At 39.6% G+C, this 72089-nt stretch overlaps 1 protein-coding gene across 2 annotated transcripts; it reads left to right on the top strand.

Moving 5' to 3' along the window:
* Positions 1-24303: 24303 nt before the first annotated feature.
* Positions 24304-65806, top strand: Tmx4 (thioredoxin related transmembrane protein 4). 2 transcript variants are annotated; one of them, XM_006983968.4, is made up of 8 exons: positions 24304-24678; positions 37228-37343; positions 50130-50175; positions 51090-51218; positions 51905-51950; positions 58400-58501; positions 60485-60548; positions 61545-65806. In XM_006983968.4, exons 1-8 carry the CDS (start codon positions 24515-24517, stop codon positions 61886-61888), a joined length of 1011 nt encoding a protein of 336 aa, XP_006984030.1. In that variant the 5' UTR covers positions 24304-24514; the 3' UTR covers positions 61889-65806. The 2 variants fall into 2 exon arrangements, with proteins under 2 accessions (XP_006984030.1, XP_042132233.1); XM_042276299.2 differs by lacking the exon at positions 24304-24678 and adding an exon at positions 26768-26904.
* The last annotated feature ends 6283 nt before the right edge of the window (positions 65807-72089 follow it).

Genomic DNA, 72089 nt, shown 5'->3' with positions numbered 1-72089 from the left:
ATTGGCAACAACAGGTAAAAGCAGCCCAAAATAGAAACCATATGAGCTACAGGCAGTAAGCCCATAGCAGCAGGGCTTTTTAAGCACTTCAAAGAGCCAATCCTGACCCCATGACACAGATGGCAGATACCTGGAGCTATATAGTTTAATTTTTGTCCTGCTAAGTTGGATCTTACTTTGAGTAATCCCTCATTTCTGTGCCCCTATTCCTCCCAATTTAGAATTGGAATTTTAACTCTGTACCATTGTACTTTGGATGTATATAACATTATTTTTGGTTGTCTTGGGGCTGACAACTAAAAGTAGGTCTCAATTCTCAGAAAACACATTGGATTTGGACATTTGAATAGTGTAGGAATCCTGAAGACTTTGAGAACTCTTGAATATGGAATAAATAAATTTTGAGTTATGTGATGACCATGAGCTTTGGAGACCAAAGTGGAGTATTACAGTTTGAATAAAGTATGTCCTCCATCAGCATATGTGTTGAGTGCTTGGTTCCTTACTGAGGTTGTATTTTGGTAGGTAGTAAAATGTTTAGGAAGTGGGGATGGAAGAAATGGTCACTGGGGGTGGGCCTTTGAAGGTTAAACCTAATCCTAAGTACCTTCTACACTCAGCTTCCTGTCTGACATGAAGTGATATTCTCTGCATCATGCTCCCACTGCCTAGATGTTCTGCCTCATTATGGTTCCTAAAATCCACAGAGCCAAGAATTATGAACTGAAACTGCTGAAATTGTAAGTTAAAATAAATCTGACCCCCTTTAAGCTTTTTTTTTTAAAGTCAGATATTTTGTAATGGCAACACAAAAACTTACTAACACATTAGGTTAGGTTCATTAAAAATATTTTAAATTAAAATATCTTCAAATTAGACTTAATTTCATTGTAATTTAAGGGCCATATGTAGGAGGGCTCTGGGAATGACCTATTGTTTTGACATATTAGCCAAATGCAATGTATTTCTTTTTCCCATCTGGACTTCTGGCTTCTCCAGCAACTTGAAGATGGCAATGAACATTTATACCACAGACTTGGATATGGGATTCCACAGGGCAGCTGGAGGGCAAAAGATGCATGTATGCAATGCCCAAAATTAAATTCTGTTGAATCAAATGCTTGAGAAAGTAGAGCTATGCAAAACTCAGACAGTATAGTCCTCCTTCTCTTTTGTAAGCGTGTTGGTTAAAAATACATTTGTGTGTGTGTGTGTGTGTGTGTGTGTGTGTGTGTGTGTGTGTGTGTTGCACATATGAAGATCAAAAGATCAAAGGACAGCTTGTGGAAGTTGGTTCTCTCCTCACTGTGGCGCTGACATCAGGTCCTCAGACTTGACAGCACTGAGCGATCTCATCAGCACTCTTACTTTCCTTGACCCACATCTTTCACTCCACATCTGGGTTCCCTTTAGCAATCCAGGAAATCTTTTCCCAGGAGGGTCCATCTGTGTGTTTCCATTTGTCCTGTGTCCCCTTGCTCTTTTGTTCTTCTGGTGCCAGATTTTCACCTCCTCATTTCCTAGATCAGCACTTTCAGTGTGCCCCAAAGCTTTCTTTGTTTTCTAGAGAGTCTCGGCTCAAATGGTCCCCACTCGTTCTCCCATTTTATAGATGAATATACTAGGAAAATTTTAGAGAAGCTGATTGAATCTGAAATTGAATGGATAGTAAATGGCCACATCCACCTCAGATCATAATTCTATCAGAGTTTTACCACTTCGTCCTATGTCTGATCCAAAAGTGCAATGTGTCTTGTTTAAGCACTAAAGTGACACAGGACCAGTGTAGTAATGTACTAAACGTGACTATTATTTCAGGAAGGATGTAGAAAAGTAATGATCAAACATGCAAAACAGGTAAGATCCACCAAAATGTTTTAGGAGAGAGAAGGAGAGGTCTTGTGTTAGGCAGGGCTCCAAAGTCAAACACAAAGGTCTATCTGTACTGTTCTTAGCTACAGAGTTTAAACTCATCACACTCTCTAACTGGGTCCTAAGCTTCCCCATGCCAAATAGTCCATTATTAAAATTAAATTGGCAAAGCTTTTGTAGAGCAAAGAAGCACTTGCTATGAATATAAAATGTGAATCCAGAAATATCATATTCTTCTAGTTTAAAATTGCAAGCTTTGTCTTTACTTTTGCTAATTGTGTATTTAAATTATTTTAAATTAGGTAACAGATTCACATAGAATACAAAGACACTCAATTTAAAACCCCCATCATATGCTACTCTTTCCTATCTGTCAAGCTTCCTAACATACTGTTTTGTTATCTTTCTGGGAGGAAGAGGAACCATTGGCTGCCTGAGATCATCTCACTCTATCTGCAAGGAGCCTTTTGTCATAGAAAAAGCAGAGTATCTAGTATCTGCTCAAGAGCTTGCTATCATCAGCACCTGGCAAATGGACTCACTGGTATATGTTCAGAGAAACAAGCATTGTCTTTAATTATTGTTATTTGCAGTTGATATGATAGTACACATAAGTGATTCTAAAAATTCCACTAGGGAGCTCCTAAGCTGATAAGCACTTTCAGCAAAGTGGCTGAATATAAGATTAGCTAAAAAAAAAAAATCAGTAGCCTGCCTATATACAAATGATAAACAGAGTGAGAAAGAAATCAAGGAAACAAACTCTTCATAACAGCTTCAAATAGTATAAAATACTTTGGGGGTAACTCTAACCAAACAAGCAAAAGACTTTTATGATAAAAACTCCAAGTCTCTGAAGAAAGAAACTGAAGAAGATGGAAAGACCTCCCATGCTCATTGATTAGTAGGATTAACATAACAAAAAATGGGCATCCAACCAAAAGCAATCTACAGATTCAATGCAATCCCCATCAAAATTCCAACACAGTTCCTTACAGCCCTTGGAAGAACAATACTCATTTTCATATGGAAAAACAAAAAGCCAGGATAATGAAAATTAGCCTGAACAGAAAAAAAAATTATTCTGAAGGTATCACCATCCCAGATTTCAAGTTGTCATAAAAAAGACAGAGTAGTGAAAAACTGCATGGTGTTGGCATAAAAATGGACACATTGATCAATGGAAAAGAATTGAAGACCCAGATATAAATTCGCACACATAAGGGCATCTGAGTTTTGATAAAGAATCCAGAAATACACATTGGAAAAAAGAAAACATCTTCAACAAATGGTGCTGGATGTCTGTATGTAAAAGAATGTAAATAGACCCATATTTATCACCCTGAGCTAAACACAAGTCCAAATGGATCAAAGACTTCAACGTAAGACCAAACACACTGAACCTGATAGAAGAGAAAGTGGGGAACAGCTTTGAACACATTGGCACGGTAGACAACTTTTTGATCAGAACACTGATAATGGAGGCACTAACAATCAATAAATGGGACCTCATGAAACTGAGAAGCTTCTGCAGGCAAAGAGCACTGTCATTTGGAAAAAGCAGCAGCCTACAGAATGGAAAAGATGTTTACCAACTCCATATCTGATAGAGGGCTAATGTCCAAAATATATAAAGAACTCAATAAATTAGATATCAAAAAGTCAAATAATCCAATTAAAAATTGGATATAGATCTCAACAGAGAATTCTTAATAGAGGAATCTCAAAAGGCTGATAAACACTTAAAGAAATGTTCAACATTCTCACCCCTCAGGGAAATGCAAATCAAAACTACTTGGGGATTCCATCTTACACTTGTCAGAATGGCTAAGATCATTAACAGAAGTGACACCTCATGCTGGAGAGGACATGGAGCAAGGAGAATACCTTTATTGCTGTTGGTAGTGAAAACTTGTACAGCCACTATGGAAATCAATATGACAATTCCTCAAAAAATTTGGAATCGATCTACCTCAAGACCCAGTTAGACCACTTCTAAGCATATACCCAAAGGACACTGTATCCTAACTCAAAGATGCTTGCTCAACTACGGTCATTGTGGCTTTATTCATAATAGCCAGAAACTGGAAACAACCTAAATGTCCCTCAACTGATAATGGATAAAGAAAATGTGGTACATGTATACAATGGAGTATTAGTCAATGTTTAAGAAACAAACAAACAAACAAACATGACACTATGAAATTTTCAGGAAAATGGATGCAACTAGAAAAAAAAAAACATTCTGAATGAGGCAACTCAGGCCCAGAAAGGCAAATATAGTATGTATTCACTTAATATCCACTGAGTGGATATTAACTGTTAATTAAATGTTAGTCAAACTATAATCCACAGACCCAGAAAGGTTAGCTTTAACAGGAGAACTCTAGGGGTATGCCTGAACCTCCGAGGGAAAGGAGGAAATAGAATAAATTTTGTGGGTGGACTGGGGTAGATGGAGACAGGAGCAGGAAGGATCAGGTGGTAGGGGAAGGGATGAAAGGAGAGAGTATGGGAAGAGACAGCTGGGATGGGTAGAGCATTGTAGGTTGTAGTGTGGAAACCTAGCTCAGTGGAAACTTTCTGGAATCTATGAGGGTGACCCTAGTGAGGACACATAGTAATGGAGGATACAGAGTCTGGACTGGCTATCTTTTGTAGCCAAGCAAAGCTTCCAGTGGTGGGATTGGGTTACTGGTGGGCTTCTGGCCAAGGAATTCCCATGGAGTTTTCTAAACAACTCAGGCTGATGCCAGAAGAGAAGGTTACTCTCCTGAAACTGACAATGTGGCCCCATTGCCGAGGACAACGTCCACACACCTCATTGAACATAGAGAAGCCTAGTGGGTGATTGCATGGATACTTCATCTCTATGTTCTAGTCTCTTTGGCATGAGTAGATACTCTGCAGGCTGCAGAAAGAGAAACATGGACACCAATCCAGTCACAAAACCGTGGACCTTCAGTCTGTTCTGTCTGCAAGATGTGCTGGGGCAATGGTAGTGCAGAACTTGTGGGAGCAGCCAACCAATGTTTGGTTTAACTTGAGGCCCATGCCACAAGGGGGAGCCCATGCACTATACTGCCTGCATGCCCAGGAACCAGAGACCTAGGGTAGAACCAACCAGGACTGGAAAAAAAAAAAAAGAAATTTTTCTTAATAATGTTCTGCTGTATTCATAGATGATCAGTGCCTTATCCAGTAGTCATCACAAAGGCTTCCTCTGGGAGCAGATGGGTGTGGGTACAGAGAGCCACACCAGACATTATACAGAGAGAGAGTCTAAATTGGAAGTCTCCATTGGGTCCCTAGGAGGTTGAGGAACCCCACTGAAGAAGGGGAGGGCAGACTGTAGATTGGAGTCAGGGGATGGAGGACACCAGAAGAACCTGGCCCACCAAATGAACTAAGCAGAGCTCACCTGGCCTCACAGATTGAAGCGGCAAGCGTGGGGCCTGCATGGGTTTGCAACAGGTCCTCTGAGTATATGTGATGGCTGTTAGCTTGGTGTTTTTGTGAGACTCCTGAGAGTGGGAGTGGATGTATCTCTGTCTTACTCTTTTGCCTGCTCTTGGGACTCTTTTCTGCCTATTAGGTTGCCTTGTCCAGCCTTGATATGAGAGATTTTGATTTGTCTTACTGTATCTTGTTTTGTTCTGTGTGGCTGTCGTCTCTTAGAGGCCTGCTCTTTTCTGAAGAGGAAACAGGAGTGGATATCGGGAAGAGGGGAGGTGAGGAGGGTAGCTAGGAGGAGTGGAGGGAGGGGAAACTGTGGTCGGGATGTATTATATGAATGAAGAATTTATTTTCAATTAAAAATATGTAAAAGAAAAAGATTGTTTTACATTTATGGTATTTTGTCAGTGTGTATGTCTGTGCATCACATGCCTGCAGTACCCATGGATGTCAGAAGAGGGCATATGATCCCTGGGAACTGGACTTACATGATCGTTAGGGGCCATGTGGGTCTTAGGAACTGAACCTGGGTCCTCTCCAAGAACAGCAAGTGCTTGTAGCTGTTAGCCACCTCTCTGGCCCCAAAGTACTGTTTTGTTTTGTTTTGTTTTGTTTTGTTTTGTTTTGTTTTGTTTTTAAGATTTATTGACTTATTGTGTGTGCATTGGTGTTTTGCCTGTATGTGGGTGTCGGGTGCCCTGGAACTGGAGTTACAGACAGTTGTGAGCTACCATATGGGTACTGGGAATTGAACCCCGGACCTCTGGATGAACAGCTAGTGCTCTTAACCATTACGGAATCTCTCCAGCCCCCTCTAGAAACATAATCTCTGGACTAAACTAGCCCAAAGTCAGTAGAATGGTAATCACTGAAGTGTGACTCTTTGGGGCACACCAAATAGGCCTATCCCTTAGCACATAACCAAAGTGTTTCACACTCCTGAGCACCTCACACGGTGAACGTGACTCTTGGCGATGGCACCTGTCAGTAAGTGGGACTGTATCGGTCTCCCTCTGCTTTCCATGAGCATTTGATTGTCACTCTTAAAAACATAGACATAGGAAATCATCCCTGATTCATGGTGTTCTCAACAGTACCTTAGCCCCTGAAAGACTCACGCACCTTCTAACTTTTTTTTTTCACAACGACAGTACTGCAGCTTGGTTTTCTTCCCTAATTAATTTGAAAATTGTATAACAAAAAGAAATGGGAAGTATATTCAAAGGAGCAGCAAAATGAGCAAGTTTTGTGGGGGAGGGTGGAAATAATACCAGTTCCGTTGAGAAGGGTGTGGAAGTGGATACTCTTACGCGATGCTTCTGGAAGAATGTGTTGGAAAAAATTCCCGTGGAGGGCCATGACTATAGAACACCATAATGGTCCAAGTTGCAAATGCCCATTTCCTTCATGCCCACAACTCTGTTTCTAGAGCTGTTGTCCTGATGAACCCATGTATGTGTAATCCAGCTTGTAGTCAAGATTGTTCGCTGAAGCATTATTTTAAGAGCATGCCTTTCTAGATAACTAAATGCCATCAGCAGAAATCTGTTCCTGTGTATCATTGTGTAGCTTAGTATGCCTGAATACATGGAAGCTGTTAAATAAAGACATGCAGGGAGTGCTAACACAGCTTCAATTAGATACTGTAACACTTTATTAACCACTAGGAAGATACTGGTGTACAGCCTTCAAATGTTTCCTTTCTTTGCCATCCAATTATGTATTTTTCTAATATATCATTTTATATTAGTGTATATTATTAGTTCTCTAAGATTTCATACAATGCAATAGATCATATTAAATATGGTACTTTATTACACTTTCAATAGAGCTAGCGTGGCATATGTTACTAAACCTCAACAAGATGAAATCCTGAAATGACTCAAAGTAACAAGCTTTCTTGAGAAAAGTGAAGAAGCCACAGTGTGTAGCTCAATGAATCATTGCAAAGTAAATAAACACACTCTGAATACCTGTGCATCCCTGGCTGCTCCCTCTAACTTGTTAATGAATTCATCATAGGTCATGTCTGAAGTAGACTCCCATTAATATTTCATGTTTTAAAGACCACAATGTATTTTTCCTTTTTACAAAGGATGGGTTGTGACAAACCCGAGCTTGGATGATGTTTATGAAATTATCTATGGGAAACTGAAGCTATTCATATAAACTTACATGTCTAAAGTCTTAAAGGCTTCTAAGCAATTAAAGCTACAACTTTTGGCACTGAAGAGACAGCTTAGCAGTTCAGACACTTGCTACTCTTGCGGAGGATGTAGTTTCAGTTCCCAATACTGATACAGGGCAGTTCACAACCATCAATAAACCCATCTCCAGGGAAAGCCAATGCCTCTGGCCTGTGTGGGCACCTACCTGCTCTCTGATACACACACACACACACACACACACACACACACACACACACACACACACACAATTAAAATAATTAAAATAGATCTTAAAATACTAAAGCCACAATTTTGTATAGCTTTTATATGATTAACATTGGAACAAATACAAATGGCCAAATTTGTTATTTTATTATTTATCATTTACTACACTTTCACATTTTCAACAAGGACATCCATGAGACACCATACAGATGTCAACTTGAAAAATGTGGTGAAGATAGTTAAGCAGGGAGTGGTAGCACACACCTTTAATTCCAGCACTTGGGAGGCAGAATTAGGCAGATCTCTGAACTTGAGTCTAGCCTGGTCTACAAACCTATTTCCAGGGATAGTCAAGGTTATAAGAGAAATTTTGTCTTGGAAAAAAAGAAAAACTAAGGAAGTAGGAGAGGAAGAGGAGGAGGAGGAAAAGAAAGAAAAAAGAAAGAAAGAAAGAAAGAAAGAAAGAAAGAAAGAAAGAAAGAAAGAAAGAAAGAGAAAGAAAGAAAGAAAAGGTGGTTAAATATCAAGCAATGTCTTAAAAACATCAAATTTCTTGAAAAAATTACACAGAAATTGATAACCATATGTCTTAGGGTCTCTATTGCTGTGATAAAACACTATGATCAAAATAAATGCAACTTGGGAGAGGAAAGTTCTTTTTTTTTTTTTTTTTCTCTTACATTTCCAGGTAACAGTCCATCACTGAGGGAAGTTAGGGCAGGAACTCAGGCAGGGCAGGAACTGGAGCCAGGAGCTAGAGCAGAAGCCAAGGAGGAGTGCTGCTGACTGGCTTGCTCATCATGGCTTGTTTATCCCGCTTTCTTATAGCACCCAGGACCTTCAGCCCAGGGGTGGCACCTCCCACAGTGAACTGGGTCTTCCTGCATCAATCAAGAAATCATCAATCAAGAAAAGGAATATAGGGCTGGAGAGATGACTCAGAGGTTAAGAGCACTCCTTGCTCTTCTAATGGTCCTGAGTTCAATTCCCAGCAACCACATGGTGGCTCACAACCATCTGTAATGAGATCTGGTGCCCTCTTATGGCTAGCAGGGCTACATGCAGACAGAACACTGGATACATAATAAATAAATCTTTAAAAGAAAGAGAGAGAGAGAGAGAGAGAGAGAGAGAGAGAGAGAGAGAGAGAGAGAAGAAAGGAAAAGAATATAACTAAGGCTTGCTTGTGTGCTTCCTTGCTTTCTGCAGGCCAGCAAGAGAATGCCTCTTCAGGAAAAACTTAGTCTCCCCATTCAAATTGTCCAAAGAAAGCCCTATCTACACAAACTGAATTTTCATTCATTGGTTCACTCATGTGTGTGTGTGTGTGTGTGTGTGTGTGTGTGTGTTAGGGAGTGAACCAAGTGCATTGTATATGCTAGGCAACTGCTCTATCACTAATCTGCATTTCCAACCAATAAATTCCATTTTAACTAACTGAAAATCAAATAATTGGAATCCTTCATAATAACTGAATACTTCCACCTTTGCCGTGTAGCTTTACCTAGTGAGAGGGTGTTATCCCATTATGTTTATAGCCTTGCCCACACCCAGTGGATGTGCTAATATGCGGTAGGAAGTGCAGGGGCCATCCTAGAACCCTTCCTGCCAGAGGCTCAGCTGTTAGAAGAAAAAAAAATCAGCAATCATTTATCCATGTATGTATATACAAAACTTACATTCCAAGCCATGCATTTTTTAAGTTCTAGAAAGTGAATTAGAAAAAAAATTGAAGGAATTATTTTAAATGGCAGTTCAAAATGGAATGATTGTTAGTAAATATAACAGAAATTATGATATACCCATGGAGAAAAATGAGAAAATCTGAATAATATTAACAGTATCAACAGGAATAGTCTAGAAACTCATAAAAAAGTAGACAATAAGACAGCTCCAAAATCTATAAGAATGCATACTAAAAAGAGCTGGGTGTGGTAAACCCAGACTCAGAAAGTAGAAACAAGAGGATTGCTGCAAATCCAAAGCCAACCTGGTCTGCCGAGTGAGTTCCAGACCTGCCGGGGCTGTATAGCTGGATACTATTTCACAAAACTAAATGTAACTGATTAAATAAATAACAGAACAGTGATAATGCCTGGAACAGAAGCTCAACAAAACAGTAGAAACTCAGAAATCACATTCCATCTGCACAAATATACTAGGACAGTAAAGTAATATCTCACCATCCCAGGGAAAATTCAAATCATTCATTAAGTGCTCCAGGGACAACTGGGCACATATGTAAAACCACATACTATATTTAAAAAAAAACACTTAAAGAATGTAAAGATAAAAATATTAAAAACATCAATTAAAAGCTTTTAAAGGATATTACAGAAAAATAATTTGTGACCTAACTCTAGGAGGAATAATTCTTAATAGTATGCTAATGGCACTGATGAGAAGAAACGTGTGGGTGAATTTATTAAAAACTTTACATTTAATACTCATAATGCTGCCATGAGAGTGAATAAATAATCTACATGAAACTCAAAGAACAAAGTTTAAGACTATATAAAGAACGCTTACAAGTCACTGAGTAAATATTTGATGTGGTAGCATGAGTGAGAATGGCCCCATAGACTCATGTGTTGGAATGCTTGGTTCCCAGTTGGTGGACTGTTGGGAAGGATTAGAAAGTGTGGCCTTGTTGGAGAAAGTGCATCACTTCAGGTGGGCTTTAGGTTTTCAAAAATCCACACCAGGTCCAGTGTCTCTCTCTGCCTGCTACCTGAGGATCAGGATGTAAAATTCTCAGCTACTTCTCCAGCACCATGCCTGCCTGTGTGTGGCCATGCTCCCCACCATGATGATAATAGACTAAACCTCAGAAAGTGTGACAAGCCACCAATTAAATGCTTTCCTTGAGTTAATTTGGTCACGGTGTCTCTTCATAACAATAGAACACTAACAAAGACAGAAGTTGGTACCAGGAGTATGTGTGTGGGGTATTGCTGTGAAGGGTCTGACCATGCTGCTTCTGGGTAGAATGAGAACTTTGGGACTTTGAACTAGAAAAGTGGCTGAATGCTTGAAGTGGGGCTTAATGGGCTATAGTAATAGTAACATGGACAGTGGTGCAGGGGGTGAGGTGAATTGTGGGAGCCTAGACCGAGAGTTTTCAGAAGTGAAGAATATTAGTAAGTGACCTAGAGACCATTCTTTTAATATTTTGGCAAAGAATGTGGCTACTTTTGGCCCTTGTCCTAAAAATTTGCTGGAGGTTAAATTGAAGAGGTTCAGATTAATGACATTGGAAGAAAGAGGATTTCAAGACAATTTAGTATTTACTCAGTCATGTGGTTATTAGTGATCACTCTTATGTAAATCTACAGTGAAAAAGAGCAAACAGAGCAAAAAGAAATGCAAAATGCAGAGTTTGAAGAGAAAGGGAGTACCAGGAAATGTAACTTTGGAAGTAAGTCCCATGCTCAAGGAGATAAAAAAAATTTAAAGAAAGGCCTGTTTTAAAATGGAATTAAGGTAGTGATAATCTCAGGGCAAGACCACACCCAGCTAATCTTCCAACTGGTGAAAAGGAACTACAGGAAAACTTGAGCAGTGAAGGAAACCATAAACAACAGAAAGCTGATACAAATGACGAGAGGGGCCAAGTTCCAGTAACAGAAAGCATCAGAACATACAGCTTTTACCATGTGGTTCTGGCTTGAGAGTAAAGGATACAGGAGATTCAAAGGGTTTATGGAATTTTCCTTTACAGTTGAGGAAAGCCTCTGAGGTCAGGTGAGGGCAATCACTGCTTGGAGGCCAGGGGAAGCCATTGCTTGAAGTTGTGAAGGTGAAGCCTGGATTGCATTGGAGACCCCAAAATGGAGATGCCAGAGCTGTGGGATACCTGCCAAGGAGAGTGTGGAACCATCCCAAGAGAGAGAAGTGCTTGTAACCAATGGAGTGGAAAGTAGTTGGAAATCTGGAATCCATTGACAGCAGACATGAGGAAGCAGAATTTGGAGTTTGCCTTGCTGGGTTTCAGTCTCATTTTGGTCCAGCATTTCTTCATTATGCTCTCTTTTTTCCCTTTTGGAATGGTAATGTGCATTCTGTGCCACTGTATGTTGGAGGTATGTGATTTGCTTTTTTATTTCACAGGAGGTTACAGTTAAGAGATTGCCTTGAGTTTTAGAAGAAACTTTCAACTTTTAAACAGTGTTGATACTGTTATAGACTGTGGAGACTTTTGAAGTTGGAGTAAATGCATTTTGCATTATGATATGGCTACAAGCCTTGGGAGCAAGGGAGTGGAATGTGGTGATTTGAATAAGAATTGTCCCCTAGGCTCATATGTTTGAATGCGTGCTTCCTGGTTGGTAGACTGTTGGGAAAGATTAGGAGGTGCGACCTTGGAGGAGGTGGGCTTTGAGGTTTCAAAAGCCCAAACTAGTTCCAGAGTCTCTGTCTGCTATGTGAGGATCAGGATGTAAGCTCTCAGCTACTTCTCTAGCACCATGCCTGCCTGTGTGTGGCCATCCTCCCCACCATAATGACAATGATGGACTAAGCCTCAGAAACTGTAAGCAAGCTACCAGTTAAATGCTTTACTTCCTTTATAAAAGCTTCCTTGGTCATGGTGTCTCTTCATAGCAATAGGACACTAAGACATTTGATAACCCAGTAGGAAAAACTCATTAGAAAAGAGATATTGGCAAATAACCATTTGTAAATCATTTTAATTTCCTTTGTGGAAATGCCAGTAATGTATCAGTATAGACTCATCAGATTAGTAGAACTGAAGGCCTAACAGTATACAGTGCTGGAGATGTTATTTGACAGGTGTTTCCATACACAGCTGATAGAAATATAAACTAGTACACCTATGTTGGTAAGATTTAGATTCAGTCTTTCAGTCCTACACACATAATGGAGAAACTTGGTATGCATGTATTCTGAGGTTCATATATATCAATCATTACAGCAACATTATCTGAACTGATGTCAAGCTAAAAACCATAGAAACATCAATCTGCATTAAAATGAATCCATAAATTATGTTTTATATAGTAATATGCAGCAATTTAAATGGAGAAATCACAGTAATATTCATTGAAATAGGTAGACTAGAAAGACAGTGTTGGATAAGAGATGTAAAATGCTATAGAATGTCTAATGAGGGGCTAGAGAGATGGCTCCAGGGTTAAGTATACCCACTGCTCATGATGAAGAGTAGAGTTCTGTTTCTAGCACCCAGATGGGCTGTTCACAACTGCCTGTAACTCTAACCCCAGGACATCTAGCCTCTGAGTTCATTACACACACACACACATACACACACACACACACACACACACACACACACACACGCAAGCACAGACACACACATTAAATAAAATTAATATTTTTAAAATAAAAGAGTATATCTCACCACTAGAATATAGAGTCTTTTGGGTATATGTCATGCATCATATAGATGCAACAAGAGGTGTTTCCCTTTCTTTAAATCCATCATCTATGCTAGTATTTGTCATCATTTGATCGTGTGTGTGTGTGTGGGGGGGGGGTTAATCTTTGTCATTCTAACCAGGGGAAGATAAAATCTCAAAGGGATTTTAATTTCCTTGATAACTAAGGATGTTGAACATTTTAAAAATATTTTTTAGACATTTGTATTTTATCTTTTGAGAGATCTCTACGTAGTTCCATAGTTCAATTTTTTTTTTAGTTCATTAGTTTCTTTGATGTTTAATTTTTTTGACTTCTCTGTATGGGAGCTATAATAAGGATTAACATGGCAAGATATGTCTCCTGGTTCAATAGTGCCCCAAATATTATGGGAGTAACCAACTACTTTCTGATTGGATTTAAGGTTCATTGCACAAGATGGAACCTATACCTGGCATGATTATTGTTGCCAAGAATCCGTGCCTGAGACTTGGTCCCAGTACTGAGAGGGAGAAGTGGACAAGAGTTCACATCCCTAACCAAGAAGTGATCACCTATGGATAGCCACTTGCAAAGGAGCAGTTTTCTCCAATGGAGTCTCATTAGATATGGAAATAACACTTTAAGAGCAAGCCCTGTTCCCAGCAGTAGACAGCCAACACAAAACAAACTCAGTGGTGTTTTTGTAGATTTTTTTTTTGCCTTTGTTTGGACATTTTTTTATCTAATTGATGTTGTGTTTGATTTTTGATTTCCAAATTTGTGTTTTTATGGGTTTTGTTTCTGTGTGTGCATGTGTGTTTGTGTGCATGTGTTTCTTGAGCATATTCACTGTTTTATTTATTCATTTATTTATTTGTATCCTAGTTTGTTTACTTTCTTTTGTTTGTTTATTTTCAAAAAAGAGAGAGAGAGAGAAGCTGTGGAGTTGGGTGGGCGGGGAGATGAAGGGGTCTGGGAGAAGAAGGCAGAGGGGAGACAATGATCAAAATATATTGTATAGATTTTCAATTAAAAAAGAAAAGGAATCTGTGACTGGTTAAATGATAACCTGTAGGAGAGAACCTACTACCATTGCTCTGCTAAATGGACATACTATTAAACTGACCACTAATGACCTATGGCTATACTCACAGATTAGTGCATCACACAAACCTCACCAGAAATACTTCTTTCTGCAGCATGGCAATTAATACAGAGAGAAACAATTGATCAAGGGACAGAAATTATGATGTTAAGCTCTAAATGGAGCATCTAGGGATCATTGCAGAAGATCGAGCAGAAAGATTGTAAGAGCCAGGGACAATGGATGACTACAGTGAAGCAGTGTTTTCTGGATATTACAGGAAAGCTGCACATATGAACTGACAGCAACTGTGGTTGCAGACATAAGACCTACACAAGCTCAAGTCAGACAAAATTTCAGCATGGAGGGGTGACTTGGACCAGTAGGCCATTCTTCAGTGACAGAGTCCTGAGGAGGAGGAGAACAGGTAGGATCAGGGGATCTTGCCCAAGCTATCACATACCTACCCAGTTTATTAAGAAGCACAGCATCTTATATTCTATTTTTGGCAGTGGGGCTGGGATGGGAGTGGTAATGGGGCAGAGTCAGTGGAAAACTATCATGCAGTGGGATGAAGTCAGCAGCAGGAGGCTAATCAAGAATTGTTGCCCATGGGGAACACAGAATACAGAGACTAGAGCACACCATGGCCTTGGGACTGATAACTCCAGTCTCTTTAAGGGGAAAAACAAGTTTCCAGGAACTAAAATCTTAAGTTCTTTGAGGCCAGAGCCCCAGTCTCAGTCCACGCCTTGCCAAGTCTACCCCTGGGCAAGAACACAGAATTAGATACTTTTTGTCCTTTCATCAGGGCCTCTGAGAAAGCCTTGGATTGGCCTGGCTCTCAACAGCAGGGGTGGGGTGTAACACATCCCACTCCTAGCTGAGGAGATATTATTACTGGAAAATGGTATCTGCTGGGAGAGGGACACTCAAAGTATTTTTACAGATGTAGCCCCTAGTAGGTCAACTACACTCCAGTGAATAGTCCCACATCCAACTATAAAAAAAAATTATACAAAGTCAATTGATTAGGGAAGGGGAGTGGATCTTGAAGGAATAAAAGGAGTAAATATGATGAAAATACTTCGATTAAAGTCTCAAAGAATTAATAAAAATATCTTTAAAGAGTAAAAGAATATTGAACAAAAGTATTATATTCATCTAAACTCTATTTGTAGAAAATTTAAGACAAACAGAACTCTTGGGCAGTACTTATAAGTTCTACAAACTGTGAAGGCAGGCACATAAATAATTGCCATGTAAATAGAGACAAAGATCTCCTCCAGGAGGGATCCAGAGCCCGGTGATTGGGATAACCAAGTGGAGGTCCTCAGGGGTGCTAGTGACATTCCATTTATTTAACCGTATGTTCTACATGTGTAGAAATGTTTGTGTACAGCACAAAGTTTCTTTTCCCTTTCAGCTTTATATTGATTGATTGATAGTGTTCTGTCATCATGAGATATTCAACATATCTTGGCTTCTGCATACCAGATATCTTACTCCTAGTTTCTTTGCAAAATGTCCCTGACATTGCCAAATGCTTCCCCTGCCTTGGGGAAGATAAAGTCACCTCCTTTTCAGTAGGTCCTATAGTTTTCCAATGAATGGTTGTTATTTTTTTTTTTTTTTTTTTGGTTTTTCGAGACAGGGGTTCTCTGTGTAGCTTTGCTGGGACTCACTTGGTAGCCCAGGCTGGCCTCGAACTCACAGAGATCCGCCTGGCTCTGCCTACTGAGTACTGGGATTAAAGGCGTGCGCCACCACCGCCCAGCAGAATGGTTGTTACTCTTATACAATGTAAATGTATAATCATCTAACATAGGTAATAAATGGTGTGTTCCTTCTCCTAGGAGGAGTTTCTGCCTTTTGTCCAAATCCCAGCTGTGATGTCACATCTATTTTCCAGCTCTTTTATCCACCCAGAATCTTAGAAGCCACTAGTTCACAGAAGAAGCCTCTTGAATCATCTGTTAAGTGATTTGGTGATTTTGATTTTCTTATTAATTATGAAAGCTTGGCCTTAGCTTAGGCTTGTTCTCAACTAGTTCTTAACCTGTTTATATTAATCTATGTTCTGACATGTAGCTCATTACCTCTCCTTAGTACCATAAGTCTGACTTCCTCTGTGTCTAGTTGGAGAATCCCCCATGCCTGATTCTTCCTTAAGTTCTTATCTCTGGCCAGAAGTCCTGCCTATTCTCTTTTGCCTAGCTATTGGACATTTAGTTCTTTATTAAACCAATCAGAAGGTGCCTTAGACAGATGAGGTTAAACAGAGACACATCTTCACAGTGTAATCAAATATCCTGCAACACTAGTGACTTTCATATTTAAGAATTCACTTAACTTATGAGTTATTTGATTATGTTTGAAATGACACTTTATAAGAAATTAGTATAGAGAGTATCGGGAGGCATAGGTTTGAATCAAGTGTAGGAATGCCTGTGCATACATATGCAGCATGTATATACATCTATCACATGTTTTATGAGTTAGGATAGGATGAAACGAAGTCCAGGAGACTATAGAGAGGGAGTGCACCCCTTCTCTCTGGGATCTAGTTTGCCTCTCCTGCTGACAGTAAGGAAAACTTTAATGGCAATAGGAAGTCAAAAGTGCCTGTGGAATGCATATTTCCCCCAAACACATTGCAAATGAGGAAGCAAAAAACAACAAATGACTGTGCTCACTTAGGGCCAGAATGTTTGTGTCCTTGTACTGTATCATGTTGACAGTTCGCTCCCATGCCTATGTAGTGGGTAGCCATTCCAGCTTTGATCTGGAAGTTCCAACTCCCACTGAGGCTTCGGTAACTGTCATGCCTACAAGGCGGGGCCAAGAGAGGGCCCTGAAGACTCAAGACCCTGGACGCTGGAGGTAGACCAAGCAGAGTTCTCCAGAGAGCACCACCAGACTGCGTTATGCCTTTCCCAGTTTCTGTAAACTATCCATTCATTTGTAAGTTACCCCACAAAATAAACCTCCCTTTTAACTACGTGAGTGGCCTTAATAATTTCACCAATATGCCTAAATCTCAGTAACATACCTCATAATGCCACCTGACAATTTCATGTACAAAATGGAAATATTTTAAATAAGAGAAGTAGGGAAAACAGCTAATGTCATTCTGCTCAACTTTTAAATGTTACTTTTGAAAATTATACTCATTTAAACAGTGTAACTTAGACATATGTGTGTGTATACATAGCATATTTTATAGTTGATAAGAGTGCAAAGAAGATAAGAGAGAATGGACTCTCTCTTGAGAAGTCAAACCCACACTTTTATATGTGGTATGAGCTCCTCTTTCTATGAACTCCTGTGCTTAAGACCCAGGTTAAAAAATGCCTTTCAATAAATTGCGACTGATCCATTTTGGCTCATTTTGAAATTCTTTTCTGCGGTGAAGCCAAGAACTCAGGTTTGCTGAGCAAACCTCTTCAAGCTACAGCAGAAGATAGCTGAAGCCTGTCTCTACCCTTGCCACTTGACAATTTAAATGTGCCATTAGCATTTAGAGTAACTACAGGCTAAGCATATGGTTAAGTGGTTAGTATGCTGTTTATTATCAGTGTTTGCAATGAACTAGGAGTCAATTTGCAGCAAAACAAACCAAAATCTAACTGAGGAGCTTGAGTGAGTAACAACAGAGCTTGCTCTGCAAGCCTGAATACACCAGTTCCAATCCCTAGCACCCTGTAAAAAGTCAGGCTGTAAGTTCCTATAAGCCCAGCATTAAGTAGTCGAGCTGGACAGCCTAGCCCAAACTGGGAGCCTCCAATTCAGAGAGAGACCCTGTCTCATGGCAGTAAGACAGAGAATGATACATCACAACACCTGATGTGCTGCTCTGGCCTCCACATGAGCTCACAGGTGGGCATACCCACTCACACTCATGCATGTAACACACACACACACACACACACACACACAGAGGTACTTTACTCACTGGTACATATATCCAGTTGATATTTGAGATAGATATGGTGTAAATGCTTAAATCATGGAGACTGGCAAACAGGGCTCCTCCCCATCAGGGATGTGAGGTAAATACTTATCATTGGTGGTTAGCCTAAATGATGTGACATATCCTTTATCCTACTATATTTCAAAATGTAATGTACTGTGTGTATTGAGTAGTATAGTACACAACTGGTTTGTGTGAAATATGGACTTTTACTTCATTTGTATTTAATATTACATTATTTACCTCAATTTTTCCAGCTTCTATCACAAACAGAAGTCACTATGGAGCAAACACACCCAAAGTATTCCATTAGAAAAATTCAAACATCAGATTCTTGGATACCAGTATGGAATATTTCTGTTATTACCTATGTCTGATATTGGATTTCAAAATCCTATGTGAAAACAAAGGGAGAAAAGCTTGCCATAGAGATAAAGATGGCAAATTGGAAATACAAGGTTTTCCTCAGTTAACAATTGTTTTTTCTATTTATTGAAATGTAAGGAAAACACATTCTTAAGTATGGCCAGAAATATTTGGATTAAACATCCAGGAATATGTCCTAAAATAAGGTGTATAAAATAAAACCAAACTTGGTAGCCACACAAGAAGTACTTCAGCTGTATGTTACACCTGGAGCAGTGCCATGCACTCAGTGGATGTCTTCGTTGCCTTCAATTTCTTTTCTTCAGAATCCTGACTAAATGTGTTATGTGAATAAATATAGGTCCTGTTTTCCTAACCTGCAAACACCAAAACACAAACAAGGATTTTTCATAAGAAACATGGTTGATGTTTCTTGTCTGATGGTATTGTCAGTTTGAGGTAAACTCTGAGCTTCTTACCCAATCATGTTATGTTATTTTCCCCACCAAAAACTTTCTCCGCCCCCCTTTTCATCTGCTCAATAAGTATATTATCATAGTCTGAAGTCTAGTATTTTGTGTGTTTTATTCTCATCTTTCTCACTGTGAGCTGTTCCAGATCACTGAATGCTGGGAATAAAGCCTGCCAGTATCTCAGTATTCCACACAACACTTGGGAGATATTTTTTTCTGGACATTGTAAACTTATTATTTAATGTGATGTTATTGTGCACAGAGATTTGTACCATTGGTGTCCAACAGAGCCTAGCACAGGCCTGTGCAACATTTATGGCCCATAAAATTTGTGGAATAAAAACAGCAGCTAGTATCCTCTGGTATCAATCAATACCTGGTGGTGATTGGAGTGTATCAAACATTATAGTGTGAGAAAGGAGTCCTGGGCTGGTCAGTAAGGGAGCAATAGCTTACTTACATAGAGTATTGTTATTAAAATCTGTATCTTGCCTATGTGAGACCCACGGAGATTCCATGAAGCCTTCTCCAGAAGGCAGCTCAGCCATTCACATTGACCTTCTCTGCTGTGGATGTTGCTGTGTATAAATAAACACTGATTGGCCAGACAGGAAGTATAGGCAGGACTAAAAGAGAGGAGAATTGAGGGAACAGGAAGAGGGAAGAGACTGCTGGAGCCACCACCAGGACAAGGAAGATGTAAGGCCACGTGACAAAGTATAGATTAATATATATGGGCTAAATATAAGAGTAAGAGCTAGACAATGATACGCCTGAGCTGATGGCCAAGCAGTTTAAATAATATAAGCGTCTGTATGCTTATTTTAAAAGTGGGCTAGGGGACTGCCAGGGCTTGGCAGGACCCGGAGGGAAAAACTCTCCAGCTACACTTCTCTTGTCAACTTGCAGGTCATAAACTTTCCTCTAAAGTTCCTGTAGCAGACAAAGGGGACATTGGGGCATCCTATACACGTGACTGAGTACTTCAGTCTGACAGCAATACATTCACACTCTTGATTATAAAACTTTGTAGCTAGAACTATTCACAGTAGCTTTCCTAACTTTAAAGGGATGCCAAAGCATATGCCAAAGCATACACATCCTTAGACTGGTAGAAAGATGATATATATATATATATATATATATATATATATATATATATATCCCTTTTTCCTATAAGGACTCATATTTTTGTGTAACCAGAGATGGATGTCCCCGTAGCCCCATCATTACAAACTGCTCCAAGGACAAAAGCTCTATTCCTCAGTACCAGGTTCTGCTGTCGGACTTGGGGGTCACAACCTGTACTCCAAGTCTTGCCTGGCCACCTGTCCTCAAAAAGACAATTAAAAGAGACAAATCAAAAGTGAAAAGCAGAAAAAGAAAATTTATTCAAGGAACCCATTAAGTCTGTATATCCAAGTTTAGATAGAAAGCCAAGGATATGCATTATTAAGCAGTCCTGGTCAAAGTGTCGACATCACTGTCTGGGCTTTGGTCTCCTCTTGTAAGGTAGTTTGACAAGTTGTTAAAACTGTGAAACTTCCTGAAAGAGTTTTCAGGAAGATTAAAAAAAAAAAAAAAAAAAAAAAAGCTCCCCTCCCCCTCCAGCCATTGCCATTTCCTTCTCCCACCATGAGATTCCTGGGGAAATACCCCTTTCCTTGGGGGTCCATAATAATCTGATAGTCAGATAGAGAGACAGAGTCCCTTTAGAATATCTCCCTTTCTGCCAGGCCGGTTATAACACCAATCTTGTCAAACAGTGCCTTCATGCCTATGTATGAAAATGATGTGTGCTATAATTTATTCCAAATCTGGGTAGCTTAAAATTCCATTGAATATCTTAATTTCTGTGCATAATTGATCCTCCTGGTCATCACCTTGAGGCTCTGGATCACCCATCAGGCTGTGTCCTCTCACAAGAACTGGGGGAGAATCCACATCTTGATCACTCACAGGCTATTGTATAGAGGTTGAAGTTCCTTGTGGGATGTTGGCCTGAGGCCTTCCTCTGTTGTTTCACTTGGAGTTCTTTAAACAGGGTATCAAAACAGAAAAGCAAGAACAGTGAGTGCCAGCCTGATGGAGGTCCTGGGGTTTTTGTGATCTTAGTAGGGAAGATACAACTCATAACTTCTATTGTATTTTGTTAGAAGTGAGTCACTAGCCCAACCCACACTCAAGCGGAAAGACAAGAGATTCTGAATATCCAGAATTGGGTGACCTTCGGAGTCATGCCAGAAACTGCCTATGCCAAGAACTACTCTAAGGTTGGAGTCCATAATGTAGGAGACCCATATGAAGACATAAAATAAATCCACAACTTTGGTAGGCTTCGGAGAAAAGAGGGGACAATAGGGTGATAAGGAAGTGTCATTGTTGCATAGGACAGAGGTCTGGTAGAACTAAACAGAAGAGCTATCGGTTTTGAAATTTGCACTCATTCTGACAGGTCTGTCAGAGGTAGAGTATGAGCTATGTTATGGGATGGAGGCAGAGGAGTGATTGTAGGAAGAACAGAGAAGCAAGTTTCCGGAATGGGACATAGCTTTTGTTACTGGAGTATGGGGCTTATGGGAATGGTGGGCAAAACAAAGCTGCATTAGGAAGGAGAATGTGCGACATCTAAGTGATTTTAATTTTAGGAAAAACATAGAGCCCTGTAAGTGTTATAGTGTGCTGTTGCCTACAAATATTAAGCAGCTTCCCCGGGTCATATCATGTATACTATACTTCTATCATCTGCACAGCTACCTTTTGGAGCAGGTTTCACCAATAGCTGTATTTAAAAAGAAGCCTGTTTTAGGCCTAACTTTTGTGGCTAGGAAGCATGGGGCCCTAGATGCCATGGGTGAAGGTAGCTGTTCCGAATTCCTGGTCTGTGGCTCCTAGAGGCAAAGCCCCTCCCATATGGCCCTTGCTGGGTTGTGTCTTTTTTTTTTTTTTTTTTTTTTTTGGTTTTTTTTCGAGACAGGGTTTCTCTATGTAGCTTTGCGCCTTTCCTGGAACTCACTTGGTAGCCCAGGCTGGCCTCGAACTCACAGAGATCCTCCTGCCTCTGCCTCCCAAGTGCTGGGATTAAAGGCGTGCGCCACCACCGCCCGGCGCTGGGTTGTGTCTTACTCTCCTCCTCCTCCTCTTTCACTTGAAACTCAAGAGATGGGATTTTTTTTTTAAAGAATGATTTGTTGTTTTGGTTTTTTTGTTTTTGTTTTTTGTTTTTCGAGACAGGGTTTCTCTTTGTACTTTTGGTGCCTGTCCTGAATCTTGCTCTGTAGACCAGGCTGGCCTCCAACTCAGAGATCCACCTGGCTTTGTCTCCCGAGTGCTGGGATTAAAGGCATGTGTCACTGCCACCCAGCTGCACCACTGCTGCCCGGCAGGATTTAAAAACAAAAACAATTTGTGTTAGAAATAAGAAGTGCATTAGCAATGGTTTTCTTTTGTACCTCTTATACTTCCAATTTCTCATTTCTAATAGTCTTACACCCTCTGCCCCTAAATACTCTAAAGTCAGTTAATTCTAAGCATAAGTATTATATTATTTCTCTCTCTCTCTCTCTCTCTCTCTCTCTCTCTCTCTCTCTCTCTCTCTCTCTCTCTGTGTGTGTGTGTGTGTGTGTGTGTGTGCTACCTAGTAGTAAACTCAAGGACTCCTGCCTGCTGGGAAAATGCTCTATGACATGGCTACATTCTCAGCTTCCTTTGTTGAGGCACTACTTAAGTTGCACAGGTGTGGTGATATTTTATTTGTGCGTTAATAAAGTTTGCTTGGAGATCGGGGGGGGGGGGGGGGGGAGGCCAGCCATTTTAAGTAAACAAAGAAATCAGGCAGTGATAGTACATGCCCTTAATCCTATCACTTAGCAGGCAGGGTCTCTGTGTGTTCAAGGCCACACTAGAGAACAGAGCCAAGCGTGGTGACATGCCTTTAATCCCAGCACCAACCATAGAGACCTGGAGGTCTGTACAGACAGACAGAAAATGACAGCTGTGTAGGAAGAGACAGTGAGGTGGCTTGGCTAAGAGAGCCAATGAGAGGGCAGAACAGCAAAGCGTGGGTAGACAGGAAGTAACTTGCATTTGGAAGCTGCAGAGTTGGTGAGGTAAGGTTGGTTGGTGGCTTTCCCTATTTCCCTGATCTAAGGCTTTTACATCTATATTTGGCTATGTGTTTTTTATTTAATAAGACCATTTAGAAATTCATCTACATCCAGGTTGTGATACTCCCACATAAGCATCTCAGGTAGCTGGGACCCCGAACCTGTGCCACCAGACCCAGTGCATCCTATTATTTCACTCCATAAATATGTTACTGTCTATAGCTAGTAATGATTTAAAAACACACTCATAACATCTTTATTGCACTCAACACAGTCAACAGCAATTTTGATCAGATACTATTATAAGAACTTTGAGAATCATATATCCTGTATTAAAAAGCCACACTAAAAATGATAGACTTCCTGTTTATGAATCTTTTATGAGCACAGTAAAATGCTCTCTGCATTGTAGGCTTGATGTGTACACCATAACATCTTATCCAGACAACATCTCTGTATGGAAAATTGATCTTTTCTCTATTACTGACTAGAGATTGACCTTAAGTACTCTCAAGTACTCTGAGTTGCATAGCCATGTTTTACCCTAGGAACATAAATCACATTTTTCATTTTATATTAACCACACTACTGAATTTTACCATTAAGACATCTAAAGAAGTCCATGGGCCCTCTGATTGTAATGAGTCTTACATCTTCAGGGTGTGGTGGTCCCAGGATACAGATTCACCTAGTGTGTATCTGTAAAGACACAGAATTGTGTACCACTACTTTGATTCTAGATTTGGCAAAACTGTAGCTGAGAGAGTAATTTCATTGCAACTAGCAATACTCACGAACTGACTCATTTTGTTAGTACGCATATTTTAAATGTCTATAAAATTTTAAAAAAGGTTTACTTTTTAAAAGACTGCATAATCTAGTTTTATCATTAATCTAGTTTTATTTCCTTGGGTGGTGCTGCTCCCGTGTGCATGTGCAGAGAGCTCTTAAATTGTCCGTCCCTCCTCCCTCCAGTGGCCATGGTCCCCTCCTCAGATCTTGGATGTTTGTGTTACCATGAAACGGGTTTGTTTATCCCCCGGCCACGCTTCCATTTAGAGAAACAGACAGCGAAAAGGGTGCAAGCCATTGCTTAAACAGCATTGGGTCATCTGTGTATTTTCAGCCAGACAGTCAGCAGGAAGAGCAAGTCCTTGCCTTGGCGAACAGCAGAGGGTTGCCTCGGCAACCGACCTCCCGCAGTGCGTAGGGGGCGTGGCCATGATGACTGGGCGTGGCCTTGCAGGGCGGGCCGAGAGGAGGCACCGGGCGGCACGGCAGGCGTGGCTGGGAGCCGGTCGCTGAGGCGGGTGGGGCTCTCCTCGGGCCTCTGGGAGGGCGGTTGCTGGGGTTGAGATACCCCGTCACTGCTCCCTGCCCTCCGAGAGCCGAGCTGTCTCGCGGGCGCCACCATGACAGGCAGCCGCTGTGTCCCGGTGCTCCTGGCCGCCTGGCTCGCGGCGGCAGCGGCCGAGGGCCTCCAGCAGGCCGCGCTGCCGGCGGAGGAGAGCCGGGTGCAGCCCATGACCGCCTCCAACTGGACGCTGGTGATGGAAGGCGAGTGGATGCTGAAATTGTGAGTGTGCCCACCCGCCCCGCACCTCGCTTCATCCTCGCGGTGACCGCCGTCCTCCCTGGGTCAGCCCCGGGGCCGCGCCGACGCTCCTGCCAGCACCTGCGGTGGCGGGCTGCGGCCTTCGCAGTGAGCATGCGCACATGGCCCCTTGCCGTCAAGTTGCGGGTGAAGCAGCCCAGCCAGCATCCTTACTTAGCCTCTTTCACCATGGTTTGCTTTAGCCGAAAGTGTTTTAGAAATGGAGGAGGCACCTTACCAAAGGGAGAGGTCGGGAAGGGAGGAAGAGAACCCCATGCGCTTAGAGGTATACCTATACTAGAAAAGGAGAAGCAGTTCAGTGACCCAAGTAAGGTGTGTGTTGAAATAAGCCATTGCAGCATAGCAAGGAAGGCCAGTTTGTATATGAAATACCAGTTTCCTTTTTGAAGACCTTGAGATGTCATTGTGGAGAAACAAAACACAAACACGGGTGGCTGAGTTTTAAGAAAGATATTTAAATCCTGATGCCATTAGTTTTAGAGATAGAGTCAGTATCATAATTGGACCGTGCCAATGGCATAAAGAAAAGACCATTAAAGCCTCCTTTGAACAACAGAAAGTCGGCAAATGGTAGTGGGTAGAGTCTTGCTTGAAGGTTATGGGAAACTGTCAGGACAAGGGAAGGGATTTATGTTGGTTGTAGCATAAAATTAATACTGGGGAAGTAATCACTTGAAAGATGACATTGACAAGGTACAGTCATCATCTAAATAGGCTTCATAGACTCCGTGGGCATCAAAGAAAAATGGAAAATGTCTGGAAACATAATTTATGATACCACATTACCATAGCCTATGGTCTCAGATAATACAGATTATCACTACTGTTTGGTAATTAGTTTTATGCTGAGGGTATAGATACTCCTAAAATTGTATCTTTTATTTGTGCAAGGCCATATTTTGATTTCTTCAATTTAGATTGCAAGCAAATGCTTGTAGTGTGGATATCTTCCTGTAAGATTAGGATAAAAATATGTAAATTAAGGAACATAATGCATATAGTGCATATCTATTCCCTCAAACTCTGGGGATACTTAGACCTCATATTGAAATGTCCCTGTTAAATCATCATATCTGTGAAACTATTAAGGCTATGTATATGAATAACCTATTTGTATGGAGGTGAGATCATATTCTTTTTTGAGAGAAACTTTTTTTTTCTTCCTGTTTTAGATAGTGTCTCACTATGTATTTCAGGCTGCACTAGAACTGGCTGTATAGACCAAAAGTCACAGAGACAGATCATCCTGCCACTGCCCCTGGAGTGCTAGGGTTAAAGGTGTGAGCTTTATGTTTGCAATCTCAGTTTTGCAGTATTTAAGAACTTTGAGAAAATGCTTTTTGTTAGCTATTTCTATAGCTATTACTATTATTTCAAAGCTCCTTATTCATTTGTTTTTCTAGATGTCAGTTTTCTGGTTAGAGCTGAGTATGTGTTTGTATGTGAAGTGTGAAGACAGTCACAGTAGAAAGGTCTCCTCCTATCTAATGCTGTTAACTCCTTAATGGTTCCCTTTTGAGTTTTCTCTTTTGCTGCTTAAGGAAAAGAACTAAGAACAGTAAAGCTGAGATGATTGTAAGTCCCAGTGAGCTTCTAATTCAGCTGGCTGACAGCTCCTGTTTGATTCTTGTGGATGCTTCATATTTTCTGTTTAAAATGTCCCAGCCTAGACAGTTATAATCCATTCCTGGGACCTGCCATGTGCCCAGCTGCATGGTGCTTACATTTTTTAATTGAGACACTATCTCAAAACAAAACAAAACAAAAAAACTTCAGAATATGTCATCAGGAAGTGAGGATGGAAAGGGATGAACTTATGCTATTACATCCAGTTTCTTTTTTTTTTCCCCCTTCTGGATACCAGAAACTGGTTGAGATGCGATACTGTAGCTCCTATCATTAAAAAACAAAAACAAAAGCAAAAACAAACAAACAAAAAAAAACCCAAAAAAACCAAAACTATTTTCCTGTGTTACTGGATGACGTTCCTGATTCTTCTTTGAAAAACTCCAACTCCAACACTTAAATATAAAATATATTTGTATTCTCAGAACAAGTATAGGCCTACTATTAATGCATTTTTGAGTATTCTTTCCAGATAGCACCCCTCACCCCATTCATATAAGAGAGATGCCACACAAGCATGAGGACCCGAGTTCATATGCCTGACACCCATGTAAAAGCAAGGTACAGCTATACATGTCTGTAATCCTGGCACTGGGAGGTGGAGGTGGGAGGGTCCCTGATGCTTGTTGCTGAGCTGTCTAGTAAATAGATGAGCTACAGGTTCAGTGAGAGACCCTGTCTCAAAAAAATAAGGAGGTGAACAATTGAGGAAGATACCCAATGTTGACCTTTGACCTACACACATATTCACAGACATGCATATATATGCAAAACCATGTGCAAACATGCACATACATACTAACATCCATGCAGTACACATGTTTCTATGACCTCCCAAGTCAGTGCTTTATAACGAGAGATTGTTAGGAGTCTGCAGATAAAATGTATTTGGTTTCTGAAAAGAAGTGTGTTAGAAAGCTTTGTGCTCATACTGGTAAAATTTTGCCATCATTTTAAATGATAGTTCTTCATTTCTTCATCTGCTGCCTTTCTTTGGAGAGCAGCTTTTGTATCTCCAGTCATACAACTGCAGTGCTCTGTAACACAATTCCTGCATACATTGGTTTAATCATTGGCGCTTCAGCCCCACTAGTTTTTGGTACTTTGAGACATGGAAAACTGTTACAAAATTTAATTACTTATATTTTCTTTGCTTTTTAAGGAGTCAATATTTGTGGTCTTTGGAATTGAATTTCCAATTTTAAAAGTTATGCTCTTTGAGAAATACCAGTTAAAATGAATTTGTGATAATTCACTATTTTTAATTTGAAATGTTTTTACAAAGCTGCGAAATGACCCCATTACTACTTACATTTCTTTAATGATGTTCGTTTCTCTTGGTTTCCTCTCATTTATTATCATGTATTCTTTTACAGTGTTTACTCCTCATTTCTTCTCTCTATATATAAATGCTTGCTGTCCTTAACACCTTCTGATGCTGTCTTTTCTTTGTTTCTGTTAGTTTATATTACCTTTCGTTTAATTACTTTCTAACTTTTTTTGTGGATTTTAACACTTGGCTCCTGGTACGTTATATTTTTTTCCTCTTTTTTTATTTTTATTTTATAATTAACTTAATTTCACATATCAGTCACAGATTCCCCCATCCTCCCTCCTCCCACCTCCCATCCTTTACCCCCAATGCACCACCCATTCCTACCTCCTCCAAGGCAAGGTCTCCCCTGGGGAGTAAGCCCAGCCTAGTAGACTCAGCCTAGGCAGGTCCAGTCCCCTCCTCCCTACACCAAGGCTGAGCAAAGTGTCCCAGCATAGGCCCCAGGCTCCATAAAGCCAACCCATGCACCGGGGCTCCACTGCCTGGGAGCCTCCCAAACAGTTCAAGCTAATCAACTGTCTCACTTATCCAGAGGGCCAGGTCTAGTTCCATGGGGGCTCCTCAGCCATTGGTTCACAGTTCATGCGTTTCCACTAGTTTGGCTTATAGCTAGAGTTTTCCTGCCTTGCCTACAGTCAGGACAAATCTTTGTCACCCGCCAGTCCCACAGCCGCTCAGACCCAACCAAGTAAACACAGAGACTTATATTGCTTACAAACTGTATGGCCGTGGCAGGCTTCTTGCTAACTGTTCTTAGAGCTTAAATTAATCCATTTCCATAAATCTATACCTTGCCATGTGGCTCGTGGCTTACCGGCATCTTCACATGCTGCTGGTCATGGCTGCGGCTGGCAGTGTCTCTCCACCTCAGCCTTCTGCTTCCCAGAATTCTCCTCTCTCCTTGTCCCACCTACTTCCTGCCTGGCCACTGGCCATTCAGTGTTTTATTTATTGACCAATCAGAGCAACAGATTTGATATACAGACCATCCCACAGCACTTCCCCTTTTCTTTTTTTAAAAAGGAAGGTTTTAACTTTTATACATCTCCAAAGCCAGCTTGGTATATTTGGGAATTTGGGCGTAGCTTCTCTTAACTACTTCCTGCTGGAGGGGGGCGCTGTATCTTATGGGGACACAAAGAAAATTTTAGGATCATGGAGTAGTCCGTGAGACCGTATCGTCTGAGCCAGTTGCCTTGAAACGATTCTGGATGTTGGATCATCTGGGCCATGGTGTCATCGGAGACCTTTCAGGTGGTCTTGGCTGGTCAAACCTGATGTATCTTAATCTGGAACAAATCCATAGCCTCTGGCTTTCTGTAGAAACAAAAGCAGAGCCTCCTTTCCAAAGCAACATATCCTTACATCCACATTTTGAAGTCAAGGTACCTTTAAAATATACATTTTGGCATAACTCAACAGCTTTTGTAATCAAATGTTTTTCTTCAGTTACAAATATCAAAGAGAACATAATCCAGATTCTCTGTGTGGTAGCCATCTTTATGTGGCTTATTTTTTATATTACCTTGAGCCTATTGCTTTAAACTGCAGCCTTTTAAGCCTGAAACGGCGCTGTGGCTGCTGGCTCCACCCACTTCAGCTTCCCAACATGGCGGTGGTACGTTTTCCTCCAGCTCTGGGAGCCATCGTGGGTCTATGCTTTTATCCAAGCAGCGTGTAGCCCAGAAACCTCTTTTTTTGTTTTGTACTAGCAAAGGCTAAATCCACCATGCAGCTTAATGTGCCACTTGCAAAGGCTTCATTCCCGCCATACTGCAGATCGAGCGCACACGCCAGGAACCCGCCAGTAACTCAAACCGGCAGCTGCTGCTCATTTGAGAGAGACAATTAGGAAGCTGTTTTTAGCTCCGTTTTAGAATCTTTTCTCAGGTTTTAGGTGGAAACTCTTGCCCTCTCGTTGGGCGCCATTTGTAGCTAGAGTTTTCCTGCCTTGCCCACAGTCAGGACAAATCTTTGTCACCCGCCAGTCCCACAGCCGCTCAGACCCAACCAAGTAAACACAGAGACTTATATTGCTTACAAACTGTATGGCCGTGGCAGGCTTCTTGCTAACTGTTCTTATAGCTTAAATTAATCCATTTCCATAAATCTATACCTTGCCACATGGCTGGTGGCATACCGGCATCTTCACATGCTGCTGGTCATGGCTGCGGCTGGCAGTGTCTCTCCGCCTCAGCCTTCTGCTTCCCAGAATTCTCCTCTCTCCTTGTCCCACCTACTTCCTGCCTGGCCACTGGCCATTCAGTGTTTTACTTATTGACCAATCAGAGCAACAGATTTGATATACAGACCATCCCACAGCATTGGCTATTTGTCCCTGTGCTTTTTCCAATCATGGTCTCAATATCTCTCGCTCATGCCATCCCTCCGCTCTCTCACCGATTGGACTCCCAGTGCCCCACCTGGGGCTCAACCGTGGATCTCTGCATCTGCTTCCATCAGACACTGGATGAGAGTTCTATCATGGTGGCCAGGGTGTTCAGCCATCCAATCACCAGAGCAGGTCAGCTCAGGCACTCTTTTGACCATTGCCAGTAGTTTACAGTGGAGGTATCTTTGTGGATTTCTGGGGACCTCTCTAGCACTCTGCTTCTTCCTATTCCCCTGGAGTCTTCATTCATCATGGTATCTCCCTCCCCACTCTCCCACTCTGCTCCTGATCCAGCTGGGACCTCCTGCTCCCCTAAGCTCTCTTTTTCCCTACCCTTACCCTCCATTACCACCCCCACTTCCAGTTTGCTCATGTAAATCTCATCCATTTCTCTGTCGTTGGGCGATCCCTGTGTCTTTCTTAGGGTCCTCTTTACTAGGTAGCCTTCTTACTAGGTAGCCTCCCTGGAGTGGTGATTTGCAGTCCGGTTATCCTTTGCTTTACATCTGGTATCCACTTATGAGTGAGAAAAATCATCCTGAGTGAGGTATGTTATATTTTTAAGTCTTTTTTCATTATAATTTATATTTTTTATTTAAGAAATTTTTATTAATTTTTTCATACAGTAATTATATTCTTTCCTTCCCTCTATTTCTTGCCAGATCCTTCCCACTTCCCCCTACCCATCCAACTTCATGTTTTCTCTCTTTCTCTCTCACTTAAAAAAAAATCAAAACAAGAAAAATCAACAAAAACAAAAATCAAAACAAACTGAAAACAACAACAACAAAAATAAATAAGACAAAGTGCTCAACAAAACATGGAGTCTGTTTTGTACAGGTCCTACCCTGGAATGTGGTTGATATACTTAGTGACACTTTGTTGGAGAAAACTGATTTTCCCTTTCCTAGCAGGTGTCAACAGCAAATGACTTCTTGGTTAGGGGTGAGACTTTGAATTCCCTTCTTCCTCTCCATGCTAGGCTTTTGTCTAGTTTGAACCTGTGCGGGTCTTGTGCATTCTGTCACAGTCTTTGTGAATTCATATGTCTGTTAGTCTGTTCTAGTGGACACTGTTTCTTTAGCGTCATCTGCCAACTCTGGCTCTCGAAGTCCCTTGCAGGACCTCATTGATCCTGAGCCTTGAGGGGAGGGGTTTGATAAACATATCCCATTTAGGACTGAGTTTTTCAAAGTCTCTTTCTGTGCACGTTGTCCAGTTGTGGGTCTCTGTTAATTACCACCTACTACAAGAAGAAGCTTCTGTGATGCATTATGAGCAGTGCTCTGATTTACAGGGATAGCAGTGTGTCATTAGGAGTCATTTTATTGATGTATTCTTTTAGCACAGTAATAATAGTAGGTTTTCCCATAGGGCCCATGACCTATATACTCTTAGATTCTTGGACACTTTAGCAATGTCAGGAATGGGTTCTATTTCATGGAGTGGGCCTTAGATTCAATTAAAAAGTGCTTAGTTACTTCTGTAACATTGTTCCACTATTACACCAGTATATCTTTTAGGCAGGTTGCAGTTGTAGGTATCAGGGTTTGTGGCCAGATATCATTGATGATGTCAGTTCTCCAGTATGAAAGTACCTCCCAACACCATGAACATTAGTTATTGGGGGTGAAGCTTCTAATTGGACACCAGCTCAATTTCTTCATGTTTGATGCTGTAAATAAGTGGTGTCTTTAGAAGCAAGTTGTAGAGGGTAGCCAATAGCCTTGACAATAGTCTGTGATGTGTGTGTGTGTGTGTGGGGGGGGGGGGTCCCTGGGACCCGTTTGGCCTGTGACTCAACAAGATATAGTCCATTTCTGGCATAGAGGTTTTACTTCGTGATATAAGATGTTTAGTTGGGACATTGTCTCCCTATTATATGGTAACTTCATTTAAATTCCTTTCATGTATATTCTACAGTAGTAGATTTCCATATGGCTTTTCAAAAGGTCTTTAGTGTTACCTGTCCCTCCCCATATTCCTTTCTTTACCCTGCGCTCCCATCCTTCTCTCTGACAATCCTCTTATTCTAGTTCTGGTGTCAATTTTGTTCTTTTCAAACCCCAAATATGTTCATTCTCTGTACTGTTCTGGTACACTCTCCCCATCCAAAGAAATGTCTAAGCTGTTTAGATATCCATGTAGCATAAATTTAATCTGCTTACATATAATATCTTCTGGTAAAATATATTTTGAGTGAAATTGACTTACTTCTGTAAAGGAAATTAATTTTTGTAAAGCCTGACTTTCATTCTTGGGCTGCTTATGCTTCAAAGTTGAGATTATGTGCCTGGTTATATAGCAATACGCCTCTTATTTCTGTAGGACATCAAAAGTTTACTATTATCTTTCCAGTGTTGTTCTTAAACCTGTAGAAAAGATGTTGACTTGCTCATGTCAAACAGAATTTCCTCTAGTTTAGCAGCTTGTGTTTTATTGTTTGATTGTTTAAGAGGCAGTCACTAAATGATTACTAAATGATTTTTTAGGTTCAAGGGTGTGGATTTGGGAAAGTGAAGGTGAATGAGATCCAGCCTTGATTTCAAGGGACCTGGCAGTTTGGTGTGTGTATTATGAGTAGCGTCTAACTATTTAGTAACTGCTTATGGACTACTTCATCTTTTGTTAGATATTTATCAGTGGTCTAAAGTAGGACACTTGTCATTTTGGACTGGGCAGCTCTTTGATATAAGGAAATGTATGATTGACTGGCTCTGGTTTAAGCTTTCTGCTCATCTACATCCTGATCATATAAGTGAAGGCCCTGTTACTCAGGAAGCAGAGACCCATCCATGTTTTCATCTCTAGTTTCTGTAGATGACAGACCTTGTCACAAGCTCATTTTTGAAACTCCTTACCACTTGAGTAAATGTCCCACCTTCCCTACAGGAAACCTCACTTTTATAATACCTTGTATATCTAATCACAACTGCTAAGTATAAGTTTGACTATTTACCTTGTATTAAATAGTTTATTTTTCTATTGCACTGTAAACTTTCTATAGAGGAACAAATTTTTAATTCCTCCCTGATTAACTCTAGAACCTTACTATTAAGTAGTAAGTGGTCAATTGTTTTTTTTACTAAATGAATGAATAAGTAATGCAACTTAATTATTTCTTTATTGAGTCCTTTGAAGAATATTATTCAAAGAATATCTGTGTATCTTTCCCCATTTGTTTATTGAAGTCATGTATTTTTTCTGTAGCTCAGTCCTGCTAGTCTCCATTCTAGGTACAAGGGATGAAGTAGTCATTGCCTCCAGGGAGTTCATTAAGCCTGGGAACACACTATTACCTCACTCAAGCAGGTGTTAGGGCTTTCAAACAGCTAAAGTTTTTATCCTTTACATGTATGATTAAAATGTTAGGCAATTGCCCTTGGCCTTGATTGTCTCCCACAACTTTAAGGTAAGACTAGGCTGCTGAAGGCACCAAATACTTTAGACATAGGATTGGGAAGAAGAGAGCTGGTACTGACCTCCAAGCTTCCTCCCTGAGCAGTAGCTCTTGTAGTATCTGAAGGGGCTATGGAAGCTGCCAGAAGAGCAAAGCAATCAGTAGTCCTACCCAGCTGTAAAGCTAAGACTACAGCAATGACAGCCTGTCAAGATAGGCACAAGGGCACAGTAGTAGCACTAATATCGTGGGGGTAACTAACAGCTATCTGATTAGACTTAAAGCCCACTCAGTAGGAAGGGATTTATGCCTACTACTGTCAGCCAAGCCTGTGGTTAGTGAGATCATGGATTCTAGAGGAAAGTCTGTTACTGCCACTTTCCGAAGCCAATATCATTTCTAACTGTATTCTAAATACTTATCCATTTGTCCACAGGTGAGTGTAGCTCTCCCTGCTTAACAAAGAAGCTTCTTTTTGCAGCAGATGGAGACCATTACAGAAATCCACAACTGGTCAAAATGCAGAAAACAGCTGACTGTGGGGTCCCCAACCACAACTGCTATATCTATAACACAATCCCTATGCCTAAGGCTCAGGGATCATCACAGAAGAGGAGGCAGAAGGATTCTAAGAGCCAGAGGGCCAGGACATCCGCTGTGCGATAGCATCTTCTGTATATAGTGGGGAAGCCAACCACACTTGCTTGGTGTAGTTAAGGTGTCATTTGTTGACACTGTAGTTTAATGTATTTTGTTGTAGAACAGTGAGCCTAGTATATCTTTTATCTTCATTGTCACAGGTCCTGCTGAATATTTGTTAAAGTAAATCCTAAGTAAATTGTCTATATCTGGTGTCTAGCCAATTTTCATGACAACAAGAAAAACACAGAAGAGAGAGTGCTTTATAAAATGTTGATGAAATTAGAACCAAGACAAAAAAATTTGCCTATATTTTAGTGGATAAAAACATTTTTAGTAAATGTCCCATCTGGATTTGGCCTGTTAGCATTTTTTCTAAAATAAGTACTTCTAAATGGTCTTGGATAACATCCCTACCCATTTTTTAAATAATGTATATGATCAAAATATTTCCCAATTTCATTATTTTATTTTTTCTGTTATTCGGCACACTTAATTAGGGCTTTCTTTGTGTTTTAAAGTTAGTGTTTGTACAATAAGATTTTGAAAGAACTTGTAGCTGGACATGGTACATGCCTGTAACCCTAGTATTCTGCTAGCTTTGAGGCAGCATGGTTGCTAATTCCAAACCATCCTAGACTACAAGTGAGTTCAAGGCCAATGTGGGCTCTCCTGAGTTATATATATCAAGAATCTATCTCAAAAAACTAAGAGAATATAACTCAGTGACTGTGCATGTGGTCCTAGGTTTGATCATAAGCACCTAAAGCAAATACAAACAAAAACAAAACTTAAGAATATGACGCATTGATCACTCCCCCCCCCCCCCCCGTTTCCTTTTTAAAGGCATGGCATTGTATAGAAACAGTTTAGTGATATCAAGTCTTTATAAATGTTTCATTTATTTTCTCAATATTTGGACTTTATTTCTTCTTTAATGTTCAATTTAAACAGACTTACTAAATACTGTCTAGTTAGTAGTGTCCTAAAAATATTTTTTAAAGTGTACCTGGTGACTTTTTTCTCTTTTGAATATCCTGTTCCAGTTTTTGAAGATGATCATTTTATTTTAGTGCTTTTATCTTTTAAGTATTATTAAGCCAAACAAAATGTTTCTCCACTTGCAGCTGTGTACTTTTGTGACATTTTGAAAATGTTAATTTTTCTTAGTTATGTTATGTTATTATTTTTGAGTGGAATTACAGTGTGTGGTGTTTTATGTTGTTGTTCACATATTTTACATTAAGCACTCCCTGGCTATTCCTCTAAGACAGGGTTCTCAATCTATAGGTCGCAACCCCTCTTACAAACCTCTAGCTCCCCAAAACATTTACATTATGATTCATAGCAGTAGCAAAATTACACTTATGAAGTAGCAATGAAAATAATTTTATAGTTGGGGGTCACCATTACATGAGGAAGTACATTAAAGGGTCACAGCATTAGGAAGATTGAAAATCATTGCTTTAAGACCTGTAAGGCTTGTTTAATTGAAGTCCTTTCAAATTTTATCTTGTTTTCTATATTAGTTTCCTCAGGCATGTAGAAGTATATAGGTATGTCATATCATATAGGAGGTTTGAAAAAACTGAAATTTATTCTTTCATAGTTCTAGAGATAAAAGGCCTTAGGGGTCATGGTGTAGCAGGGTTGGTTTGCTCTGGAGAGTCTATGGGAGTGTCTCTCTGTGCTGCTCTTAGTTTCTTGTGGCTGCTGGTGTGTGTTTATGTCTGTAGCTACAGCCCTTCCATCCATGGTTGGATGGCAGTCTTCCTATTCCCTGGGTCAGAGCTCTCTCTTCTTCCTCTTGTAAGAAGTGTTACTAGAGTTAGGGCCATCTTAAATGAGATGATTTCTTCTTAAGATCTCTGATTCATTTATTTTTGGAAAGACCCTATTATCTGGACACATTTGCAGGCACCAGAGCTAGAATTTGAACATACTATTTTGGGAAAATTATTTAGTCCACACACTTTACAAGTAGAAAATCACTCTTCCCATTTTCTTCGGATTCGACACTAAGAAAAAAAATCTCAGTTTTACAATCTGGGTCATTTGTGTGTAATTTTTTCTTATAGTGTTTTTTATTGTTGTTTGTTCATTTTTTTTTGAGACAGCATCTTGCTATCTTCACTTGAAGATACTAGGTTTCTCAGTGAACCTGGAGGGGGAGTTGACCACTCTAAGCTCTGAGGATCTCCTTGTCTCTGATCCTCAACAGCACTGGGGCCATAGTCACACACAGCCACTCTTGGTTTTTCTTTGTTGGTTTGTTTTCACATGGTTTAGGAATTTGAATCCATATGCTTACACAACAGTGCTCTTACACAATATGCTCTCTCCCTAGGCCTTGATTTTCTTTAAGGCTGTGGAAGGTGTCTTCACCCTCTCTTTCTCGGTGCCAGACTCTTCACATATACCATTTCCCTGGTAGATTGGAACATTTGTTAACCCTTTCTTGACCATTTGTTTTCTTAGATCTCAGCACAGATGTTCCTTTCTCTGTAGGCCTATATGAGATGGCATTACCTGTTTCTAACTGAAAAGTACATGTAAAATGCAGAGTTATGGTTTGAAGGCCCACATGTTTTTAACCTTTTCTGTTTAAAAAAGTGTTGGGTAGCTATTCACTTTTTTTTTTTTTTGAAAAGTTAAGAACTTTCACAGGTATTTACATACTTAGAAACATGCTATGGGACCTAGTAGTGACAGGTCTCTGGTCTCTGCCTATTCCATCTATAGCTCTGAGAAATCTGGAATTGGCTTGGCTACTATTGGGACATCCTTGAAAGTTATTTTACTTTGAGTACTCAAAACATATTTTCCCCAGAGATCAAAGCTACTTGGAAAGGGATAAAACTTGATTCATTTATAAAAATCACATGGAGGAAGTGTTTTATATGTTAAGATAATTCTTGAAAATATCCTCATTTTTTCAATAGAATTAATATTTCTATATAAAATATAAGGGAAATACACTCTTATATGCCAAATGACGTTGGAAAGCTTGCTTTTATTCTCCCCTTAGTTAGGAATTTAATTTCAGATATTCTATTAATTATGTTTATAAGTTTTATTCCACATATTTTGTGTTGATTAGTTCTTCTGATCTTACAGTTATGCCCCGTGGTGTCCTTCTTGTCAGCAGACTGATTCTGAATGGGAGACTTTCGCAAAGAATGGAGAAACACTTCAGATCAGTGTGGGAAAGGTGGATGTCATTCAAGAACCAGGTACTGTAAATCTGATCTTTACATGGGAAAGTTTAGTATCTGCTTACTTAGAAATTTTCATGCATGTAGAAATTTGCCAAGTAGGATGTTGAACTTGACAGCTTGAAGCAACAGACCACATTTTGGCTTATCTGTGTCTATGTATGTGGGTCTTACCCATATACATACATATAGATATGCATATTTGTTTTTATTATTATCACTGTTTGTTGATACATTAACAGTAAGTTGTAAATATCATGATATTTCACGCATTTTCTTTAGCATATTAAATCTGGTTTCTCATGGTGTTTTGGATTTTGTTGTTACATGTTTTTTGTTTCCCTCAATCTAGAATTACCCTCCTTTTTTAATGTCATCAATATGCTTAAGAGAATAAGCCATGATTTACTGACATGTTTTTATGGCAACTTATCTTTTCTCCTGTTTTCTTGAAACCAGAAGTTTTCTATAGAGATGTGATTCTGTCCAGGTTACAGAACAGAATAGGTAGTGCTGTGACTTCATGTTGCCTATCATCAAAAGGCTCTGATTGTCACCATTGGGAAGTTAAGCATGATAGGTAAACTAGCAACACCAAGTACATTATAAATGAAGAAACAACCTCTCCTTTTTCTTTAGTAAATAATCTGAGAGGTTATACTTTGGGATTTGAAGCTTTGTGATGTTCTTGCTTGAACTGGATACTTTATTTTTGGTTTTAGAATGGTAAACTTGTGAGTCATTACATGTATCTGTGTTAGCTATAATTTATAAATAGAAAGAATCACTTTTTCCCTCAATGTATGATAGTAGACAATTTTAAATTCTGAAAAGATACACACAATAAATTAATATTTATAGCTTAAAAATAACTTATATATAAGAACAAAAGTTGGGTTTTATGATAGAAAACTTTAAAATATGGGTGTTTTCAATTTTTAGTAGTATTTTTTTTGTACTAGAACTCTGTTTCTAGATACTGTATCCGTTTATAAGAGGAACAAAGCACCACAATTTGTTTTCACTTTTTAGTAGATTAAGTTCTATATAAACTTGGGTAAGATCCAGTAGGCATAATCCATGATGGATTAATTTGAAATGCAGCTATTCTCTTCATATTTCAGTTCCTTGGTAGCTCCTTGTAAATTCAGTGTGATTTAAGTTAAGAGATAATAGCCTAGTGATAGATTTATAATTCTAATATTTAATTTAATGTGGATTTCCATATAAAATATAGGCCTACTAGTTTTCCACTGCATGTAGGTCAAGGATAAAGAAAAATGGGTTTGAAGTATTTTTAAAATGTTAATTTTTGCCACATTATTTTTATATAATGAAAACTCACTGTATTTGGGATACTTATCAAAGAAGGAAAATAAATCTTCTACACCACTTCCTGGGGAGTGGGGGCATCCTCCAGCACCAGAGTGCTCGAAAGGAGTCCACAGAGTTGGTTCTTACTAGACTTTTCTATCTGATGGGGCTTGGGAAAAAGACACTCATACTCTCTTGATGGTTTCCTTCTTTATTCCCTATTCTCTTATGTATACTGTATATCTTTTTCTACAGCTTATATGCCCCAACAAAATCCATATAGGAATTACAGTGTGATTACATTCTGTATTTCAAGTGAATGACTACAAGCTAAAAAAAAAAAAGCATGTTTTCCATATCCCTTAAAAACATTTTCGTATTAGAGGTGAAAAACAAATTATCCCAAGAACCCATGTACATTCATATTCAAGCAACTTGTTATAGATTAACTGTGTAGGCAAGCAAGATATTCTTTTCAGTCCCGTCTTTTACTGGTAGGGTGCATTTTACAGTTACAAAGAAAGGACCCATTACTTTATTACTTATCTTGAAATGTAATCTTATAAGGAATTTTGTAGGCATCACAAACAAAAACTTTTAATACATGAAAAACCATCAGTCAGCTCTACTTTAAATCTTCAGGGTACATACCTATTCATCAATTATTATTTTTTTTATATCAGTAGAGTGAGGACGGAAATGAGGACATAAGGAATTAGTCACCACCTTTGGTCATCAACCAATCCTAGCAAGGAAAGTGAGTCAGCTAGTAATATTTGGGCTGCTTTGTTCTTATTCTCTGACCTTAAAGAGTTCCTCACTCAACTATGTGCCTATCTAAAACTTTAGATTATCTTCTTGTTTTTTTTTTTTTAAATCTCAAAGCTGTTTGACAAAAAGATCTTAGTCTAACTTTAAGTTATTTTCAAAGCTTTGTTTTCAGCTTTTATGCACTCCAAAACCTGTGAACACATTTCCCAACATTAAGGTTAAAAGAATTTAAGCTAGCTGGCCTACTGGGACTCAGTTGTTTTTCTTAATCATTAACAAAGCCACAGTCTATACTGCTCCTCAGTAGAAACTCATGTGTTCTATCTGTGTGAAACTTTCTTGTTTGATTTTTTTTTAATCATCAAAACTCTATTTGAACTAACATTATTATTATCAATTAGACAGTAGAGTTTAGGAAGGAATCATTGTCATAATAATCCATAGGTTAAAATGCCCAGTAGAACAGGATGTTTCCATGAGATAAACACACCACAATCCAGGCAGTGGGGATCTCCATTCACACCATGCCAGATCCCAGAGAAAGATGGCAGAGACAAACATGCAAAGGCATTCTGTGGTCTGTGGTCTCAGAACCTTGTCTATCTGAGATTCACCCATCAGGGATTAGCCTCCTGGTAGGCTGACACCCTGAAGTCAATTGCCACCTGCTGCTCCTCCGACATGGCCACTGGCACTTCTGTGTGGCATCTGTAAGAAACGATTGTTTGATGTTTTAGGACAGAGTTTAAGGGAAAGACTCTTAAGATCCCTTAAATTTTTTTTAGATTATTTTATGTGCATAAATGTTTTGAATGCATACATATCTGTGCACTATTTGTGTGCCTGGTATCCATTGAGGTCAAAAGAGACATCAGATTAACTGAAATTGGAATTACAGAAGTTTGTGAGCCATGATGTGGGTGCTAGGAATTGAACCTGGGTCCCCTGCAAGAGCAACCCATACTCTAAACTGCTGAGCCATCTCTCCAGACCCTATTAATTGCAGTTAAGTTTTTATAATATGATTTTTTCAAATTATAAAAACTTAACTGTAATAATTAAAAATTGCAAGAGAATGCTGGAGGAATGTCTTATTAGTTAAGAGTACTTGTTACTCTTGCAGAGGACCAGGGTTCAATTCCAAGCATCAAATGGCAGTTTACAACTGTCTGCATCTCAGTTTCCACAGTAAATAGCTCTACTTCTAAGGGATCCAATGCCCTCTTCTGACCTCTACAGACATCAGACACTCACATGGTACACATACATACATGTAGGTAAAACACTCACACATATAGAATAACTATACACACCACACACACACACACACACACACACACACGCACGCACGCACGCACGCACGCATGTGCGTGCACGCACACACACACACACATATAAATGAGACCATGATTCTACATTTTTTGGTTCTCTGAATGGCTAGAAAATATGGTCATTGGTTATGTAGTATGTTTTTTGTTAAAGACATGCTAAACATATGGCGGTGATCCTGTAAGATCTTACTGCCTAAGGATGGTGTAGATATCTTATTTAGTATAACTGTACTCTCTTATATTCATGAAACAACAGATCACCTGAAAATGTGTTTTGAAAAACTTGTTTAGTGAAAAATGTGCTTTAAAAACATCTTTAAGTGATACATGACTATATGATGCTAGCTATGGTGTTTTAAGTCCATAATTTTACTTTCAGTTACTAGTTTAAGGATTTTACTAATATTTTAATAAGGCTTAGGAATAATAATAATAATGGATAGTTGAGTTTGGGGTATAAATGATGTAGAAGTGGCTAAGGAAGACAGACATGACTCCCATTCAGCTTACATTCTAATGAAGGGAAAAGAATAATAATAAAACAAAATGGAAAATAACAGATGAAAAATGCAGTAGTGTATCTAGCCACCCTTTCTTTTTCTTTTTCTTTTTTTAAGATAGAATGGGCAAGGAAGGTCTGTTTACTAAGTGGAAGAGATCTTGATAAACTGAGACAGCAGACTTCAGCAGACTTTGAGGGAAGAATGTTCCAGGCAGAGCAAAAATCAGTTACAGATTGGGCTACTTGGCTTACTTGGAAAACAGTATTGCCAGTGATCCTAGGATAGTAAGAAACCAAGCTAGTTTTGCTGGCCATGGCATCGAGTGTGGATTTACAAAGTATGGTTGAAGGATGATAGTGCTTGAGGATTTGAGTAGATACTTGGCATGACTTATATTTTAAAGGAATTCCTTTGGTTGCTACATGAAAATTGATAGGGGTCAGAAATGGAAACAGGCTGAATAGTTGACTGATTAGTTCAGTAAACCAGAGTTAAGAACATAGTAGTTTAGAAGCCATAATGATTAAATTTTGGATATGAGACTATGACTTCCTGATGGATGAGTTATAAGATGTAGTGGGAAGATAGAGAAGAATGAGAGGGATCAGGTTTGGAACAGAGAAAAAAAATCTTTACTAGATACATATCTGACAGAGGATTACTATCCAAAATATATAAAGAACTCAAAAGACAAAACAAAATAAGTACACACACACAAAAAAAAAAAATTGGGGAATGGAACTACATAGTTCTCAAAAAAAAAAAAATGAAATACAAATGCCAGAGAAGCAGGTTTTAAAATGTTGAACATCTTTAGTCATAAGAGGAATGCAAATTAAAACTACATTAAAATTTCATCTTACCCACTCAGACTGCCTGAGGTCAAAATAACAAATGGCCCTGAATGCTGGCATGATTATGGGGAAAAGGTAATATTTATTCACTGCTGTTAGAATGCAAACTGGTACAACTCCTATCAGTATGGATTTCAAAAAGCTAGAAATTAAAGAGCTATACCACTTGGGCATATAACCAGAGGACTCTATATCCTACTGTAGAGATACTTGCTCATTCATATTCACTGCTTTTCTAGTCACAGTAGTTAGGAATGGGAAAGCCTAAATGTCTAAGAACCAGTGTAGAGACGATATCTTACCTGGAATCATCCTTAATACTTAGTTTTTACAAAGTCAGTATTTGACTGAGCTATTAAAATAATTCCATTTTGACACTATTAGTAGATATTTTTGCATACTCTTTTATCAAGGCTATCTTACTCTTGGATATTGATTGCTATTGCCTTTGTATATCACAATACAGCTCTGACATCATTTGGTCCTTCCTCTAAGCTTTTAGTTCCTTTTTAAAATGAGCTTTAGATATATTTTCTGATAAATTAAAATCTTATATATTCTGGATAAATGTCCTTTATTTTTCTACATTAAACTTGTTTTAGTTAATCTCAAAATTCTGTGGTAGATTTTTGGTCAAATTGTTTCCATTAGAAAGTATCTTGAAAACTAGTAACTCCAAGCTACCACACACAAAAAAAGATTTATGTCCTTTTGATGTTGGGCTGCAGTTGTATTTTAAAGTAAAAGTTCAGTAGAAAAGGCATGCAGAAATTTTGGAAAACTATAGCCAAACTTTATATTTTCTGTTTGCAGGTTTAGGAGTATACCTCCTTTTGTAATTATTTTCTTTCTAAGGGGGTGGTGACAGAGGAGAGTAGTATTGAAGATTGAATCAGAGCCTTACCCAAGCTATATAAGCATGACCATGAGCTGTATTTCCATCCCTCTTGTTAAACTTCAATTTTTAATTCTGAGAAAGGGTCTTACTGTGTTGCCTAGGTTGACCTAGAACCTACATGCTTAGAGAATTTTTTCACTAACCCTAATCCTAACTTCAACCCTAACCCTAACCCTAACTCTGGTTAGGGTTGGAGTTAGGGAAGCAATCCATGACCCCCAGCTCTGGGGCATGCACCCTGAGAGGGAAATAAAAGAAACAATTGAAAGTTCTTCAGGTACTTCCTCTTAGAGGAAAGATTCAAGGAAGCAAGAAAGCTGTCTGTTAAGGTTTGGGTTAGGGTTGGAGTTAGTGTCAGGGTTGGGATTGGAATCAGGGTTGGTGTTAGGCTTAGGTTTAGGGTTAGGGTTGGTATTAGGGTTAGAATTGAGATTAGGGTTAGAGTTGGCATTCGGATTAGGGTTGCGATTACAGTTATGATTATGGTTAGATTTAGGTTTGCTATTAGGTTTGGGGTTGGGAATAGGGTTAGGGTTAGGGTTAGAATTGGAATTATGTTGGGGTTTCGCTTAGTTTTGGGTTTAGTTTTAGGTTAGGGTTAGTGTTGGGATTAGGGTTTTGATTGATATTAGTATTAGGTTAGGTTTGGGGTTCATGTTCTGGTTGGGACAGTTACTTTTGGAATTAGGTTTTTTTAGTAAGGGTTATTGTTGGTAATAGGATAAAAGTTTCAGTTAAGTTTAGTTTAGGATTAGGGTTGTATCAGATTTAGGGTTATGGTTGTGGTTAGAGTTAGGTTTAGGTTTAGGGTTATGTTTGCGACAGGATTAATATTGTGGTTAGGGTTGGTGTTAGGTTTAGGGTTAAGGTTTGACTTAGGGTTAGGCATAGTGTTGCAATTAATGTTATGTTAGGGTTATGGTTAGTGTTGGACTTAGGGTTATGATTATGGTAAGATTGAGGTTATTTTTTATTGGTGTTATAGTTATGTTTGACTTAGTTTTAAATTTAAGGTTATAATTATGTTTAGTGTTATGGTTGGTTTTAGGATTAGGGTTAGGATGTTGTTTGGGGCTAGGGTTGGCATTAGTGATAAGTTTAGGCTGATGGTTAATGTTAGGGTTAAGGTTAGGGTTGGTATGAGTGTTAGAGTTAGGGTTAAGATGGTGGTTAAAATTAGAGTTAGGGTTGGTATTTAGGTAAGGTTAGGATACTGGTTAGGTTATGTTTAGGCTTTACTTGAGGGTATCTCGGGTTACAGTTGCGATGTGGTTAGTATTTTGGTGTTAGTGTTGAGGTTTGGATTTGGGTTGGGTTATTATAATTTAGGTTAGTGTTGGTATTAGGAATAGTCTTAAGTTTAGGGTTCGGGTTAAAATTAGGGTTGAGTTTATGGTTATGTTTAGGGTTTAGAGTTAGTACTAGGTTTGGTTCAGCATTTATTTAGGGTTTGGGTTTTGTCTTCTTGCTTAATGCTAATTTTGGAGTTAGGGTTATGGTTCTTTTTAGATTAAGTTTATATTCAAATTTAATATTCGTTTTTACTTTGGGTTTGGGTTTGAGTTAGATTTGTAGTTAGGGTTATGTTTGACTTTAGGGTTATTGTTAGGGTTCTGGTTGGAGCTAGGTTATGGCTAAGTTTAGGCCTAACAAGAGCATTAGGGTTAATATTGGGGCTCCTCTTATATTTAGGGTTCTCATTAGTGTTAGTGTTAATGTTGGCATTAGAAATTAAGTTTAGCTCTTGTAAACATTTTGTGACTTCTAGTTTACTTCAGGGCATGTGTCTTTTTAGGGAAGCAGAAGAAACAACTGAAATTCCTAGAGGTACTTCCTCTTGGAGTGAAGATTTAAGGTTAGGTTTAGGGTTATAATTAGGCTTAGAGTTAGAGTTAGGGTTAGGGTTAGGGTTAGTGTTGAAATTATGGTTAGTGTTGGGAGTAAGGTTAGGGTGATAGTTAGGGTTTAGGGTTAGGGTTAGTGTTAGGGAAGCAGTCCATGGTTTCATAATACACCCTGTTCTCTAAGGAAGCCTATAAACTCAGTCATTCCTGTGGTAGAATGCAACTTTGATTAGTCTTTGGTAACGTAGGAGTGGTCAGAGTTGGCCTAATCTCCTCCTAGGAAACTTGGGCAGTGATTTGGGTCCCTGGAGCAGAAACCATAGATAGGTTTTGCTGACTAACTTCCTTACTTGCTTTGTTAGGCCTACTTTTTAAAGCACTCTAGACCATCTACCAAGGGCCATCACTACTCACAGTGAGCTTGGCTCACCCTCCTATATCAGTCATCCATCACAAAAGCACTACAGGTTTGCCCACAGGCCTGGTGTTTTCTCAATTGGAATTTCTTCTTTCAAAATTACTCTAGCTTGTCAAGTTGATATAAAGCTAGCTAGCACAATGAATGAAGACAGGAGCATGGGTGACTCTAAAGCAGCCACACTGGAAGGTCTGCACTCTGCATGGTTGATAACTTCCTTATGACTATGTAGATGGAGCCTGATTCCCTAGTCCTCTGCCTATATACTCTTCTTTTCCCAAGACCACATTCAAGTAGGACAGAGTACAACTGATTGTGTGGAGTAGCTGCCTAATTCAATGAGGATTTCATGATCCTCCCAGCCCCTCCTTCCATGAGGGAATGTCAACAACAGTTAACATGCACACCAGGGATGGCCTTTTGCAAGTAGGTATAGCTGGACTCATGAAGATGGTGGCAGTTTGGTTTGGAGGATAGTCCTATATCACACTCTAGCTTTTCCTTTGGTTCTTAATTTTTTCTGCCCCTCTCTTCCACAAGGGTCTGTGAGCCTTGGAGGAGGTGACATGGATGTCTGACTATTTTTCTCCAACTTCAGCGAGGCACTGGTCTCCCATCCCCTCTCTCAATCCCTCCATCTTTGGAACATGAATGTTGGCAAGTCTTCAGGGTTATTCCTCCTATGAAAACATAAGAAAGGAAAAGGACAAAAAAAATGGAAATGGAAAAAACATTCAGATACCGAGTGAAGTAGTAACCTGATTGTATATCTACTGCAGACATGTTGGGCAGTAGATAGTTATTTAACAAAGCAATAGCAGCGGCATCTCTACTAGGGCCCATGACTACCCTGGCCACAGGTTTATGTCTAAGTTTCAGGTCTCAGTTGAGCATCCCCCCCCTCGTGGATCAGGCTGTCAGTCCAATCAGAAAGTTGGTTCTATCCAGAACTACTTGTGTCACTATTTTAGTGTCTGGCACGTATTGCCTGACACTTCCATAACGAAGCATGCAGGATCCACAGCTGAGAAAGAGTACCTTAGTAGCACCTTCCAGCACTATAAAAACTATCCTGTAGGGAAGTCACATTTCCTGCTCAGTCCTAGCCTTATATCTCCAAGTCCTCAACCCAAGCTATGTGATGTCTTCAGCATTAGTGTCTTACCATTCAGTTCTGGAATGAAATCAGCAGCAGTAGCAATAGTCTTGATTGGTTTAGGAGCCTCTGGGGCCTCTGTGGCTGACAGCTTCTCTGGAGATAACTCACCCTTAGTACTAAGATTCCTATATTCCTAATTAATGCTTTTATGGTTTCTAGGAACTTTCAGGCCATACTCATACTCAGCAGACCCTGTTTACCATTCAGGCATGCCACTCCATAGCACCTACAAGAAGAATTGCTATCCTGGGATATCCCACCATGGATATCTCTTGCTCAGCTGGTAGAGACCTTAATGACATATCTCTCTACCCTTCATATTGCCTATGCCACTGCCTCTCCCCAAAATGCACACCAACTACATACCACATGGGGACAGAAGCCCATGTTAAAATAGCCTCTCTAAACGCTCCACCCTCTGAACAGTGTAGGTTCAGCTGCCTATCTTAATACCCCTAGCAGGAGCAATGGTCTTGTTCTTCCCAAACTCAACTGTAATTTGGTTATCGTCTCCTGACTACATCATTGTAGGTGGGACTAGGAAACTCATACCCCTCACTGCCTTCTAAGATCCCAATGACAAATCGAAGTTTGATTCTATCCGAGTTTGCCTTGGGGCAACTAATATAAGGCTTTCTTACAGAGAAGTGGGTGAAGGGTTATTGGCAGGACTGTAGATGACCCTAAAGCAGCCACACTAGAAGGTCTAACCACAGCAAGGATGCTGACTCCCTCATGGCTGTGTATGTGGAGCCAATTTCCTTAGTCTTTTCCTGCCCATATGCTCTAGCCATTACCTAAGGCACCATGCAATTGGGGCAGAATTGTGTACAACTAATTGGGAAGATTGGCTGGATATCCCACTCCTCATTCTGTAAGGGCACATGAATAGTCAGCAAGCCCAGCTGGGATAATCAGAAGTATTATGTAAATATAGATTTATTTTATAAAAAATTATGAAAGCAGATTATCCATGTTATTAAAAACAAAGCTTCAGTGTATCAAATTTCAAGTGACCCAAGAGATTTAAAATTTGAACAGCTTGATTTGCATAGATATTTGATTTTTGTCCATATTCAACAGGAGAATAGGTAGAAATAATAAATGTTAAAAGGATATGTGTTATTTTTCTGTGCTATGTTGTTTCTTTCCACTTAATACAGGTACCCTGATAAATATAGTTGATTTGCAAACCATATTTATAGGGCAGAGAGCTATTTTGCAGTCACTGTGAGTCAGGTTGGCTGCTTGCTGTTTTTCCATATAATGTCTCTCTGAGGCCATAATTGTGATCAGTTAAACTCTCTCCCTCTGTGCTCTGTGAGAACACCACCTGTGTTTTTCATCCAGTTATCTCCAGTAACTACCACAGTTCCTCAAACAAAGAAGCTTATTAACTACTTGCTGAATGAAGGAGCCTTTTATTTTATTTACCTTTACATATGGATAGCATGACATTTGATATGCACTTCATGTTCAGTAAAGATTTTCTAAAATAAAAAAATATGGTCCATGTACAATACTTGGAAATTTTAGAAATATACAAAATTATGTGTGTGTGTGTGTGTGTGTGTGTGTGTGTGTGTGTGTGTGTAACAATTAGGATTTTAAGTCTTTTCAAAATATTAATGGAATGGAATAGTATAGGTGTCTTTATATTACTATTATTATTATTTACATTTTATGAACAGGAAGGACTTCACTGTAGCTCTGACTGGCATGAAACTTGGTGTAGAGACTAGGCAGTCCTCAGACTTGCAGTGCTGGGATTACCAGTGTGCCTTACTGAACCTGACTTATATTTTAAATTATTTTAATTTTTAAATTTCCTTTTACTTTTAAGAATGTATTTTTAGAGACTTTCATATATTTATATAATGAAATATCACATCTACCCTTCATCTTCCCTTGAATTCCCTCCAGAAACTCAAAATGTCCTGTTCTCAACTATATGTACCTATCTTTCTTTCATTCTTCCTCTCTCTCTCTCTCTCTCTCTCTCTCTCTCTCTCTCTCTCTCTCTCTCTCTCTTACTTTATTGATTCTTTGCAGATTGCACATCATGCATCCTGATTCTGCCTGTCTCCCTGTCCCTCCCATCTGCCCTCCAATCTTGCAACCTTCCCCCAAAACAAAACAAAATTTAAAAGAAAGACCAAAAACAAAGCATAGCAAACAAACAAACAAACAAACAAAAAAACCCCAAACAACAGAAAAGCAAAACAAAAACAAAACAAAAAACAACTGAAACAACAACAACAAAAAGAAAAGCAATAACAAAAAAGAAGAATCTTTGTGGAAGTTGTAGTGTGACCCATTGAGTCACACAGTTTACACTTGGTCTTTTTGTCTTCACTTGCAAGTGCTTATTACCATGAGTCATTGGCCTAGTTTAAGGCCTCTGCTACCATTGTTAATGAGCCCCTACTGGGGCTCCTCTTGGATATCCTTTTGATGTCCTGTGTCATAGGGATCTTGCAGTTTTAAATCTGTTTGTCCCCTTTACCTGCTCCAACAGTTCATAAATGAGGTGGACCTTGGGGACAGGACAACTCAGCCCTGGTTCTGGGCTTGGGTGGTAGCTGGGCTGGTCAGCTCAACAGCTTCCCCCAGTTGTCACCACCCAGGTAAGCTCTCCAGCACTGCCCTGGCCAGCCTTCCCAGGGCAGCCTGTAGCAAGGAGTATGGCCAGTTCTCTTGCTCCCAGGCCCATACAGGCTTCCTGGTAGTTGGTCCAGATTCTGTGAGCCCCTATGAGCCCAGTTTAGTTGTTTCTGTGTGTTCCTTTGTGATGTCCTTGACCCCTCTGGCTCGTACAGTTCTTCCTCCCTCTCTTCAGCAGGATTCACTGAGCTCACCCTAATGTTTAGCTGTGGGTCTCTGTATCTGTTCCCATCAGTTACTGAATGAAAGCTCTCTGAAGACAATTGGGACAATCACCAATCTCTGAGCATAGCAGAATACTGTTAGACATTGTTATGTTGACATTTTTTTTTCCCTCTAACTGTGTTTGGTTCTATCCTCAGTCTCTGGGCCATCTAGCTTCTGGGTCCTGGCACTCCAGGCATGAACTTAGATCATATTGCTCTGTAATATATTCTTTTAGCTTGTGGACACAATTCCAAGTGTCTTAGTTTGGGTTTTTATTGATATGAAGAGACACCATGACCACGGCAACTCATATAAAGAAAACATTTAATTGAGGTGGCTTGCTTACAGTTTGAGAGGTTCAGTTCATGATCTTCACTATGGGGAGCATAATGGCATGCAGGCCGATGTGGTACTGGAGCTGAGAGTTCTACATCTTGACTCAGAAGCAATAGGAAGTCAACTGACTGTCACACTAAGTGAAGCTTGAGAAAAGAGACCTCATAGCCCACCCCCACATTGACACCTTTCCTCCAGTAAGGCCACACCTCCTCATAGTGACACTACCTTTGGGGGCCATTTTCTTTCAAACTACCACACCAAGTAATACATAAACGAGAAAATTCTAGGGTAACACATGGAACATAAGCATGTATGTGTCAGGAACTAGAAAGTATTAGGAAATAAAGGTGACTAAAGTTTTTTTCCCTTAAGTCAAAAGATAATAAATGTAATTCAGCAATTCCAGTGATGTTTGTTCATGTGATCACAATAGCAGTCTACGGATGCTTTTTCTCAGCACTTGAGCTTAACTTTTAACTGCTTTTGTTTGTGCTTTTCCTAGGTTTGAGTGGCCGCTTCTTTGTCACTACTCTCCCAGCATTTTTTCAGTAAGCTTTATTAATTTTATGATCTTATAAAGATTAGAATTCAGCATTGTAGGGGGATAGGTCAAATAGGTGGTGGTGAACCATGCTAATGAGAGGGAAGGGAAAATGGCAGAAAAATATTCCATTGTTACAGCACTTGGGGCTCATTCAGGAGACAGGCCGAGCAGGTTCAATGGAGTCATGGGAATAGGACTCCCAGTTTCACTCAGTAGTACATTAAGAATGAAGAGAATGCCAGGCGGTGGTGGCGCACGTCTTTAATCCCAGCACTCGGGAGGCAGAGCCAGGCGGATCTCTGTGAGTTCGAGGCCAGCCTGGGCTATCAAGTGAGTTCCAGGAAAGGCGCAAAGCTATACAGAGAAACCCTGTCTCGAAAAACCAAAAAAAAAAAAAAAAAAAAAAAAAGAATGAAGAGAACAAAAGGGAATGTGTAGACTTTTCTGTGGATCCTATCTGGGCTGAGAAGTAAGAAAACAAAGGCTTAGAAGGGGATGTGAGATGTGTGCTTTGATCTTGACCATGTGCTTAGAGACTCGGAGGGCATAAATTTGGAAATGTAGATATATTATTTGTTAATGTAATAACAGTGACTATTTTGCTAGAAGAAATAAAAATATTTGCTTACAAACATACTAGCAAATGAGCTGGCTGATTAAATATTGCTGGAAATTTAGCTTATAGTTGTAGATTACACAGTGATAAAATAGAATAATGCTTTGAGTTTTAGAATTTCTCATTTGTATTAGATTAGAATTAATAACACATGCTCTCTGTTTCATGTCTGGCTACATTTTTTCTATTTGAGCTAATTTAAAATTCAAGCAGAGTTTATATGTGTGATCAATAATTATTTTGATTATTATATAATACCTATTTTGATTTATCTAATTTCTACTTGATTTTATAATCTATAGTGCAAAAGATGGGATATTCCGTCGTTACCGTGGCCCAGGAATCTATGAAGACTTACAGAATTACATCTTAGAGAAGAAATGGCAATCAGTTGAGCCTCTGACTGGCTGGAAGTCCCCAGCTTCTCTAACGTAAGTTATCAATAAAGTGTTATATGTAAAATAATAGGTCCCATGTTAGTGTAGAGACCTTACAAGTCTAAGCTTTTCTTCATATTCGTTTCTTCTTATCTAGACTAAATATGCCTATGACTGGTCCACCTAGTGTTTCTGGTTTTGTGACCCACATGTACTGCAAGTGGTTTTGGTGGAGTGGGAATTGAATGGCTGGATTAGAGGGACGTGTTAACAGAAAACCTTTTGTAGCAAGCCATGCCAACTGTTTCCTTTTTACAGATGTGGTATTGAGTGCTGGTTGCCATTAACTGGAAGGACAAATGTTTCTTGAATTATAATACACTCGGGAATTCTTGTGTTTTACATGGAAAATATAACTGGTGGGGTTTTGGCTATCTGGCACTATGTTTCTGGGGATAGCTTTTGATAATGTTTAGTAAGGTAGATAAGGCTGAACTGTAATAACTCCACATTTGGCTTTAATTTTTAATGGTCATGTTAGTGAGTAGTTTTATTTTGCATATACAGATGTAAGAAATATCCTTAGTACCATAGAAGCAATGTAATGTAATATTTCATCTAACACATGTACACTGTGTTAGTGCCCGGGTAATATGGAGCTTATCTTAAAAATAGCTCACCTCTGGCATTCATTTCATTCTTCAAATAACTGGACATTGATTCTTCTCTTTCTTTCTTAGGATGTCTGGAATGGCTGGTCTTTTTAGCATCTCTGGCAAGATTTGGGTCAGTACTTTTAAACAATTATTATAATTGAAGATAGATTTTTTGTTGTTGTTGTTGGTTTTTTCGAGACAGGGTTTCTCTGTGTAGCTTTGCGCCTTTCCTGGAACTCACTCTGTAGCCCAGACTGGCCTCGAACTCACAGAGATCCGCCTGGCTCTGCCTCCCAAGTGCTGGGATTAAAGGTGTGCACCACCACTGCCCGGCGAAGGTAGATTTTTTTAAAGAATAGAAATAATAGCTATTAAATAATAGAAAATGAAAATTTATAAGTACTTTTATAATTCTGTTTTCCTTAAGCCATAAAACTACTCTCATTTTTGGTTCATCATAGCAATATGTGTTTAGAAAGGCATGATTTGAAGAGGTACCCATAGTAGCTGTGTCAGACACATAATTTTATTAGATTGGTGATGAAGTCCTTATAAAAGCAAAAAGGCTTCTATGGTGTGGTTTTATTTTACCTCATTATTCCCTTGGAAAATCTCTTTATAGATCAAAGGTTGTCTAGGCAGGCATAAAAGTCATTCTGTGTGTCTGGAAGCAGCAAACTGTAGCCTGAGAGAGGCTTGGCTTTATAAACAGAGCTCTCTTTGAGCAGCCATCTTATAGTGTCTGCTGTTTCTTGATGACGTTGCACTGCAGGGATGGAGTTGTACCCACTAGTGTAAAGCACTTCCTGTTGTGTGTGCTTGTAGAGTGACACATAGTCACTCCGGTGTTAGAACAATTGTTTAGGCCAAATGTTTATTTCTTAGTTTGTAATATGTCATTAGTTTTTAATATGTCCATTTCTTTCTCTTCTCAGTAGAAAGAGCTTAATACCATAGATTTGTCATTTATTATGTTTTAATTGCTTGCTTCCTAGTTCTAAATAACAATGCTTTAAACTCATTATTTGACTTTGAAATAAGACTAATAATAGAAGACTTAAGATAAAATTCTGTAGCAGTTTGTGTGTGTGTGTGTGTGTGTGTGTGTGTGTGTGTTTGTGATCGCTTATGATCTAGATGGGGACATCTCTTCTCTCATCTTTTCTTCTGTTTACTAAAATATCCAGAAGTGTTCATAGCAATTTAAAGTAAGATGATGTACAATCATAAGGTCCCTTTCTTGAAGCCTGTAGGAGATTGTTAAATTAAGTCTTGTAGATATTCAGAGACAGACTGTAAAAGGAGACAAGAAGCTTTAGCTACCACTGGAGAGACCTCGCTGGCTGCTCCCATGCAAGAAAGATATTAAGGGGATTATGGAATGTGTGTGAAAGGGATCATGGGCTTGTTCCTGAACTCCTCAAGAGAATACTTCCTCTGATACAGATGAGCTTCCAAACCCTAAGACTCTGTTCTTCAGGGCCACTGCACCTTTGACTGAGACCATGTAGTACTGGCTGCAACAGTTCAGATGTCTAGAGTTTGTGTAGGCCTTGATCTGACCACTCATAGAAATGACCTTATTTCTTTTATTTAATGATTATTTCATTTAGTCCCTTCATGTAAATCTATATGTAGCAAAATATAACTCTAACTTAATCATCTGGTAAAATACTTAATAGTATATAAAGTTCAGGATAATCAGCTGACATTTTAAAATATTTTTAATAAAATGGAGTAGGATACTTTAATGTAATGAAAGCATACAACATTGAACAAGTATCAGTATTTCGACCTTAGGAAACATGATTAAGGAAATAGAAACATAAAAAAACTAAAGCTAAACTGGATCTCTTATAATTGACTATATATATATATATATATATATATATATATATATATATATTCATAATACCACTACTCCAATCTTTTTCTATAAAGACATTGTGAACTCAAAGTGAACAGATGGAATTTTATGTAAAAACAATTGTATTATTTTAGTCTTTAGTAATAATTAATTATTTAGTCATTGGTCTTCAGTAATAACTGATTATCTAAGAAAACCACAGTATTCTAGAATCTCATTAGAAGTTCAAATAAATCCCTTGAAGGATAAGCTGATACATGAAACTTGAAGTGAAACTTATTAAAATAAGATAATGCGTTCAAATACTAAGCAGTGTTGGGTCCAGAATCCAGTGATTCAGAGGCAGATAACTTTTTTTGTACTTTGAAAAGTCACTTAGAAAGTTTCTTAAGTATTTTAATCATTTGTTTTGGAGAAAAGGTACATGACACTGCCCAGAAGAACTTCACATTATTCATTCACAATGTGTTCATTCTAGCCTCATGAGTAAGGTAGAGCAGCAGGTATTCATAAAGCAAGTTCAAAAATACATCTGTGAGTCAACCCAGAGACTAAGTGACCTTTAGTCTCCTCTGTCTCTTTGGCATACTTCAAGGCTTAAGCCCAGTAATGACTGAGTCATCAAGCAAAGCATAAACTGCTCCATACACATTTTTATCTAAAACCAGAGCTGAATAATACCTCTTGAAACATTAAGAGTTGGAAGCGACCTTCAAATATACCTTCAGGAAGGAAGGATTTACTTCAGTTCACAGTTCCACTGCAGGGTAGGTTGGCAGCTAGGGCTCTAGACCCGATTGTGGGGCTTTCCAGCCAGTGACTTTATAGAAGTGAAGAGAGAAACTGATACAATGGGGTCGGGGATGGTGGGTCTGGCTAGAGGAAGAAATGAGGGGAGGAATAACTACCACTAAAGACTTTTGAAAGAGGCCTTATGAAAACCTACTATAGAAGCATCCTAAAATATATGCTCATACATAAGAAAAAAGAGTTTTAAATGGAGTTAGTTGCCCTAGAAGAGGGATACAGTACCTTGATAAGAGCCATATGTGAACAAAGAGAACCCCAGTTACCTCCCTTTGGGTTGCTGGCCAGTAGGACCCCATACACCTGAAACATACACACTATTGCCATTACTCTTGGTTATTGTCCAGAACTTGATATCACCCTACTGCTGCAGGTCACAAAACATGAGTCACAAAACATGAGAATTCATATGGGTACAAACCTAGAAGCTTCATCTCTATTGTCTGGCTTTCATAGTGCTGAAAGGGGATGTACATACCACTGGAGGAGAAAATTAATCATCCGTCTTACCCAGCTGTATACTTTGTAAGCTACAATAGTGACTGCCCTGGTAATATATAGCCACTGATAGAATAGTGTCACCAGTGTTACGGGAATAACCAACCACTTACTGATTTGATTTAAGGCCTACTCCTTGAGATGGACCCCATACCTGGCAGTGTTACTGGGGCCAGGAACCTGTGGATAGGTAGGTCATTGTCGCTAGGAGAGAACCTATTGTTATTGTTCTGCTGAATGGGCACAGTATTAAAATGATTCCTGATGATTTATTGCTATACCCAATATTAGTATATCTCCTAACTTATGAAAGAAGCTTCTTGCAATGGATAGCAGTCAACACAGATACCCAATAGTCAGTGTGCAGAGAATAGATGGTTACTCAGCCCTAAATGGGTCATATCTCACATACCTCTCTCAGGGATCATTGAGGAATAGGGTGCCAAAAGATGTGAGAGCTAACAGTGATACATGACTACAAGGAAACAATGTTTTCCAGACGTAATAAGGAAATTGCACATGTGAACAGACGGTAGCTGTGACTGCATGCATAGGACTTGGGCAAGCTCATGCCAGACAAAATCCCAGCATGCAGGGGAAGAGGCTACAAAGCAGGGCAGGCACACCCAAAATTATTTGGGTAACAAAGTTTGTTTTATTTTTAAAAGAAAGAATGGTAAAAGAAACTAGGTTGTGGTGTATGAGCCGGCTTTTTGGAGTCCAGTGTGTAGATGTAACCAACCGTCTTATTAAATAAGAAACATAGAACCAATGTAAAAGAGAAAGCCGAGAGGTCAGAGCTCAGAGCTAAAATCTTACCCTTCCTCCTGTGGTCCTCCTAGCTTCCTGAAAGAGACCTACTTCCTGTGTATATGTCTTTAAATAGTCTTTCTGTTCTGCCTTCTCATTGGTTGTAAACCCAAACACATGACTGCCTTGTCACTGCCTGTAAGTACAGCCCTCCAGGTCTTAAAGGCGTATGTCTCCAATGCTGGCTTTATCCCTGAACACACAGAGATCTATGGGATTAAAGGCGTGTGCCACCACCGCCATGCTTTTTCTATGGCTCTAATAGCTCTGACCCCCGGGCAACTTTATTTATTAACATACAATTAAAATCACATTTCAGTACAAATAAAATACCACCATACCAGTGCCTATAGTTGCAACCATGCACAGCCTTGGTGCATGGAGGAGGGGATTGGACCTGCCTCAACTGAATGTACCAGGCTCTGCTGACTCCTCATGGGAGACCTTGCCTTGGAGGAGGTAGGAATTGGGAATGGGTTGGGGGAGAAAGCTGGGGGGGCAGGAGGAGGGAGGAGAGGGAGATCTGTGGTTGGTATGTAAAAAGAATAGAAATTTTAATAAAATTAAAAAAAAGAAAATCAGGTTGGGTGGGTTGGTAGGTGAGGGTAGCCCTAAAAGGTATTGAGGGAGAGATGTTGAATATGCTCAAAATATATTGCATGAAATTCTCAGAGAATTAAGAAAAGTATTAGAGGGAGAAGTGTCAGAACTGAGGCCAAGTTCAAACTTTTAAGCCCACCCCTTTGTGACCTACTTTCACCAACTATGCCTCTTCCCTTCCTTAACATTCTACAGCCACTGAAAATAATGCCGTCAGGTGTGTACCAAGTATTCATACCTGAGCCTGTGGGACATATCTAATTCAAGCCATAATACTCTGCCTCTGGCCTCCATATGGCAAAAAGGATTCAAGCCCTACTTTAAAAGTCCTCATAGTTACAGTTCAATACTGTTCAAAAGTGCATAGCATAGTCGCTTCTAAGACTCAGGGCAGTCTCTTTACCATGAGCTATAAAGTAAAAAGCCAGGTATGTATCTTTAGCATGTGGTAAGACATTCCATGAGTTGTAACATGGTGGCATAGCAAGAAAAGATGTGATCCAAGTGAGACAAATTCAGCAGGACAACCACCATACCTTGCAACTCTAGTTCCTGCATCTGGCACTCATGTTGACAGTATACTGTGAATCTAGAGCACTCTCTCTTGGGTGGTTTGCTAGATGCCCACAATTTCCTGTGTTAATGCCCCACATTTCTTACATCTTTAACAATTCAGGATTTCCCTGTCCACTTAGGTTTCACCTCCATGGCTTTGCACAATAGCCTGTTACGGCCTCCTTTGCAGAGAATCCATATTATTTGGGCTCAGCGGCTTTCTGAATCCTTGGCCTCTATGATCCTTTCATGCTTTTGCATAATGCATGCCCGTAAAACCAGCACTATAGCACTATTTGGATTCTACTGCCAGGCTGTATCAGTGAGAGATGTAGCTTAAGTGGTGAGTCTTTGAATTGTTGGATTGTTGTAGTCATTAACAGTTTTTGTTTGTTTGTTTACATGTTTCTCATTCAGAACAGGCCAGGTTAAAATTTTTAATTTCTTAGCATATACTAAAAATCTAATAAGAATGACTTAGATTTTGAGGAATATGAAATTAAAGTAGAAACTTGGACTCATTGTGTGTGTGTGTGTGTGTGTGTGTGAGAGAGAGAGAGAGAGAGAGAGAGAGAGAGAGAGAGAGAGAGAGAGAGAGAGAGAGAGAGAGAGAGAGAGAGAGAATGATCTGGGAAGATCATTCAGTAACTGTTTCTGTGGGTTGCTAATGTCTAACTTGGAGCCTTTTAATCCTGTGCCTAGTAATTGATTGAATTGTAGTTTGTGGTCTAAACAATATGACTTATTATGAAGAAGTATGGGCCCAGGAAGTGTACCTCTAAATAGACTTTAATTTGAAAGATGCTTTTTTGGGGGAGAGGGGGGGTTCGAGAAAAGGTTTCTCTGTGTAGCTTTGCACCTTTCCTAGGTCTTGCTCTGTAGACCAGGCTGGCCTCGAACTCACAAAGATCCACCTGCCTCTGCCTCCTGAGTGCTGGATTAAAGGCATGCACCACCACCGCCCGGCAGACTTTAATTTGAAATGAACAGTTCATATTTATAATTCACATGTTGGTTAACGTTAGGAAAAGTAAGTGAGGAGATATTTTAAAGGGTTCATATTCCAAGATATCACTTTGCTTTACAAAATATTTTTAATTTTCCAAGGGTTTCACAGTTTAATAAACCATGTTAGAATTAAATATGAAGGAATAGGTAATGATTTGGCGAAGGATATTAGAAAACCTTCTGTGATGGAAGAAAGAACTGTCAAAGCAATTTGACTGGACCTCTATCAAGATCTTGAGCTCTGAAGAATAATTCTTACTGAATATGATTTTGATAATTACTGTTTGTAATGCTACAAAATTTGACTTGTTCATTAGTAATCACTGTGTATAGTAAACTTTGGGCACATATGTGGAGTGACAGTTTGTAGACTGGAGTTAGAGCTAAAGAATCCTGCACTACAAGTAAACATTTCATTTCCCTTTTGATTGCAGCACCTTCACAACTATTTCACAGTGACTCTTGGAATTCCTGCATGGTGTTCTTATGTCTTTTTCGTCATTGCCACTTTGGTGTTTGGACTATTCATGGGTCTGGTAAGATAATGCCAGTCTTTTTCCCCCCTTTAAAAAGAGGGTATAATATAAAAATGAAAAAGTGATCATGAAAGGAAAAATATATAAATATCATTTCATGTCCTTTAAGCAGTTAATTTGCTTGTTGGTTGCAATGATAATGTGTAATATAATGGAAAATTCATTAATTCTCACTCTTTAGTCTTACTTCTACAATATTCTGAAGATTAATGCTGTCAAGAATATACACAGTGATCAATGGGAAAATACTGTACTTGAATGGACAATCATTTTCCAAAACAACCAAGTTAGCTGTGATTTCACACAAAGCTCCTTGCTTTGAGCACTGTGGTAAAGACAAAGAACCTAAGAAGTTAGATAAAAGACAGTTTTCTTTTCTAATCTTCCAGTTGAATATCTAATCCTGACCAGATATTTATGCATACCCTCTAGTTCCCTGAGGTTGTTTTTTGTTAGATAATATAGATAAAGGAACATAGTTCCTACTGTAGAACAAATTCAAAGTAAATCATTATGTTCCCTTTGTACATGAAAGGGATCCTTGGTCACATTTCAGAATAGTCAGGTAGTATCACATGCTGTCATTACTAACTGCTTGGGAGGAGCCATGGAAAAGGTAGACAGTGATCCAGGTGGCCTTAAGTAGAGTCTTTCAGCTAAAATAATTCACAGAACAATAAAAGGCAGGGGTTGCTTTTGTTTCTGTTACCTGGTTTGTATTTCTGTTGTTATGCAGGCACTGCCTAAACTTTGGTGCTAAGTAAATTACTTATCAAGATGCCTATGATTTTTGCCTTATGTGAGACCTCCCCCAGAGGAAGGTCTGCAATATTACAGGCATAGATACCACCATCTGTAAATAAATAAATAAATAAATAAATAAATAAATAAATAAATAAATAAATAAATAAATAAATAAAAACATCTACCATCTCCATTTAGCTGAATCTCTCTCATCTCTCTAGGTAGAATTCAAAACCTGAAAGGGTGATTGTGTAAGATGAAGAAGATATCATTTATGTATCAGTAATGTTTATAAACCTTGCCATTTTGTAGTGGCTTAGAAACTGGCAATGGCCCTTGAAACAGAAACCAATTTTGAACTGAGAGAATCTTAATGAAAGGATTAGAAGATTTCCTTCCTAGTTTCTGAGAAAGAAGACAAAATGGAAATGTGTACAACACAAACAGACCTTGATGATGGGCTAGCCCATACACAACTTTGTGAGTGATGGCATGAGAATGTAGTTAAGTGGCCTGAGGCCACCAGCCAATGCCAGAAAAAGACAAGACTGAGCTGTAGATCTATCTCTTCGAGGCTGTGGTACACAATTAGCCTTCCATAGAGCCCAAGTCTGTCATACATGTGACTTGCTCTCTGGAAGTTGTTGGAAATGCCAGAAACACTAAATTATTAAAATTTTCTACGTCCTTGTGGAATTAAATAAAAATAAAGTCACAAAAAAACAGATTCTTCTAGGTTTCCAGGTTAGATCTTTATTCTGTTTAGTAACACAAGACAGTGAAATGTTGCAGTTGGAGAGTTTGATTCCAGCAAACTCTACACTGTTGGACACAAGCCAGCAGTTTCATTAATATGACCCATGCTTGTCTCTGGGTATGAAACAAGGACAGAGGTGATCCTTCTCTTAAGAAATTTGTACTTTTTAAAGAAAAAGACTTGTTTAATAGAGTAGAAAATCACTCATACAGTCAAGGTCAGAGATGAAGCCAACCAGTCTCTGCTTAAATAGAATTTAGTTCTCCATTGCATAATTTTCTCATATATGGGAAGTTGTTTTTTAAATAGTCAAGAATTCCATACCCTTGAGTACTCTTCAACTCAACTGTATCTCTCTGAAGGCTTTGACCTCTGCTAAGGGTCTATCTAAGGACATCTGGTTATGGGACACAAACCTGATGTTGAGGTCAATTGGCAGTGTGTCTTCTCTACTCACTGTGGAGTCACTTTATTCCTTCTAGGTTCTGGTAGTGATCTCAGAATGCTTCTACGTGCCGCTTCCAAGAGTTTCATCTGAACACTCGGGTGAGTCTGAAGTTCACATGGGTAGAGCTTTTAGAGTTTTGTAGTATTCTGTGACTGCATTTGACTCTAGCATCCAATCAGTGAGCATCCAACTACCTCTATTGAGTTCCTTAAAGCTGTGTTCTCCATATAAATTTGAATAAAATCAACTTTCCTCTTTTAATAATTAGAAAATATTTTATATTGAAGAGGGCATTTTTCTCTCAGGCTTACCTCCCTCATTTTTCAGTGGACTACTTTTATTCTTGAATTGGAATGAAGGATGCTTAGACGAACTCAGATTTGTTGAGTCTAAGACTATCTCAAGTCCTTTAAGAGCTGTTTGCCCAAATCTGAATTTATCCACTTTACTTCTGGGCCTAACTGGCTCTGGATTTGGTGCTCTTTATTTGTAGTGATGAATTTTCTCAGGAATTTCAATAAGGTCATGTCTTTAGTTCTTGAAGTTTTTAAGACTTCATAGATAGCTAGGTAATATGTCTGACCTTCAGCATTATAGAGTGTGAAAGGGAGCCAGTGTATAAACTGCTGTGGGGTTCTCAGGCTTCAAGTCGGGCCCAAGTGATGTTATGCTGCTAAAGTTCATTCAGTAATCATCACTATTCCTGTCTCATATTTTATCAGCTTAACTTTGTGGTAAAAGGAGGCCTTTTCTTTTTGACTTTGGCCTCAAACTCTTGGGGAGCAGGACTCTGATTGGTTCAGCTTGTCTGAAATAGTTGCTATGGCCAGTGAGTCACTGAGTCCTTTATACTGTATGTAATACATAGCACAAACAAAACTTTGACTTGATGGCAGAGCAGACAGCAATGGAGTACAGTGATGCTCCTGTAGAGAGATACTAAATCTCTAGATGGGGCTAAGCTGCAACCAGAAAACTGTTCATACTTCCGGAGGAGAAACCTCCTCATTTATCCATCTCATAGTTAAACAGTGAGTTAATTACTAAATTGCCATGGTTTATCCAGAGATTTTTTTTCTGTCTCTCTTCCACAGAGCAGGATCAGAGGCCAGAGGAGGTTCAAGGAGCTGAACAGCTGCAGGATGCAGAGGAAGAAAAGGATGACTCAAATGAAGAAGAAAACAAAGACAGTCTTGCTGATGATGAGGAAGAGAAAGAGGACCTTGGAGATGAGGATGAAGCAGAGGAATATGAGGAAGAGGACAACCTGGCAGGCAGCATGGATGAGGAGAGAAGTGACGCCAATGACCAAGGAGTCCTGCAGGAAGGCAGTGTGTCCCAGAAGGAACTTGATGCAGCTCATTCAGCCGACACACAGGAGGTGGTAGAGGACTCATTGAGGCAGCGCAAGAGTCAGCCTGCAAACAAGGGACCATAGGTTTCGTGATGCCATTTCTAAAGATACAGGCCAGAAAAATGAGTCTGCTTCCCTCTGGTCTGCAGGTTAAGCCAAATCCTTAGTTTTTATTTATTTTTAATTTTTTTTTTTTCCTGAATGAGCAATGTTCACTCTTAAAAGATGATCTCTGGTCCTGTGGTCACATGGTAGTAAGCTTCTGTGTCCTAAAGAGAGTCAGGGACAGCACTCAGCCATCATGGTGTAAGGATCTTTGTGGGGCCTTAGGTGGAAAACAAATTGATATACTTGGGGGCCAAAGAGTCAACCAGAGGACTTCTCTCCAGTCCTCCATAGCACCTTTAGAAATGAGACTGCTGGTCTACATAAAGTGAGAGCAGAGCCACATTACTCCTGAGCATCCTTGAAGTACAGGAAGAGTCTTCCTTGTTAAGCATTTGTTTTTGTCATGGAAGAAACACTGGGTACTATAGATTCCCAAACAATGTCTTGGGGCTAGAAATTCTAGAGACCTGGACATAGATACGACTTCAAAAAGAAACTGGAGAGTCATCTGAGCTCTCTTGGTCTCTGTTGTCTTTTATTTCTTACCTTTAATTTCTGTGACTTCTCCACTGTGGAACTGAAGACTGCCTCATGTTTCATAACTGCTCTGTACTGAGAGCAGCAGACAGCAGGAGCCTGTATCCATTACTCTTATTCAACTTAAAGATACAGGTAATCAGTAGCCGTGGCTAATGAAGCTTAGATTGCCAAGTATCTCAAGGACATGCTGTATTCTTTGGCAATTCAAAAGGTAGTTGTGGTTTCATAGGACAGGTATAAACAAACAACAACTGGTTTTGGTTAGCTTGTAGTACTTCTGGGATAACTTCTTCAAGAGTTCCTTTAGCCACGTTCTTTGTGTTTCTGAACCCCAAAGTACTTTGTGCCTTGTTATTACAAGGAAGTTCTGTGAAGCCAGCTTCAGGTTTGTGTTTATTTTCCATCTCAAGGGTTCTCTGCCTCTGGAACCATGTTAATAATAACTGAAAAGCATGTCTGCTTTTCTTTCAGTGATAAGTTTTTAGTGAAAAAAAAATGATGAAAATCGATATCAACAGATGAAAGGTTTGATTTTGTTTCTGTCTCCCCTAATCCTCTGAGGGTTGTATCATTATAAATCTCTCCCTACTTAATCTGTTATCAAGATCAAGGGAAACCAGCTTCTTAAAAAAAGATCTCCAACTCCTCTCTTACCCTCACATGTCTTAGAATAAATTCATAAAATTACATTCTAGGTGTATGAAAGATGTCTAAAGTCAATCTTATATACAACCCCTGGGTTGAGTTGCAATAATGAGTACAGGCTTGTGGAATTCAAATGTTTCTGTCATTTTTCAGAATGGATATGTATTTATCTGTTTAGATAACCCTTTCTCTGCATGAGCTGCTAACAGGAAGCTCAATGGTGGTGGAGTTCTGAGTCTGCCTTCCTGGACCGCATTAGGCTGCTACAAACCTTGCACAAAGGAAGATTTTATTGTGACAATCCATTCTTTATATGTTTTTATTTCCTCTTTGTAACATAGTTAACTATGAACTCAAGGCTGAGGCCATCACAGAACTGAAGTAATAGGAGACCTTCCTGCCCTCCCATGTTCCTGCCCTCTGACATATCTTTACTCAAAAGAGCCATGGTTCTGTGGTGGCTGTTATCTTCCTGCTAGAGCTGAGATGCAACTTCTCCTCTGCCAGTGGATCTCCTTCCCTTGTGATCAGATGCATGGAGTGTTCAAGGAGAAGTAAATGAAGCCCAGAGTAGCAGGAAAGGGAAGGCTCTGTTCTGTGTAGCACCCCTCCTCCAAACTGAAGTCCAGGGTTTTAACAGGATGTTTGGCTAGAGGGAAAGGAAGGCTTGAAGAATTAGCCTGCCTGGCCTTTAGAAATGTTTCAAAACCGGTTTCCAGTTGGACCCCAAATAGTACCTAGTTGTACATGGGATAATACATTTCCTTTCTTAATAATACTTATAATAAATAGGAGGGTAGGAGAAAAAAGTCATGGAGAAGAAGGTCCAGTCTAGTAAAATTATATTTATCTATAGAAATAATTTTTTTAGCCTTTTCCTTTTTAACATCCTGGCAAAAATTAGGTTTCTAGTAAGTAGTCCAAGTAAATACTTATATAATTTGATTTCTTTCCATTTGAAGTCATTAGGTTTATTTTCAATACTTAGTTGATATAAAATTAAAGGAGAAAGTCAACTTAAAATTAGATCAACATTTAATATACTTTATTTTTGTGTACATAATAAGTTTAATCCAGAACTTAAGTGCATGGAAACATGATTTTATAAAACAAAGCTAACCATGCTTCTCCTCCACCGCCATATTTGCTATTTAATTGTAGAATACTATTTTCTGTGTGTTAATTCAGGTGAATGAGATCGTGATTGTGGAATGAAGGTGTACTGTGCTTTATGCACAGGTAGTTAGAGTAAGATGCCTTGTTCTTTATTGGAATATCTGAAAATTCCAGTTACCTCTTTTTTTTTTTTTTTTTTTTTTTAAATTTCTTTTACTGTTCACCTCCTTAACTGTGCTGAACCACGCAGGCTTGCTTAGAATCTCATGGAGGCAATACACAGACACTTTCACTTTATTGTTGTTGTTATTGTTTTGTTTTGAAAGATAATCATGGAACAGGTAAGGGGTGGCTCATTCACTTCACAGCCATTGAACTGCTGGGCAGTCACTAGAGTCTCCTCTTGTACATAGGATCTAGACCTGTCATCTATAGTAACTAGTACAGGAGAAGGCAAACATGCTTGAGACACATCAGCTGTGGACAGTTGAGAAAGCCACATGTTTACTTTTTAAGTCCAAAGCCCTGGCTGACAATGAAGATATTGCCACATGGTTTGAGTGTATATAAGATTGAATAAGTGCATCTTGTAACAGCTTTGGGGAGGTGATTAAAATGCTAGTTAAAGGAGTATCTCACATATGGCATTTTGCAAGATGGGAAACAGTAGAGTCCAAAGGGAAGTTTTAAAGGATTGAACAGGATGAATGTTATTTCAGCATAAAATCCTAAACCTGAAGCAAGGGGAAGAAGGGGAGATTGGTGCTTTTGCTGGTGTGTGCAGATCTTCTGTGTTCTAACTTTTAGTGGCCCGCTGTTATTTCTGCCAGTATTGTATATGTGTGATTGACTAGCCTTCAGATCTATCAACTGTTTGCGAAGTATTTGTGTAAATCTTTGTGCCAACAGGGACTCGTCCAGTGTTGTGTCTCTTTACCTCAGTCTTGGATTTGATCCTCTTGAGCTTGTAGCTTGTCTGTCAGAAGCCAAGGTGGAGTCTAATGAAACCTGCTGGTCAGTTCTCTGAGCAGCTACTCAAAGCAGGAGATTCAACTAAGAAACCTTGGACAGCTTCAGCCTAGCACATGGACCTCAGAGGCATATTCCCTAAAGTTGTGTGTAGACTGTGATTCTCTTCACATGTGGCTTTGACTTGTTTCTAATGTGGTTGAATTTTATTTGTTTCTAGACAGGTTTGTAGAAATGAGACTTTTATACTTAAAAACTGTTCATTTGTAAGTCAATACATTATAAAATGGTTGTGTTTATTCTTTGTATTAGTTTTGATTATTTATGCCAGTGTATTTATTTTTCTTTACCAATGTATTCTGTGCTCTCTCAAATAGATGTGTAGCAATTGAAACCAGTGTATCGTTTCAAGTACTACATTGCCTGCGTTACGAATTCTCTGATCAGGCATAACCCTGAGCCTACATACTGCCATTTTATTGTTGAGTTCCATTTGTGTCAAAACCTAATTAATGGTAGTGATGACCAAGTGAAACAGAATGGTGTAATGCTTTTTCATATAAATATTTTCACACAAAAAGTATTTGTGGAGGCAATTGAAAATATTACTTTGTTTAGAAAACATTGCTTTTCTCTGTTTATTCTCTGACTTCATTCTCTGCCTTTCCTACCTGAACTTGGTGAAATCCCTGACATGTGCTCAAGGTTGATGCCAAAGACAGAAGGGCTTCTCAACACACCACAGCTCATTGTGCTGTCTGTAGAAGCTCGGTGCACTTGCTGTGGGCAGGGCTGGTGCATTTAGTAAATGACTCTGTTGTTCCTCCAAGATGCCGGGCCTCCATGATCTCCTAGGACTTACAGAAGACTCTGTCTCCACTTACCTGTCCCACCACTATAGCAATAACAAAGCGTAAAGGCATAAAGGTGAGGTGGCTCCTTGGAACACACTCACACACTGATGCAATGGAGATTTGATTTGTCCCTTTTGGAAGATAGTAGTGAGCTGATAGATGGGGGGTGGGGGGTTACTAAGTTTATATTTCCCCAGTCTCTTTACCAAAGTAAAGCTCAGGATTTGGTCCCTTGGTGAAAGTTCTTCACTAGTCTACTCCTCAGGTAGATTTTGACCCTGCTTTTCTTTTTTCATGAGTGAGTGATGGCTAAACAGTTTCATACTCATCATTCCACAAGCATTTTCTCCTGTTTCAGTGACTTTAATACTCAGTAATATGTAGATTCCATAAGTATATGAAGTGGGATTCTGCTTAATCCTGGTAATTTAACATTAGTTTCCCCATTGGAAAGTCTTTTGCCATCACAATGTAAAGTGTTTCTGATATGAATAATTTGGGAATAGTTTGATTAAAAATGATTTTTAGATGTGACTCTCTAAGGTATTCTTAGTAAGCAGCATGGTAGAACAGAAAATTGGAAAATACTACAAAAACTAGAAATGTTGGCTACAATATGACTACTATTTTTACGGGAAGAGTTGAGCTCAAAAGAGTAATGGGCTTAAAGCACGAGACAAGGAAAGGAGCTCTTAGGTCTGCCTTGGAGATTAAAAGCCCACTTCTTCTGGAAGCCACTGACTACATGGTTTATTGGTTCTCCAGGTCCTGGATGCAAGACTGGATGGTCATAGGTGGAAATGATCTGAAATAACTGAAAATTCTCATCTCCATTCTTGGCAAAATAAAAACTCATCAGCACATGAAGACCAAGAAAACTTCTCTCTTGGACAGTTCTCTGTGCAGACAAAAGCATTCCCTAAAAGTGCAGGCACGAGCCTGGCTCTAAATAAGTTGGTGTTTGAATTCACACGAGCTTCTTACACTTAAAACAGGAAAACTAAACCAAACATTTCTCATATGAAGGCTAAGAGGGGGGAGGGTGTACTGGCAGAAGCAATTTTAAAAAATTGCTCTTGAAAACATCCTCAACATGGCTTAAATATTCTTTGAACTCAGTCTGAAATTACAGTCATATAAGGAAGCTATTCAACAGAGAACAGGTATGAAGTCCAGGGTCTGAAGCCAGGAGAGTAGGAGGGACATTGGAGGATAAGGCTTGAAGAAGACAGTGTAGGCAGAGGAGACAATACTATGGCCACATAGATTGCCAGTCAGGCAGGTGCCGGCAGAGACCCAGGCACACACTTGTACATGTGAGCCTCACACATGGCATTGGCACACGTGTAGCACATAGGCTGTGGATAGTCTCACAGGCCTTCACAGACTAGCTGGAAAAGGTGAGTGGTGAGTGCATTTGCCCCTGCTCTCAAGGGCATATTTCTGCAAAACACAAGTGGCATTCTGCCATGAATATAACATCACATTGTTTACTTCAGGTTCCTGAATGTCCTGTGTCAATCATCCTTGGGTTATAATATCCTGAATGTCTGGTGTCAGCCATGAACTGACTCAAACCAGATACCCATATTAGTACCATGTTGTCCAAATCCTAATTGCTCCAGATTGCCTTCTGTTCCATACAATAGATTGCCTAAATCCTTGAGATGATAAAATTATTCAAACAACATCTGAAAAAGTTTAAAAACAAAAGGAGTGGCTATAAAACAATAGAATACTATATTTAAGGTTCACCTGTGTCGAAAGGATTGAGTTTCAGTATGGTGTTTCATTACACAAATTCAGCCCACCATTCTAGTCTTCAGGGGCAATACAGAGGTTTTCAACTTAGATGGACCTTAAGCATTTTGGTTGTGGGATGTTCGCTGGAGTGTTTTACAATAATATTTGGTATTATGTAACCTAGCCATATGTTAGCAATGAATGAATGTTAGCAATCTACCCCTTAGGACTTTCTCAGTGCTCCTTTTGAAACACTGGAAAGCAGCATACATTACACTGGCAGGGAGTAGATGCTTGACAGCAGCCAGCCAGTGGCCTCCTGCCAGATCCCCATGCCACCCTAACTCAGAGGTATACACTTCAGCAAGTGACCCACATTCCATGGGTCTCATCTTCACTCTGGGGATAACAGATGAGAATTTTAACCAACCCAGTGAGGATAAGTCAAGGAGTTATTCTAAGATGTAGCATGCATGTAATGTTATATGATATCACTTCAAGATGTAGGAGTGATCCTGGGGATGGATCAGGGCATACTGAGAAACAGCAGTACTTTTTAGAGCCTGCCTCTGTGGAGTCAGGTTGGCTAAGGGTGGAGGGGCTTGTGAAATCCCAGCCTATTTCAGAAACACCTCACTTTAGGAATGAGGATAAGCCTCAACTAAGCAGGCACATAGATAGATCTCAACCTTTGTCTCCCTCCTGAAATCTGAAATGATGCTAGAAACAGGTATAAATGCTGGAGGAGGTTTACTTGCTACACTTGGGCTCCTAGGTTGAATGTTGTTCTTTCTAAAATTCTGTTGGGACATAGTTTGTCATGGTTTATTTAAATCTTGACTCTGTAGCCATATCTGAGTGGATTACTGCTTTCAAAGGACTGGAGTCTAGCAATCATTCATTTCTACATTACTTCTGTTCTCTCTTAGCTCCCAAAGCTGTCGCTTCCATAAGGCAGTGTACTCCCTCATTCATCTTTTATACTGTCCCTGGGAATTCACTTCAGGTGCCTCCAAAGGACAACCTAATTGTTTACTTTCCCATATCACTTTTACTTCTACTCATCTTTACTCCTTTTGGAAAGATTTTCTTCCTGCCTCTAGGGTTTCCACTGTATAATTGAGCTTTGGAGCTTTAGGCAAGTGGAAAATTGCAACCAACCCAACCAGAGTTCTTAATCAGGAGAGGAGGTAGATGCAGGGCTATGCATATCAGCATTAGGGAAATTGTGCCTGTGTGTGACTACATTTTCCATTTTCTACCAGCCAACTTCTCTAGTCGACTCTATCCAACTGCTGGACTCAGCCACCATCATCTAAACTTATTCTCTTCACAAACAATGGAGGCAGAGAATGGGAAAGCTCCCAGAAGGCCAAGCTCTCCTGCCCTTTCCTGCCTCCCCACAATCCACATTCCTCCAGTCTCAGGAGTCTCCTTCCCAGCAGAAGCAGAGTGCTCCTCACTAGGTGCTCCCATTCTTCCACATTTGTCCAGACAGCTGGTGGTTTCCCCATATGAACTCACATGTGCTGAGTTCTAGGCCTATGAGAGACTCTGTCTAAAAACAAACAACAGTTACTGTGTTGTCCTCTGCTTGGCCTCAGTCTCTCTCTCTCTCTCTCTCTCTCTCTCTCTCTCTCACACACACACACACACACACACACACACACACACACACACACACAAACAGTATATTTTCTTAAAAACTTAGATAATCACAGAAGCTCTCAAAATTAATCTCAAAATTAATATTCAAAATTTGCAACTTCATGAGGGAAGTTTTTCTTTTAAAGGTGATCAAATTTATTATATTTTATGAGTATGTATTTTCAAATTGGAATCTATTGCACTTGAGACTTCCTCATTGTTCCATGGGTGTCGTGTCCGCCTCGACCAGCAAGGAAGACGCAATACCAGGCTCTTCTCCAAGCAGTTTATTCAGGAACCTTGAAACAATCTTCTGACTTCTGACCCTGGGAAAAACCAACCCACAACCTAAATAGCTTCTGGGCAGCCAACCCCAATCTGCCACGTGGGTACTGCGGATAGGTCCAGGTGTGCGGAAGCAAGCCAAATCCTCAGCCTTAGCCAAATAAGGAGTTGTTTATCACAGAGAACGCTCAAAGGAGTTGTTTATCACAGAGAGCGCTCACCATCGGAAGCCAGCGCCATCTCTGAGGCACGGCTGCACGCAGCTCTCTACCCATGGGTTTGGATTTCACACCAAATATGCACTATTGACCTAGGAGAAATTTTAATATGAGGGACATTGGGTACCAACATAAATCTAAAGGCAGATTTACTGCTAGACTATAACCACATCCAAATGACTGACTATGTGATCTAATCTTTCCAGCCAGCAAGCCCCAGAAATAGAATTAACTTTATCTCTGGAATGAGTACTAGTAGAATCTAATTTGTCATCCAGATCAACATTTCTTAAGATCCCCATGCATTTGTTTTCCACTTAGATACATGGTGCTACAATTAAGTTTCTACCTCCTCACTCATCCTTCTCTCTCCTCTAATCTTTTCTTGAATCCTTTTTGCTTGAGTCTTTATCTTTTATCTCCTCTTTCCCTTTCTTTCCCATTTCAGTTTTTCTATCTCTACATATCTCAATCTTTTCTGCTAGGCATCTTTTCATCTTTCATTTTCTTTTGCTTTTTTTTTTTTCTGTCCCAACTGCTCTAAAGATGAATAATGTGCTGTAGAATAATGCTTTTGTACACTGGTTTAATAAAACGCTCATTGGCTAGTAGCCAGGCAGGAGGTATAGGCGGGATAAGCAGATAAGGAGAATTCTGGGAGGAGGAAAGGCTGAGTCAGCAGACACCAGCCCATCATCTAGGGAGCAGCATGTAATGACACATAGGTAAAGTCACAGAACATGTGGCAACATATAGATTAACAGAATTGGGCTGAGTTTTAAGTATAAGAGCTAGTCAGTGGTAGGCCTGAGCTAATGGCTGAGCAGTTTTAATTAATATAAGCCTCTGTGTGTTTACTTGGGTCTGAGTGGAGGAGGACCAGGCAGGACACAGAAAAACTTCAGCTTCAATAATCAGGTCTGGAGGAGACAAGGGAAAAAAGGAAAAGGAAGCAGTGAGTATTTCATAATGAGGAGAAGAACTGTCAAGATGATGTGTCATTCCTGTCACCCTGCAATAAAAGAACAATAGATTTCCACTGATGCTGCCATAGCACTGTGTCCTGGGTTTTTGCTTACAGCTGCCAAACTAACCATACTTGTTTGTTTGTTTCTCTTTAATTTATATGCTTTAAGTTTTCAATCTAAAAATGGAACAAAACACATTTTCTTCTTTCCTACATTATTTATATATAGAAAGTTTTTTCCCTGTATGTGTGGAGGTGGGGATAGAGAGGGAGAGAGAGACAGAGATGTGTGCATATGTAGATGCATGTTTGCATGTGTGTGGGTTTGTGTGTGTGTGTGAGTGTGTGTGCATGAGTGTGGATAACAGAGGTTAATGGTCGGTATCTTCTTCAACTCTCCACTATACTTAGTGAGTCAGGGTCTCTTAGGTCTCTCATTTTAGTTCCTTGATACTAAAACTTCAGGTGTGTCTCAACACCTTGCCCAATGTTTTAGTTAGGATTTCTATTGCTGTGGAGAGACTCCATGACCACAGCAATTCTTTAATTGGGTGGCTCACAGTTTCAGAGGTTTAGTCCATTATCATCATGGAGGGACATGGCCTGCAGGCAGACATGGTGCTGGAAATAGAGCTGAGAGTTCTACATCTTGACCCACAAGCAACAGAAAGTGAACCGTCTCCCACACTGGGCATAGCTTGAGCAAAGGAGACCTCAAACCTACCTCTACAGTGACTTTCTCCAGTGAGGCCACACCTCCTCCAACAAAGCCACACCTCCTAACAGTGCTACTCCCTTTGATGACCATTTTCTTTCAAACCACCACAGCAGCTTTTATGTGGGTCCTGGGGATCATTCCATTCACAGACATTTTCCAGCTCTGAAACCTTTACAGCTGAGTGAAATACGTTCCAAGGAAATCACAGGTGGAATTCCCTAACTCCACTAGGGTTCATCATGTCTGCTCAAGAGTGATTTACTTAAAAGACTCAGGCAAGGCAAGCTTTGTGTGAACTTGCCCAGCATGGGAGAGATCTCTCCTCCTCCTTCCCTCCCTCCCCCTTTCCAGGTCCCCTTCACAAGTTCCTCAAAGACTGTATGCAGTGGTTCTTGAGGTTTCTCGTTCTGTGCAGTTTACTGTGCAGCCACCACTCAAGGCCTGCTGTTTTCTGAGCACCACACTAATCTCTCCC

This window comes from Peromyscus maniculatus, chromosome 4 (assembly GCF_049852395.1).
Source record: "Peromyscus maniculatus bairdii isolate BWxNUB_F1_BW_parent chromosome 4, HU_Pman_BW_mat_3.1, whole genome shotgun sequence".
Taxonomy (NCBI): Eukaryota; Metazoa; Chordata; class Mammalia; order Rodentia; family Cricetidae; genus Peromyscus; species Peromyscus maniculatus.
This window is presented reverse-complemented; position numbering and strand designations above follow the sequence as displayed.

Bases quoted from the DNA above. Each gene is read 5' to 3' on its own strand.
- Tmx4 (XM_006983968.4), top strand. From the start codon at position 24,515: ATGACAGGCAGCCGCTGTGTCCCGGTGCTCCTGGCCGCCTGGCTCGCG. The intron at 37,344-50,129 runs GTACTGTAAATC...TGCTTTTCCTAG, and splicing joins GGATGTCATTCAAGAACCAG to GTTTGAGTGGCCGCTTCTTT. The intron at 51,219-51,904 runs GTAAGTTATCAA...TTTCTTTCTTAG, and splicing joins AAGTCCCCAGCTTCTCTAAC to GATGTCTGGAATGGCTGGTC.